This window comes from Microtus pennsylvanicus, chromosome 12 (assembly GCF_037038515.1).
Source record: "Microtus pennsylvanicus isolate mMicPen1 chromosome 12, mMicPen1.hap1, whole genome shotgun sequence".
Lineage (NCBI taxonomy): Eukaryota > Metazoa > Chordata > Mammalia > Rodentia > Cricetidae > Microtus > Microtus pennsylvanicus.
Window position 1 is genome coordinate 76,565,744 of NC_134590.1, and position 72,089 is coordinate 76,637,832.

General features: G+C 42.1%; 1 protein-coding gene across 2 annotated transcripts; it reads right to left on the reverse strand.

The window, feature by feature from the left end:
* Positions 1-259: 259 nt before the first annotated feature.
* Plek (pleckstrin) lies at positions 260-46,488 on the reverse strand. Of its 2 annotated transcripts, XM_075944393.1 has the most exons (10): positions 46,236-46,488; positions 30,799-30,954; positions 30,295-30,476; positions 28,074-28,165; positions 24,467-24,651; positions 22,298-22,402; positions 18,594-18,677; positions 11,723-11,792; positions 10,199-10,331; positions 260-660 (listed from the first exon to the last, which is right to left on the reverse strand). In XM_075944393.1, the coding sequence occupies exons 1-10, from the start codon at positions 46,275-46,277 to the stop codon at positions 657-659; spliced, it is 1,053 nt and encodes a 350-aa protein (XP_075800508.1). In that variant the 5' UTR covers positions 46,278-46,488; the 3' UTR covers positions 260-656. The 2 variants fall into 2 exon arrangements, with proteins under 2 accessions (XP_075800508.1, XP_075800509.1); XM_075944394.1 differs by lacking the exon at positions 260-660 and having other exon boundaries at positions 10,195-10,331; positions 46,236-46,423.
* Positions 46,489-72,089: the final 25,601 nt, after the last annotated feature.

Here is a 72,089-nt window from a genome sequence, read left to right on the forward strand (position 1 = left end):
GGACGATGCCCTTTTTATTCTTTCTAAGGCAACTCTTGTTAGATTTTAATCGGAGTCTCCTCACCCAGTCTCTACTTCCTTGCACTTTTTGTCTGTTTTAGTCATGACCTTTCCCTTTCTCAATAAGCTTCTTTCATGCCTTTTCCTACCTCGGAATCACCTCCTCCAAGAGTCCAGCTGACATTCTTGCCAATCTAGAGACATGATATTGGGCAGAAGGGAGGAAGAGCACAGGCAGGCTGAGACTTTACATGGAATGTTGTGATAGTTATTTTATTCAGGGGGCAGTGATAAGAAAACTGAAAGGGGAACTCAGCTTGAATAATGATGAAAAGCTCAGGATGGAAGAGCTAGCTCTCCCCAACCTTGAGAATTTTTGGAAAATCTGTGATATCTCCAGACTTCTCATGGAGTGTTGTATGGGCACAATATCATTTTATTTGAGTGCTGGGGGGAAGAACAGCTCTACAAGGCTGGCTACGGAGAATATTAAATAAACGGGAGATTAAAATTATACACTCAGGAAGCACGAGAGGAGAGTGAAGGCAAAACACAGTGCCAACTGAGAATTCGGAATCCGGCGTTGAATTCCATCTCCGTCGTCCCGGTTGCAGGATCTTGGCCAGTCAGATTCACCTTGATGATCCATGGTGTCCTCATCTGCCCAACCATAATAAAAAGGGTTAGTGTGAGTATGAAATAAAACAATACTTAAAACAACATATCTGATATAGTTCTTGGTCCAGGCTACATAGCCTGTAAATAGTCATCAAAAAATCTCAGGAAAACATAACGTTCTTCAAGTGATAATAATTGTGGGTGTTTTCTCCAAGAAGACTTGCCAGCAATTCTATGCCCATACAAACTATACCATCTTTACCCTTGCAAACAACCATCCAACTCACAAATGTTTTTTCTTTTTTTTCTTTTTTTTTTCTTTTTCTTTTTCTTTTTCTTTTTTTTTTTTTTTAGTTTTTTGAGTCAGCTTTTCTCTGTAGCTTTGGAATCTGTCCTGGAACTCACTCTGTAGACCAGGCTGGCCTCAAATTTACAGAGATCCACCTGCTTCTACCTCCCAAGTGCTGGGATTAAAAGCGTGCACCACCACTGCCTAGCTAACAAATAGTTCTCAAGAAGGCAGGCAGATTGGAAGCCGAGCATTGTGGCTCAGGCCTTTAATCAGAGCACTTGGGAGGCAGAGGCAGGCAGATCTCTGTGAGAGTGAGGCCAGCCTGGTCTACAGAGCGAGTTCCAGGTCAGGCTCCAAAGCTACACAGAGAAACCCTGTCTCGAAAAATAACAAATAATAATAATAAAAGAAGAAAAGAAGGTAGCCTGGGTCCCTCTCCATTCTCTCACATATAAATACAACATTGTTATATTTCAAGTGCCACCTACAGATAAACTTTGAAAAGGGGCATATTTGACCCTACACGTACCTGCCACCTGACACATTGATGCTGAGCACTTAGGATCATCCTGTTCACTACTCACTTATATCTACGCCTGTGTCACGACCAGACTGCGGAGGACCTCAAAGTTGTTTAGCTTCTATTCAAGTGCAGTTGGAGGAAACTTGTTGCATTTACAGCCTTGACTTTGGGGCTTCTATTCACAACTTTGTAATAGCAACCACAATAACATTGGTGCCATAAGCACGCATAACAAAGAGACACATAACAACAGGAAGCACGACACAAGCAAAACGTATGAGACCCCCGTAGACTTTTAGATTTCACCCCAGAACCCATATCTAAGCACCTACATCTTATTCCCCTTTGCTAAGATCTGTTTCCATTCTCCAGATAGCAATTCAGGGAAAGGGATGTCTCTTGCTGCCTTTGAGCTTGGCATAGCCATGCAGCCAATCAACAAAGACTCAGTTCTCCCTAGAAGAGACATCTTTCATTTGGTCCCTACCATTTATTTAAGTCTATTTAAATGAATCAAAGCATGTCATATGTAAGCAAACAACCCCTCAATCCTATACGCTACTGCTCTATATAGAAATATGATGAGAAGCTGATGAACACTCAAGAAACAACAGTGACTTAGACCAGACAAGGTCTGTAAGAGTCCATTTAGACTATATGTTGGCGGCAGTCTTACTAGGATGCACTAAGCAATCCACACGTCTCCATCTTCCTTCCTCAGCAAATGGTTCCACTTTTCATCCAATAATTAAGATAACATGCAAGAATCACCCTCCCTTTGTCTTTCTTCTCACTCATGCCTCCCACATGACTCACTGTGTCCTGTTAATGAGGCCGCCACCAGTATGTATTCCAAATGGAACCCCTTCTTACAATTGTAGGATTACCTTGTGTGGCCTAAGTCACAGTTGTTCCTTGAATGAATTATTCATCCGTTTCTCATCATATTTCTAGCTTCACCTTTTGCCCTCTGCAGTCTATTCTCCCTGCAGTGGCCAAAGAGACTTTGAAAGGTCAGCCAGATAAGGGAACAAGGCACACTGCCAACCGTCTAGGTCAGTCACCAAGACAAGAAGCAAATGAACCAACTGGGCCCCGAGTCTTCTGCTTGTACACTGCCTCGTGTGTAACCCACAAATAAAACAGGCAAAAAACAAGAAATTTCCCTTGTGTGTTAATACACTGACAATAAAAGAAAGATCCGCAGTGGCATGCCACTTAGTCATGTCATAGCATGCCAGGATGTGCCATGACATAACGTGTCATTTCTGACACTCAAGTGGACCCTTAACAGGATGGCAAGATGGGATTCTCTTTCTGATAATGCTGACTAAGTTATTGGTTGGACTTGAAGATGCAGAATCTAGAAGAGGAAAAATAGGGTTCAATGAGATGTCAAAGAGTAAGATCATGAGTTTATATCTGTTCCCTTACTTCTTACAGAGTGAATGAAGTCAGCATAGTTAGGGTGCCAGTGAGGTAACCATGACTGCAGACTACTTCATCATAAAACACAGAGCTTGTTTCCTGCTCACTATGTCTCCAGTGTGGGTTGATGGCACACCATAAACCATGATTTTCTTATCCCCGCTTTAGGAAATTCCCAGACTAACAGTACAAGGACTATGAGAAGCAGCACTAATTTGTGTACTGTTCTTAATCCTCAGCCCGTGGCCACAATGCAAAGTAGATGTCTTTATCTCACTGTTACAGGTTCATATGCAGGGCTGGGGGAGGCTTGGCCTGTTTGATGGCTCTCATAACTCTCTGCTATGGTGAAAATAGAAAAATTCAGAATCACTTTAAAAGCTTCTGCTTCCCAGTTGATGTGTGGTTAGAAGTGTGTCGCCCCGAGAACTGTGTTCACCCACACCTAATCGAAAGCAGAGGGGGATTCCTGAGTCCTTGGGCTCACTATCCCACCCACTTCACTGACTTCTTTCTGGTCTTCCCGGAGCTTGGTCAGCTTCATGAGTCTGCACACATCTGGCTATCTATTTCCTGAGATGCCACTCAGAGGGAGCTTCTCCAGTTAAAAGAAACTGAGCCAAAGCTAACTGACCAGAATTGTCGAATAAGAAAACTCTTCTCTGCATTCTAATATCAAAGTAAAGAAGCAGTTCACAGCAAGGCATGGAAACATGAGGAGTTTTGGGTACGGGTTGTCTTAAAAAGCATTTTTTTTGGTGGTGCTAAGGATCGAGCCCAGGGTCTTATACTTAACACACAAGTGCTTTATCACCAACTCATACACATGGGCCCAGAAATCCACTTCCTTCCACGTTCACCTGTGTCCTTTCTATAATAAGACAAAGTTCTTAGTTGGTAAAGACAGCCTCAAATGTCCTCACATGGCACTTAAGCAGTCAGGAGCCTAGGCTGACACCTTTTGGAAGGCTGTTAGGTCAAATGCAATGGGGGGGGGGGGCATCTGATGAATATTCAAAAGGCAAGAACTCTCAGCCTGAACATCACACTTCCAAACATCCTGGTTTGTGCACATCTAACCCTCAGATCTTTGCTACCTCACCAAAGGTGAGCAAGGGTTCTTTATATCCTGCTGGCTTCCCCCAAGCCACTCTCTCAAGAATGCCAAGTGTGATATGGGAGAGTTGGCAAGGAGATTCAGGGGCGACTACTCACACTGAACCCAAATACAAAGTCTCCTGACACACGGCAGATGGCACTTACAATGCACACCTTAGCAAGGGCCGACATTCCTGTGTCCCTGCAACACTAACGGCCATCTAGACACAGGTATTCATTCCTCTCAAACATGTGCTCCTTCCTCTGTGCTTCCTTCTGCCCACTCCTTTCTGTCCTCTTCCTCGTGCCCAAATACCCGCTGACCTCTCTTCTATCAGTACAGATAGTGTGCACTTTCTAGAATTTCATTGCGGTTATACAACATATACCTTTCTTCAACAAGCCTACTTGTTTTGTCGTTTACCCTTGCTATGCATACCAAGAGTTCACTTCTTTTTTATTGCTGTGTAGTGTCTTACTGTATGGATCTATACACTGTGCTTTTCTATTAACTTTTATTTTTGGATATCTGAGGCATTTTTTTGTTTTGACAACTACAAATGATGAACACTCATAAAAGTTTTGGTTGGACGTAAGCTTTTATTTCTCTTGGATGTAGATCAAGGAGTGGAGAAGCTGGTGTATGTTTAATGGCTTAAGTCCCCCTCAAGCTGTTCTTCACAGCGACTGTATTATTGTACTTTCCTTGCGCTATGTAAAGGTTCTGGTTTTCCATATACTTGTCAAAACTCAGCCCGCTACTCTGTGTTAGTAAATGCAAGCCACCAAGTCTCTAGTCCTGTCTTACTGTGACCTCAGTTACCGTTTTCCCAATGGCTAATGATACCAGGCATTTTTTTCATGTATTTATTTTCCAGTCACAGAGCTTTAGGCAAGTTCCCCCATCTTTATGTTATTTTTTCTTATTATGGATAAAACTCGGATTTTATTCATGTAGAGTTTTTTCCCTATATATGTGTGAACACTTTGAAGTTTAAAACATTTTTAAGTACACACATGAGTACACAATGTACGTGTGTATAAATACATCCTAATTTGTCCACAAAAAAAAAGAATGTTTTGCAAGAACATGTCAGAGAGTAGACTCTCCAGAAAGCTCAAATCCAGAGCCCATGCTGCGGAACCTCTTCTTTAGCTATATCTGACCATAGAGGTTTCCCTTTAGGCAACGGAAGCCCAGAACCCAGAGTCAGGGCTGGCTATGTGCTAACAGGAAATGCTGCTGTAACTGATAAGACAGGAGCCATGGCACAGCTGATAGGGTTCCTGTGGAAACACAGGGGAGGTACCCGAAGCTGGCAAGAGCCAAGTATATCCACTACAGGACAGGGAGCTTAAGTACATGGCTTGAGAAGTCAGACAAGCTGGGCTTTGAATCGCCTCTGACTAAAGGCCCGGGGATCTTGAACAAGCTTTGTACAGAAATGGTCAACGAAAGAATTCTAGGCAACTCTGACTTAGATCCTAAAAGCTGAAAACCATTGCCCGCTACCTTAGACTGCCATGGAAGTCTTCTATGGAAGAAGGGTGAAAGGAAGGGTTTGTAATGTGTCCACACAGGCCGGCTTGTTTACACATGCTGCTTCATTTGGTCCTAATAGCAACACCAATTCATTTTAGCAACCAAAAGCCTGCCACAATTTGAATTGGACGGTCCCCAAAGGCCCATGTGGCTAAGTCTTGGGTTCCCGTGTTAGGAGGCAGGAGACTCTGTAAGAGCTCTAATAGGTCTTCCCGTCCCTGGAAACTTGCTCTTGGAGAGGAATCCTCCTCTGCTTTTCTCTTTGGTTCCCGGTGGCACCCACAACCAGAACCTGCTCCCCATTAGTGTGAGATAGTCACCAAGAGCCCCAAACTGGACGCCAGCCAGCTGTGGGTGAAAACTGTGAGCGGAAAGAAACCTTTCTGTCTCTAAGTTGATTTATCTGAGGCATTTGCTACAGTGTCGAAAGGCTGACTAGCACAGAAGCTGATTCGGAGAGGCTGTTACTTCAGTAAGTCACCGGCTTGCTTCCCAGCCCTGACGCCAGGTGCCTGGCCCACAGACTAAGCCTCACCATAAACATCCCTGTGTGCTTCCCCTCAGGGCGGCTCCTCCCACCTGCTCTGTCGTCGTCGTCGTCATCGTGCCCCCCCCCCCCCCACCCGTGACTTCTAATTTTTGTTTCCCTTGGCTGAAACTGAGCCAAACACAGTGAGGGTGTAATTTCATACGGCTTATTTTTAAGCAACTTTTAACCATTTTGAACTTCCTCCTTACTTTCTTTTTCCACTGCCCTTTCCTCTGCTTCTCCTAACACATCCGGCCTGGTTTTTTAAACCTTGTGTTTAGGGAACACAAAATAAGATCTGAAACTTTTCCATTTTCTTTTGTTGCCCGAAAGGTCAGGGACAGACACATTTGGGCAGAGGCAGCGCCAGCCCAAAACCTCTGTTTAGCATTCTTTAGTGTCTCCTGACAGGTGCTGACCAACTGTTGATGTCTTCATTTAAGTAGGTTCCTCATTCTGTTTTGAAAGTCATTTGTTATGGTGCAGTTTCAGCCACTGTGTGTGTGTGTGTGTGTGTGTGTGTGTGTGTGTGTGTAACTAAACATTGATCCTTGAATCAGAACTGTGTTCTATACTGTCAGATTTAAACATTTTGACTTCCAAAGCATGTTTTAGTTTTTTAGTTGATGTTTTATTTGCCTTACTCCCTGTCAGTCATGTGACATGTCCCATCTTTCATTATCATATGACATGTCCCGTCTTTCATTATCTTTTCCTCCTTTTCTTCTCTTTCCTTCTTTCGGCGATTTTTGGACATGGTCTCACCATGTTGCCTAGACTAACCCTAAACTCCCAATCCTCCTGCCGAGACCTCACAAGCTCTGGGTCTACACATATATGCCACCATACCTGGCTAATGTATTATTTCTTAATACCTCTATGGTTGGTAATCAAACAACTTCTTGTCCTCCCAGTTTAAGTTAGAAAACTGAGTGAAAAACTGGTCAGTCTCTCTTGCCAGCATCCATTGTCCTACAAGAAGAATCATCTGCTCCCACACCCTCTACACGCATCAGGCGAGGGCAGTGGCCCTGATGACAGAGTTCAAATCGTGCCTGTCATCTTATTGTTGTATCCAACAGGGTCTGAGCTTTATTTGCAAGGCAAAAGTTGTTCAAATATGAATATCACATTTACCTATTACCTGATTAACTGTCTCGTCAAGAGACAACTTCTCCTCAAGAAAAGGCAATTGCTTACATTAGGAAGCCTTTACTGTGCAACTGAAGTCCAAGGAAAACAGTCGCTTGGTGACAGTAGAGTTGGACTTGCAGCGTGCTTAGCAGCCCTAAGGAAGAAGACCTTTGTGTGAGCCCAGTGGGTCCTTCATTTGTCTGCAGATTCTAGATGGTGTGTGTTAAAACAAGACGTGCATTCTGCCTTAAACTTCATCAGTGTGGCTATGCTTTCATTATACCCTACAGTAAACTGACTTTTTAAAAAGATGTATTTATTTTTGCTTTCTATGTATGAGAGCTTGCCTATATGCATGTATATATTCCGCATGTCTGCAGTTCCTTTGGAGACCAGAAAAAAGGTGCTGGATTCCCTGGAACTGTAATTACAGACAGTTGGGAGCCAGTGTGTGGGCCTGGGAACTGAACCCCAGTCCTTTGCTGGAATAGCAACTGCTCTTAACTGCTGAGCCATGTCTCCAGTTCCTGACTTCTGTCTTGTTTTAAATGACAAGTGTATGCAAATGATTTGAGAAATAAAATAAACCACTACTCAGAAGATGAAAGTGAATTGCAGAAAGGGGGTGAAGTTGAAGATAGGCAATCACCCCCAAAGACACTGAGCTAAATCATATATTTTAATATTTCAAATAAGTCAATATTTCAGAACAGAAGGCTGACTCTATATTGACAGTTATTTGAAGATGAGCTCTAAATAAACTGTTGTGTGTATTTTACAAAGATAATGTGCTGAGGAGTCAAAAAAAAAAGGATAGTGCTTTGCCCCTTGGCCATTGGTAAAATAATCTAAGACTAGGCAGAGCCGCATGTCCAGTGCAGAGGAACTGACAGCATGCAGGGAATAGGGAGAACCACATGACCGGTGCAGGGGAGTTGACAGCATGCAGGGAATAGGGAGAACCGCATGACCAGTGCAGGGGAACTGACAGCATGTAGGGAATAGGGAGAACCGCATGACCGGTGCAGGGGAGTTGACAGCATGCAGGGAATAGGCAGAGCCGCATGTCCAGTGCAGCGGAATTGACAGCATGCGGAAAGGAATTATAGGATCAGCAAGGATGTTTTCTCCTTTCTGCATGGAGCCCACAGAACTAAACCTAGAATTAGAAAAATATTCCAGGACTGGCAAGATGGTTCAGTGTTGGAGAACACTGGCTCTTCTTCCAGAGGACCTCGGATTAATTCCCGGCACCCACATGGGGGCTCAGTCAGCCACAATTCCAGCACAAGGGGATCTACGGTGCTCTTCTGGCCTCAGCAGAAGCCAGGCTTGGCACATGGTACACATACATACATATAGGCAAAATACCCATGCACATTAATAGTGATGATGATAATATAATAATTTTAAAAGAAAAATACACCTTTGCATGGATACTTTGTTTTATACTTTGCAGCAGGAATGATAAATAGTGATTAGTCAGAATGAAAAATTACAAACAAGTTTCCGTTTTAACAGGGCCAGGAAGCTCTCAGAGCCCAAACGGAAGCTGCACTTAATACTACAGAACTACGTAGTATTGAGCCTAAGGAGATTTGAAGGAGTTCCGTGGCTTTGACAGCCTCCACCACAAACTGCAATAGATTCCGGGCCTTCGGTGCTGACATTGTGTGGGTCTAAAATCTATTCAGTCCCACCCACTCTGCAGATGGGAGAGACACACTAGCCAGACAGCTGCCCAGGCCTCCCACACATTCAAGGATCCTGCATGAACCACTGTTCTGTAAACCTCAAGAGAAACTCCATGGCTTAGGGGTCGCCTTCTACTTCTAAGTTGATGTGGGATTCCCTTCTGTATGCTATGAATATGTTTTATTACCACTGGTTAATAAAAAAGCTATTTCAACCAATGGCTTAGCAGAGCAAAGCCAGGCAGGAATATATATATATATATATTGACATATATATATATATATATATATATATATATATATATATATATGGAGAGAGAGAGAGAGAGAGAGAGAGAGAGAGAGAGAGAGAGAGAGTAGGCAGAGTCAAAGAGACGCCATGTAGCCACCTAGGCGGGAACCTTACAACAAAACCTTATGGCAAAACATAAAATAATGGAAATAGGTTAATTTAAGATATAAAAACTAGCTAGCAATACAATAAGTGATTGGCCAAGCAGTGTTGTAATTAATATAGTTTCTGTGTGATTATTCAGGTCTGGGCAGCCCGGAAACAAACAAGTGGTCTCCACCTACACTAAGTGATGCATAACACTCTAGAAAAGAACACGGGGAGACTTTCAAACCTTGACCTAGGCAGTTGCAGCACCTGGAAGACCCTCAGCTGCCCCCGGCATCCTTGGGGTCATTTCTCAGACAGCCACTGAAGACAGAAAGCTGCTCTTTGTGGCGTGTCTGGGTGAGCAGACAAGAGAGCAAACTTGCTCCCTCATTACGTCACGTAATCTCAGTCGAGAGCAACAGCTAAATGACCAGGGAACAAAGGCTCATTCTTAGTGTTCTCAGTATACCTTGGCAACAGTGTCAAAGACAGGTGACATCTAAGACCTGGCATGAGAGAGCTAAGAGCCACAACTTAGTCCTGAAAAAACAGCAACAGGACAAGTGGAGACAGTCTCACTTCCATGGGTATTATAACCATACTGTATTATGTATTTGTTTGCTATTTGGCTTTTTTTTTCCAACTATAAAGCACCTCAGAGATGACCTAATCCATACCTTCGTTTTCCACAAGAGGCCCCAAGGCCTGAAAAGCCTGTATAGTCTACTCACACAACTCATTATATGCCTTGTGGGACAGGCAGGGGCAGAGAGACTGGAGTGAGTGGAGTGCCGCAGGTGACATCAGGTGGCACGGCTAGCAACACTCAGACAAACACTTCCCACTGCCAGCTACTTCTGGATGAATTGTCACAGACATGGACAGGTCATGGGCTGGGCTTATATTCACACGTGGGCTTCCCTCAGGAGGGGACGAGTACTTGAACACTGGCCTTACTTCCCAGTCCGTGAGACCGCCTGGATAGCCTTGATCCACTCAGTACGCTCCTTGGGAGTGGCCGCCTGCAAGTAATAATGAATTTCATCCGCTGTGATGATCTCAAAAAGGTTCTCGTCGTCACTCTTCTTGCCTGGGGGGAAAGAAAGTAAAATAACATGTGGGTGCCAGAAACTCAGCAGTCCACCAGTCCACCACCTTCCCAGAGTTGTGGAATGTCTGGTTCTCCATGTCCTAAGGAAAATCTGCATTCGTATTCACTGCCCAAGAATACATTTGGTATTTGTAAAGATAGCCGTGTAGTATGAGCATTAAGAAACACGTGCAATACTCAAGGAGAAACATTTTCTTTCATATGTGTAAGTAAGCTAAATGTCTTGCCTTTGCACACCAAAAGCAGCTATTGAGTAACTTCTACTGGTGTTGAAGGAGGGCCTTTGTTTGGCTCCAAGCCAAGAGCCAATCTCAATATACACTATATTAAAGTGCACATGTATTTATATCTACAACCACACACATATCATGAACCGAAGCCATATCAAACATTAGTCTTGTAGATATAAGCTAAACTAAGAGATAAGTCTGAGCTCTTAATGAAAGAAGAAAAGGCAAATAAACCCAAAATGTCAAGATGAAACCAGAGTGATTACGTGGTTTGCTCCCTTTCAAATGGCATGTCTTCTCTGATTCAAGATAAACTATCAAGAGATGAGTATCAAGACAAACAAGCCCACATCAAACAAATTATTGTAGAGTAATGCCTGTTGAAATCTGGTAATTGTCACATGCTTTTCTTTATAATTTTGGGTTCGAAAATATGATTTTTATAACAATACAGAAAAAAATAGTCTGACAAGTGACAGGAAAAAAAAAGAAAGAAAACAGGGCTTGGGTTGTGAAAACCACCTCTCCAGTGACCCCATCCATCCTCAGTACCTGACAAGGCAGTGACAGCCAAGCGGTGAATACATGAGTCAATCCTAGGCATGTGAGTGCAAGGGAACAGAAGTCATCTGGTGCAGCCCCTTATTTTCAGAGCAGGGACGAGATGCGGTGGGCGGCATGCTCACAAGGGGCTGTGTAGTAGACTGAGTTGCACAGACCCAGCCAACTGTACTGGGGTAGTTTTCCCTCTAAGCGCTTTGCCTCACGTTATAGGTACTCCGTTTACTCTGTTTGTTGCAGAACACTTCCTTAGCTGGACAAGTGCATGGTCTCCTTTAAGGAAACCTGCAGCATCAGGAGTTGTCGCCAAGCTCTTCATAGAAGCCAGATTGGAAGTGATGAATTTTTCTAGCATTAGCATTAGTAGTGACACACTCAAGGCATCCATAAAGCCATCCCATTGCCCAAGTTCTAAAAGGCAGGCCAGCTCTTCGGGAAAAAAGACGCCACTTACTCCCTCCAAAGTTCTCAGACAGTAAATTGATGTGGGTTTGTGTCTCATGATGGACTGATTAGCTCAATACACACAGGGGGAGAGTACAGTAGACACATTTCCCTCCCACAGAAATGCCTTCTTACCATCGGGATTGCTCTCCACTGACGTCACCACACAGCCCCTCAAGTGGATCGCTCCCAGGGGATCTTCACCCTGGAAGAGAGGGGGCTGCTGAGTCTCCAATGTACACAGTGTGGACCTGCCTCGCCCTGTTGTTGCAGACGGCACACAGGCTTAGCCAGGCACATGTCAGCTGAGAGCACATGTGCTTTCCAAAATGTCTACCCCCCCACAAGCCGCATGAGAAGATGCAAGCCAGTCTAGAGCTGAGATCTGGAGGAAAGAAGTGGAGAGTTAGAGATGCTCAGGTCGCTACATCCCACTGAAGAACTGCCTGTTCTCGCCCTTGGCATAGCATATCAGTGCTCATAGGAATTAGTCACGGGACACCATGTGTGTGCAGCGCAAAGCCTCAATCCCAACAGTTGACACGAGCTTCTTTTTTCTTTCGAGTCAGATCTTTTTGTTGAGGAAAAAGCCTCTTGGTTAGTCAACAGCCAGAATTGCTGGACCTAGAAGGACTGTCCAGGTGTCCTGGAAGACGAATTATCTATTCGTGCATGTTAAAGCATGTGTATGGTCTTGGACAAAATGAGTTGCTGCAATAATATCAAACTGGAGACTACCTTGGGGAATAGGGTGGACTAAAAGCTGCTTTCTGGCAACCTAGTAAAGGTGAAAATTGGAATAAGAAGAAATGGACATTACTCTGACAGCAAAGGAGAGGCGGAGATTTGAAAATTCACAATGGTAGTGACAGAGCAGGTAAAAGGTGCAGAGAAAATACAGGAGACACAAGTAAATGACGTGAACACCAAGCTTCACTAGGGGGCTAGAGAGGATGGCTCGGTAGCTAAGAGGGCTTCCTGTGCTTGTATGAGGACCAAATTTGATTTCAGCACTAATGTAACACCTGGATATGTCCCTCCACATCCCTATAACCCAAACCTGTGGAGACAGGAGGATTGCTAGGGTCTATTAGCTTCCAGCCTAAGAGAATATGACAACAAACTAAACTCTAGTTTCAGAGAGAGAATTTACCTCAAAGAAATAAAGGAAAGAGTGATAGAGGAGCATCTGACATTGGCACTCTGGTCTCCACACACGTTTACGGTCACACACCTGTACACAATCATGTTTATAGAGCACACACACACACACACACACACACACACACCACATGGAGAAGTCTTGTCCAAAAGCACTTTGTTTCCTCCAGTGTAAGCAGTAATGCCCTCAACAGGCTGCTCAGTAAGAACATCCTCTGACAGAACCAGCACATAAGCCAAGAAAGGCACAGATCATAGCACAAAAACACAAAACCAAAGCAGTAGGACTCCTCAAAAAGACTATCAGCACCCCTCACGGACTGAATTCCGAGATGCTGAAGTAGGTAAAGGTTGGATGAAGGCTTACTAGTCAAATGATTAGTGACCTCAGATGGCTCACAAACAAGCAGATGAATCTGATCTAAGACCTGTGGAGGAATATCAGCAAGGCAGAGGAAACAGAAAAACGGAAAAGCGGCAATGTAGATCGAAAAGTGACAAGGAAGAAAATTCAACAAGACAGGATGTTGAGAAACAGCAACCAAAAACAGAGTCAACTAAAGAAAAAAATAGAGCACAAAGTACCACCAATGGATTTGACCAAGCAAAATAAAAATATCAAAAATGGAGGAGATTGGGGACTGTGACATCCAACATCAATTAGTATAAACAAACAAATGAACACACAAACAGAACACAGTGCCCAAGAACTCCAGGATACAATCTTAAGACCGAACCTAAGAATCCACGGCATAGAGAGAGGTGTGATGGAAACTGAAGGTAGGTAATCTATTTGACGAAATCATAGCAGAAAGTAGTGCAAACCTAGAGAAAGGAAATAGCATACAAAAACAATGGGCATTAATGATTGAAAATTGACATACCCAGAGAAGAACCTTCCCACAACTTATTATAGTCATGATAGTGATAAAGCAGAGACAAGAAACAGTATGAAAAGCTGGAAAGGAGGTGCAAGTATATCTGCAGTGGGATGTGGAATCTCGTGGGAATGCTGGGAAGCAATGCAACTGGGTCAGATAGTAGTTCTCCTTTGAATTATTTGAGAAAACTCCATGCCGGTTTCCATGATGGCTGGACTAGTTTGTACTCTCATCATCCTTGAGTTTTAAAAGTTTCTCTTTCCTCAATAGCCACTCGGAGTGGAGTGAGGTGATGTCTCAAAGTAGCTTTATGATGACAAGGGATGTTGGACACTTTGTAAAAATAGTTATTGGCCATTTGTAATTATTCTTTTGAAAACCATCTGTCCATTTCTTTAACATGTTTGTTGATTGGCAGGGTTTTTTCCATGTTTAATTTTTTTCAGCTCTTCAGAAATTCTGGCTATTATCCCCATCTGAAGTATAGCTAGTAAACACTTTCGTCCATTCTGCTGGCCTTCTGTTCGCTTTGCTTATAAAGTTGCTTTTGCTGTGTAGAGTTTTTTATTTTAATTTAGTCCCATCTGTTGATTCTTGGATCTAGTCCCTGTGCAGCAGGAGATCTGCTCAGAAGTCATGCCTAAACCTGTGTCTTGATGTACATCCCTTCTGTTTTCCGTGGTTGGCCTCAGCGTCTCAGGTTTTAAATACAGTTAATTTTCTCACGCAGGGCGAAAGATGCTCGAATTCCATTCAGCACATCAATAGGCGGTTTTGTCGGCACCATTTGTTGAATAAGCTGTCTTTTTCTTTCTACTACGTGTTTCTTGTTCCTTTGTCAAAATTCAGGTGGCTGAAGCTTTGTTGGCTTATTTCTGAGTCCTCTCTTCCATTCCATTGGTCTAACTGTCCGTTTTTACTGTTTTTATGCCAGGCTATCCGGCTATCTTTCTCATTACAGCCATGTTGTATAATTTAAGATGGAGTGTAGTGATACCTCCAGGCATGTTCTTTCTCCCTAGGACTACTTTGGCTATGTGTGGTCTTTTGTGATGTCATATGAACTCTTGACTGACTTTTGCTAGTTCTATGAAGAATGGCACCAGTGTTTTGATGGGAGCTTCATGGAGTCCGCAGTATACTTTTGATAGTATAGCCATTTTCATACATTATTCTCACCAATATACCTGTGGGAGGCTATAAATAAGGATAAAACCTAAAAATTTAGAAAATGATTTGCGAGAGGTTAAAATAGGTAATGAGGATGGGGGATTTCAAAAGACTCTTGAAACATGAAAGAAGAAATGGGAGGAAGCTTACAATGGGGATCAGAGGTATGGGGTAAACGGTTGAGGGGTAAGAAGGATCTGCTAAAACACACTTTGATTCAATATTTGTTTGAAAATATTACAATGATATCTAATACCTTGTAATTTGAAAAGGTTTAAGAATAAAGCAACCTCTCTTAAGGCAGGCACATAGAATAACATCAGCTCTCTATCACTATTCTTAGAGCTGTGGAACGATGTTTCCAAGGCTGAAATGTGCTAACTGCAAACGTGGATTGCTATATACAGCATTGCTATCCTTTAAATCTAATGGAAAATTAGGACATTTAAGAAAATCATAAGCCAGTTCATGGTGCTCAAGCCAGCACTGAAAAAGGATTCTTTTTATCATATTATATTTATTCTATATGTGTATGTGCATGTGTGTGTGTACATGTGTTCATCTGTGTACTATGGTGCATGCGTGTAAGGTCAAGGAAGCACTTGCAAGAGTCAGTTCTGTCCCAGGGACTAAACTCAGGCTCAGTGGCAAGTGGCTTTACTCACTGAACCATCCCAACCCTAGAAAAGTTTCTTAAAGGAATAGTATAAACCAAAGAGAAAGAAAGACATTCTCACTTGAGGGCACAGGACAGAATAAACTCCAAGTGATGAAAAAGAAAGAAAATCCAGACAGGATCCGTCACGTCCAGCGCAGTCCACCAGGAAGGCCCTGATATGAGTATGGGTGAAAAAAAAATGGCAAATACTTGTGCAACCAATAAGAATGGCCAGAAAAGCTGCAGGAATGAGTGAACATCTCTCAAGGATGAATTTAATGGTAAATGGCTTCAACTGCCTTTAGAGGCAGATCGGCTGGCTCTATTAGCAAACAAGAGTCACCTCTCTATCGTCTCTAAGAAATGCACATCACTAGCAAAGTCAACAATGGACTCAAACTCAAAGGATTAACTCAACTAGTAAGGTTAAGGGCAGCCCTGAGTAACCTGCTGTAGTTAATATGGAATCTGACAAAGAATTCGAACCATTTTCGTTAGAAGAAATAGCATATCAATAAAGAGAAAATTCATCAAGAACAGTAATAATTATAAATATCTGTTTCAAATAACAGGGCTCCCAATTTTGCAAAGCAGATATTAATGGTTAAACAATAACAGGCTAACCACGGTGAGTGACTTCAGTGCTCCTCCCTCCTCTGTAGAGATGCCATATAAACTAAAAACCAATGAAAGAAACCCAGACTTAACTTAGCTCAAATGGTCTTAGCAATATATGCAGAGCGTTCCATCCACAGAAGGTACATCTTCTCACAGCCTATCAAGCGCTTTTCAATATGTCTGTCTGTGAACCTGAATAGACTTTACAAGGCGGGCTGCCTCATTAAACCTCCCATTTATGCCAGTCTGTTCCCAATTGCCCTTTAAAGGCTTGTTAGCCCCAAGGACAGAATACTGGGTGGAAAATTTGAACAAACCCTCACACAGATTTGTGTTTCCCAGGATTTTTCAAAGCACAAATTAGAGCTCTGTGGCTTTCCCTACAATGGCCAAAAATAGAGAAAAGAAATGGATGTCGTTGGGGCCCACTGGAAAATTAGCATTTATAAGTTGAGGAAAGCCTCTCTGTGGTGTAAGAGGACATTCTGTAATTAGTTTTCCAGCACCTTCGGAGGCATTCATGTGAAGCCCAGCACCAGTGCCGCTGTCCCCGCTGTCATCTTCTCCTTTGATATTGCAGCCTGGAATCTAGAATTCCTGCTTGCGACCTGGAGCCATAGAAACACGGCGCTTGTGATATCCAAACTTTGAGCGGAATGTCCATCCTCTGCAGGTTAGACCAGACAGCCAGTACAGTGAGGACTTTTTCCAGTCCTTGCCTTTGGTGCTAGGGAGATGGCTCGACCCTGTCTTGATCGAAAGCTTTCTGCGGTCCTCCGGGGTGCTTGGTGCTGGAAATCTGTGTGCCATCCTCCTCCTGTTCAATCAATACTTCCTCTTTTCTGTGTATCCAGTCTTACCAGGTAGCAGGAGTAGCGAGAGACCAAACACACCAGAAGGTAAAGGTCACAATAAATCTCTTCACAAAATTAGGGGGGAAACCCTAAAATTCACATGGAAATACAAAAAGACCAAAACTCCTAAACATTAGAGACAGAAACAACAATGGTGGAGGTCTCAAATTCTCTGGTTGCACTACAGTCACAATAACCAAGGTGGGATTAACTCAAATAAGGGCTACACAGGCCCTGGGGGTAAAACAGAGAACCAAGAAATGCACCTCAAAAATGTAGCCAAGGGATCTGAAACAAAAGTGTCAAAAATACACATTAGAAAAATGATGGCATCTTCAACTAACAGTGTTGGGGAAGCTAGATATTCATAAGAGAACTGAAACTAAATACACAGCTCTCAATCTACAGAAAGTCAGCTCCGAGTGGACACAAGATCGCAGTGCAAATCCTGAAAAAACACAGGTAAACTGTTTCAAGATGTCGCTGAGGAATACGATTCCTGAAAAGGATTCCAACAGCACAGAGAAAACCAAGCACTGGCAGATGGGCTGCAGCAGATTGGAAGCCTGCCTTCCCCACCCCGGAGGAGCAAAATCGACAGAGTGAAGTCCGTCTGCAGAGCGGAAGAAACTGCACCAGCTCCACACCAAAGATGATATTAATATCTGTAATAGGTGAGAAACTCCTACATAAAATACCAAAGAAAACAAACAACCAAGTTAAAAACTGGGCTAGTGAAATGAGTTGACAGTTCCCAAGAGAAGAAATGCAAGCAGCCAAAAAGTATTTGGAAAAGTGTTCAGTGTCCTTGGCCATCATTAAATGCAAATCGAAGTCATGTTGAGATTCTGTTTCACCCCAGTCAGAATGGCTGTCATTTAAAAAATAGTAAAGGCTTTCAAAGATATGGAGAAAAATGAACACTTCCACACTGTTAGTGGGAATGTAAAGCTTGGTAGCCACTACTTAAATCAATGTGGAGTGGTCTCAAAAGAGTAAAAGTAGGAAACAGTATAATTCCACCTAGAACTTGGATTACATGGCTAGGTAGTTAAAATGTGTTACATATACAGATATAAACAAAACAAAATATTGATATGTATTAGGAAAATGGACGGAACTATGGACCATTTTGTTAAAGCAAGACTAGCCAGACTCAGGAAGATAAACAGCCCTCATGGTCTCTCCTATGAAGAAATTAGAAAGCAGAATATGGACCACAAAGGAGGAGGAAGAGGTACAAAAGGAAGGAGGAAAAGGAGTATGTGGCATGAAAGATGAAGTGCTATTCGAGGGAAGGAAGGATCAAATAGGCTCGGAGAAGACAGGAGAAGAAAGGGCAATGGGGGTAGAGGATTGGCAGCCAAGAGACGGCAGATACAGGCGTGAAAATCTCACAAGGAAACCCATTATTAGAATGCCAAGAGAAGCTAACGTGGTGATATATATCTCAAATGGGACAAAAGTTAAATTGAGTTAACCAAATGCACTGATATTTTCTTCCACTGCTGAGTCTTGGCTGGTCTGAGGGGCATGAGGACTCAGGCACTGGCATGGGAGGTGGTAGAACAAAGTGACAGAGAGGAGGAAGCAAAGCAGAGGGGCGTGGCCCCAGCTCACACACAGCTTCTTTGTGAATGGACTTAGCAACCAGGGAACCTCACCCCAGCAGGGTCGTAGTAATGCAGGTAGGCCGGGTCTTCTCTCAGGATGAACTTTCTCACTTTCCAGTTTTTCCTCCTGTGCCCCTGTATCAAGGAACCGAGAAAGGAAGGGGGAGTTGCTAGCATCCCTCTGTACACACAGCACCCCAGGTAAGAAGTCTGCTGATGTCCTGGCCCATGTCTTTCTCTGCGAGATCGAGCCAAGGCCAATTAATGAGACAGATGTTATTGAATCACCTGGGTAAGTTAAATTATTTCTGTACTGTATTCTGACTTTAGAATTATGTGAAATGGTACTACACATGTGACAGGTTAGGCAGCGCTGGGCACATGACTGGCTCAAGACTTGGTCCTTTTATTTGAGGAATTGGTGATCCATATGGAAATAGACTATGACAAAATCCAAGTAAAATGCTAGATATAAATAATGGATTTCAAAAGAATTAAATGAGAGATATGTGATTGTAGACATGAATTATCAAACAAAGCACAATACAGATGTCTGCTTTGGGTTCTGGTGATGGAACACGGTTCTCATTCCTACATATATGCATATGCTCCATGTGTGTTCTTCGTGTCATAAGGCACTGAGTATCCTGGAATTAGGGATATCTGTTAGCCTCCATATGAGTGCTAGGAGCTGAACCCCAGTTCCCTACAAGAGCAGAGCGTATTCGTAAGCAGTAAGTCATCTCTCCACTTCAGAAGGACTTCGGAGATCCATCCACATCTACAAACATAGGTATTTTCTTTGCCTTAATAACATTGCCCATGAGATATGAGTACTTAGGTTGCCTCACACAATTTCTTTTTTGTTGGAAGATATGAAAGCCATGCTGTCTTGTGTGACTATTAAGTTGCTACCTCGTTATTCTGAGCTGATGGATCAGTCAACCTTAGCCAGCGGTCATATTCTCTGAAAGCTTTCTCCAACATCACAAAGGGGTTTATTGAAAAGTCTACTATGAGTGTCGGATCATCCTTCTTTAGCAATTATTTACTGAAGGATTTCAAGAGCATATACATGCCTGGGTTTTCTAACAACTATTCATTGAATTATCAGTCATCTATTGTATTTGATTTTGTTGATTGACAAGTGCTTATTATTTATAACAGAACATAAAAGAGTGTTGAATTCTATGGCACAAACAAGAAATGCATACGTGGTACATGGTTTTTTCCCTCACAAACTCTTTATATGACCAAAGATTAAACAGAAAGGTATTTAGCTCATTGTTATAATAGAAAACTTATACAGATGGGATTAGACAGAATATAACCCATCCAATCATCCTTGTACTTGTTCCATTTGCCAACTATAGTATTTCTTCTGAGACAGAAGTGGGAAAGAGGCAGGAGAACACAGTCCTCCACGTAGACACAGCTACTCCACCTGTGGAGTGTGCAACACAGGTATCCTTTCTCATGTTACACTTTCTCTATAGGTTAAACCTAGTAAACTCCTTGCAGTAATAGAAAGAGAGTTGATATTTTCAAGACCATAAAGTTGTTTTTAGTTTGCCATCAAGTGATTCTTGGTATGAACAGAGTCCCTCTGGAGGATTGGGGAAGGCATAAGAAAAACTCAGCAACCTATGACTCTTCTTGGCTTGGGCTACACACACACACACACACACACACACACACACACACACACACCTCTTTCCTTACAATGCACTTGGCATCCTGGAATTCTGTCCTACCAGGAGCTACACAAACACCAAACCCATCCATTCAAACATGTCCTGAAATGCACGTGGGAACTAGATGCAGGGGACAAAAGCAACTTGAACAAATTTGGGGTTCATGTGCAATAAAGTGAACATTTAGGGAAAATCCTCTGTCTTCTTATGTCTATAATTTTGAATTAATTTGATTAAGTTTAGATGTATCATGGAAAAAAAGCCACATGCAATGAAGAAAAACTTACATAACCCAAGACCCAAGACTATTAATCAAAAGAGAACCACCCAAATTACATGCCCTGGGAATTAACACACCCTCATTCCGGACTCCATGAAAAGGAACTGTGAACAGTAACCAGCGACCCTGGTCTCTAGTCTGCCTAGCTTGCTGCTTCCTGGTAGCATCCCCTGTGCTGTTTCCAGCACTATCTGTTGAAATAAAGCTGCCGCCTTTCCACCTGTGTGCACTTTGTAAATAAGACGCAAGGAACTTGAAAACGCCCAGTGCAGATGCACAGACACACACCAGCACCAAACTTGGTGACCCAGCAGGGAAGTAAGATTAACCTCTTAAAAATGTTGAGCTTGTAGGTGTACTAAATGTTTGCAAGCTCCTTCTTTTTATGAAGATCACCATTTCCCAGCTTTTTGTTTTATTCTGATGTGACCCCATGACTGCGGTGGCTGGCTGCACTAACCAGTTCAATCAGATCACCCCCAATGCCTAGCCCATGACAAAATGGGGTGAACGATGATGAATGAACTCTGCTGGCTGCTTCTACTAAGATAGAGACCACTAGGAAGTGGGAAAAGACTTCACAGCCAGTGCCCCCCTGAGTGGAGTTCAGAACAAACACAGCCAGTTAAATTGCATCGGTGGCCAAAGTGGCTATGACATTGTGGACTTTCTCACCCTTTCCAATGTCATCTCTTCTCGCTGGAGTAGAGTCAGACTCGGTGCTGCTTGAATCCACCCTCCTTCCCCCTTCATCTCTCCCTCCCTTCCTTCCTTCTTCTCCCACTCTCCCCTCTTTTTCTTTGTTCTGTATAAGAGTCTGCATTACAGAATGTCACATTCTTAAAAGAAATAACCAATGTAGCAAGTGGTCTTAGACAATGAGTTTTCTAGATGAAAGAGAAGTCGGAAGTCTTTGTGGGCACAGATTAAACGAAACAGTCACAAGATACTATGGTATATACCTAAAGTTATCCCATATTCGGAGTTGAGGGTGGTAAGGAAGCTTCTTTTGCCCCATGTTTGGGGTGGGGGAACAAAGCCACCCCTCCAGTATGACTTCTTGCTAAGAGATCCTGTGCTTTCTTAACTCTTACCATCACAGCCCTGGGCACCTAGAACTGTGGAGAGCTTCAGTTTACTACAGCCCTAGCCTCAAAGAATGATCATGAATATCTGAAATTGCACATAATCACACACACACACACACACACACACACACCTGCACTGTGCCCGTGCCGTCCAACAGGACCTGACCTTAGCCCACTATGCCTACAGAGCTGGCCTCGTGCCATAGTTCTCCGTCTCACCAGGCTTCACCACAGTCTGGAACGGTACTTCCTTGTTCTTAAAGATTACCATATAGTGTGGCCCGTTCTGATTTTCTGATCACTCTGAAGTTCTACATCATGAAATGTCTTTATCTTTTGGATGGCATCTCTTAGCCAACTTATGCCTTGCTATTAAAGAAAGAGCAATATTTTCATAAAATACTTGTCATCACCAGAAATACTTTTCTGGTTGGTTATTAGTCAAGTAAACTAACTTCTATTTAATAATGCCAACTTTTTTTCTTTTTTATTTGTTTCTTTTGTCTTTTTGAGATTATGTGTCACTATTTAGTCTAGCTAGGCCTTGAGCTCACTGCAATCTTTATGGTTAATTAAGCTTTATGAGTGCCGGGATTATAGATATACACCACCATCCTCAGTTCACATTGGCAATTTAGGGAAAAAAATTTAGAAGGCTTGAAGCAGAGGGAGAAAATAGTGATAGTCACTCACCTGCTTCAGTAAACATCCCTGCTTGATGATAACACCTCTGAATTCTTCTCTCAGAATCACATCCTCATCACTGGAATTCTCTTCACAGAAGAAGCCACTGTCCGGCTGTTGGGAAATCACACAGCAGGTTCTTACGGGTCTCAAGAATAATGCCATGTCTGCACCCCTCGTGCCAGACACTTTTCCTCCATGCTGCTGCGTGTGCCATGACACGAAGGTTACTTCAAGGTTACTCTGGGTTTGCTATCTAAGCATCGCCCATTTTCTTGCCCCTGGATCCTGGTCCCTTTGTGTCTCTATCCCAGGATGATCTGGTCAATAGCCTTTGATTTTCTATGATTCTCCAGGCTATGTCCTCAGTCTGTCTAAGTCTTCTTCTGCCACACATAGTTCACTTATGGGACGTCAAGGGCATGTTTGAAATCACACTGACAACACCTGCTGTAACGCTCTCCACTGTGACTTGTCACCCAGCTCCATCTCTACCCCCGAGAGAACCAAGGGTGTGTGCGTCACCTCGGCCCCTGCAGTCAGGATAGTTGGAGATTTTCTGAACTAAAAGAGAGTATCAAGCCACACAGAGGAGTAGCAGCTTCAGGGAGCTAATTTAGTATCCTTAATCTTTGTAGCCTTAATAAATGGCAATAAAAAGATAGACCAAGGCTCTGAAGTGTGAAAAGTACTGATCGTGGACCTCCCGAGGGATGCACCCACCCACTGAGACAGTGGAGCTAATCTATTGGGAGCTCACCAAGGCCAGCTGGACTGTGACTGAAAAAGTATGGGTTAAAACTGGACTCTCTGAACATGGCGAACAATGAGGGCTGATGAGACGCCAAGGACAATGGCAAGGGGTTTTGATCCTACGTAATGTGCTGGCTTTGTGGGAGCCTAGCCAGTCTGGATGTTCACCTTCCTAGATATGGACGGAGTGGGGAGGACCTAGGACTTACCACAGGGCAGGGAACCCTGACTGCTCTTTGGACTGGAGAGGGAGGGGGAAAGGAGTGGGGGGAGGGGGAGAAGGGTGGGAGGAGGGGGAGAAGGGTGGGAGGAGGGGGAGGGAAATGGGAGGCTGGGAGGAGGTGGAAACTTGTTTTTTTTTTTCTCTCATTTTCTCAATAAAAAAAAAGATTTAAAAATAAAAAAAAAAGTGAAATGAAACACTCTCTGGGATGTTCACCTCGCTTGTGTAAGGAGGGCGGCTCTTCACGTAGCCACTTCTACATTCTGATCCAAAATAGAAACAAAACTGTCAAAAATCCCCCTAGAAATCCACAGTTGCTGACATGGCCATGTGATGGCAAGTTAGGCTCTTGTTACATAAGATGAGGTTTCGCAATCTCGGTAAGCATGACATAGGAGGCATGCAAGGCCATGGGGGAAGTGCATGCAGAAGCACGGTGCCTATTTGATTGCATACACAGACAGACAGCTCATCACATCTGTGATTTCATGGGCAGCCCTGTGAGAAGGACATCGTACCAGGACTGGCACTGTTACCTTGCCACTGCCGTGCTCCCTTTGTCAGGGACAACACATGCCACGTAGCTGCACACACACCTTCCTAAAGGAATGATTGCTTAAATCAGAACAAAGGGCGCAAGACTTCAAAAGTGCCTTCAGAGACAACTACTCAAGTAAACAATCGCTTCCTTTCTGCAGGTCACTTGGAGAAAGCAGCATTGAGGGAGCAGCTGCTAGGTCTAGAAAGTGCCGGTGTAATAGAAGCTTTACAGACCTGTGCTTCCGTAGCTTGTAGTATTTGTCTTTAAAATATTTGTGTGTGTGTGTGTGTGTGTGTGTGTGTGTGTGTGTGTGTGTGTGTGTGTGTGTATTAATGTGAGTTTGACTATGTGTGAGCATGTGCCTGCTTTCAAGTGGGTATGGAGGTCAAAGGACAATTTCCAAGAGTTAGAGTTGGTTCTCCCTGCTACCATGTAAGTTCTGGGGATTGAACTCAGGACAAGCACCTGCATCCAGTGAGCATCCCAGCAGCTTGTTATCAACTTTTTGACTCTGGGTTGGCTTCTTCTGTAACCTTCTCACCCATCAGTTCTGCTTAGGACCAAACATTCCGCTTGCATAGGTGGCGCTAAGCTGATATTCATAGAAAATCTACCCTGATCCTATGTCAGGAAAACCAAGCAGGCAGTTTTTCATGCTTACAAAGTAGTAGAAAGCATCCGGGTTGTCCAGGAAGGGGTTCTCAGCTATTCCGTCCGCTGCATCCTTAGACAAATCCCCAGCAGGCTGCAGGTACCCTTCACTGAGCAGTGATGCGGAAATCATGAGGCCTTCCTGGCGATTCCTGACCAGCTTGTTGGAAACTAGCCAGTCAATGACCTCGCTACCTGGATGAGGACATCAGAGGGGAAGTTAACTCTTTCCCAAGCCACCAGCCACTGACTGCCAAGCACACACTGGCTCCGGTGCTCACAGGTGTCCCTCTTGTCTCAACTTCCCTGCTACTCCAAGAAGGAAAAAAAATTAATGAGGCAGATACTGGGAAACAAAAGGAATCGTGTAAAAGTTAAAGTACACACACAAATGTGCACACACATACACACATGTACACACAAACACACACGTCCTACTTTTAAAAGAAACACATTTTAAAAAAGCATTTTTACTAAGTTACACATTTATTGAGCTTGTACAAAACAGCACATGGGCAGTGGGCAGGCTCCCTAGTGAAAACACAAGCATTAAAGTTAGAGAATTCCGCTGTAAGTCAGTACTGTGGTACACTGAATGACTGGACCATTTTCAGAGGCAGGAAAATTTTCAAAACCATCTTACCCTGCAATGGTAAGATTTGACAGTCCAATGGGGTTGAAGACTAGATAGTTGTAGTTACTGTCCTCTCATGACTTGGCCAAGTTATTTATTATACTAGTTAGAATAGGATAATTATTGATTATATTTGTTCTTATTGTATATAATTTCGAATTAGGCTTAGAACTCTCTTATTTAAAGAAAAGGGGAGGTGCTGTAGGAAGTCTTACAGCCAGTGGTTATGCGCCCATTGGGACATGGCCTCTTATACTATATAATCTGATGGAGAACATACATCTGCTCTCTTTCCAGTTGTTGGATTCAGTTTCTGTTGTCCATTAAAGCAGAGGATTCTGATTTGTGAGTTTACCCCTAAATAAATAACATCTATTTCTCAAAAAAAAATGAATGACTGGATCCAAACAGAAAAGAATCTATAGAGAAAGTAACTGGGCCAAGAACTAAAATATGAGGTTTGAAAGCATAGGAGATAGGATCTGAGGGTCCGGCATAGGCAAGGATGCAGCAATGTGGACAAACGCGAGCACACTGCAGCCCCTGAGAGCAGAGATGGAGCTGGTGAGAAGAGGTCAAGAGGAAGCAGGAGTAGAAGGAAGATGTGGGGCAAGGAAAGACTGGTGACACTTTAAGAAATCCATCAAACCCCAGCGTGGTGGTGCAAGCTTTTAATCCTAGCACTCGGGAGGCGGAGATACACAGAACTCTGTGAGTTTGAGGCCAGCCTGGTCTACAAAGTGAGTTCTAGGATAGCCAGGGCTGCTACACAGAGAAACCAGGGAGAGAGAGAGAGAGAGAGAGAGAGAGAGAGAGAGAGAGAGAGAGAGAGAGAGGAAGAAGGAGGAGGAGGAAGAGGAAGCGAGGGAGGGAGGGAGGGAGGGAGGGAGGGAGGGAGGGAGGGAGGGAGGGAGGGATCTGCCAACAAAGGGACATTTCAAATTTTTAATTATCAAATAACATAATAAAATATGTGTCCTAAATTAAAATTTGATTACACTACTTGTGTTTGTTGCCATACATTTTAAAGAATCTAGCATAGACCTCGAGCAGTCATTTTATTTAACTTTTACCTCAAGAGAAAATTACAGGGAATGGAATGAAGAGAACCTATCATTTGGGTTACTAGCAAGCTACAAGTGAAACTTTGTATTTATAAAGGGCGTTCTTTTCAAGTTCAGCTGTGACAACCAACTTAGTAGCCCTCTAGTCCTGGGACACTGGCGCATTGGGTACGGGACTCCTGAAGGAGCCATGTGTCCCTTTCAGAGACCGAGCCCTCCTGAGTTTCACACCTGAAGTTTTTCCTCCACCTTTCCCGCTCTGTGAAGACAAGCATTTCCGCCTTCAGCCATCACAGCTCTACAGGAGACAGCAGGAACGAACCCCACTGGGGTTTCAGTAACCTGCGGCTTCAGTTGCCTGTCCAGTTGCTGGACCTTCATTTTGTATGTTCTCACACTTGAGTCTGAGCTGAAATCTGAAAGACCTCCGGCGGGTGATAGCCGTGTGATAGTCAAGGTACACCATTGCATGTGGTCATTGACCGCTTCCTAGTTTCTGCCTCTCAGCTGACACCACCTGACTCTCATGAAGACTGCACTCGTGAAGGGTTCTAGCATCCATATGATGGTGCACAGGAAGGACTTGAGTGTTAGTGAATGCTTTGGGACTCGGGGATGCATTCAAGAGAAGATGAGTCAGGGCTTGATCTGGTGGCTGAGGTGCCCTAGGAACCCTTTTTTATTCCTTTGGCCTGAGGCTGTCTCAAAGGAACCACAGCCCCATATCCTTAGGGTCCTGCTTTGCGTTTATGGTTTCCCTTGTATCTTGATGAAGAAGCTTGGTCCTGACTTGATGCTAAAGGCTACTGCCCGCATTCTCGGAAGCACGCTCCTGTGAAATACTACCCCCTCGGTGAGAATCACTTCCTTTCCTCCTCCCCTTCCTAACTCTGACCTAAGCCATTTTGATGGATCGTCTGATGACCCAACACCTTCTCAGATGCTTGCACTGCTATAATCCCTCCGAGTTGTATCCCTATGGCATCTCTTGCAAACATGTTGGATGTCTGGCACACTTACTCACAAACCAACATCACATTTTGCTGCCTATCATGAGCCATCCGCTCTTCCAGGTTCTCGCCTCAATTTCCCAGATGCATATTCTGCACATTCCCACCCCTAACTCATCATCAGAAGCCATCCCCACAAAACCCCTCTACTCTGAGGTCGAACCAAGGCACCTCCTCCTAACCACCTCAGCAGCTCTCTCGGTTCTTTCTCTTTTCCCCAAACTTATGGTGCTGTTGCACAGATATGTCCTCTTTCATCATGCTAACTATTTGAAAGCTCACCGCTCAGGGCGCCTGGTGTGTGTCAGGGACTATCCCACTATACAACAGAAGCCTGGGAGAGAGGTGCACTGAGATTTCCCACCGGGTAGACAGTAAAGCGCAGGGGCAGTTATTGGCTTTGTGCCTCGTAAACTGCTGATCGAGAGCTGGATCCCAGCCAGGGTGTTTCTTGCGAGTTATCTTTCCCCACTATAGCACACTGCCTAACCTGGTGACACCTACGACCTTGCTGTGCACCGTGTTTGACACCCCAACAGTATTATTTCAGTTTTATACTACATATTTTAATTCTCACTTAATACTTAATTGTAATGTGGATTGCAACTTATTAAGCTGTTCCTAGCCCTTATACTTTTGCAACATAATGCCAAATATTAAAGAAAAGAGATGCTTAATTGATAAAGCTGTGGCTTCTGACGTCATATCCTGAACAAAAACAAAGGCTTCTTCTACCCTGGTTTCTGTCTCCACACTGGCAGAATTCGGATCTCTTGTTCATCAGCTGGCTTGCATCCTGCCATCCTGAGCATCTACTGTGCACCACACCCCAGCGCACACAGATAGCTACAGGAGAACACTCCACTCCTTCCTTGGTTGCCCACTTTGGGAGCGCGCGCGTCATTTTACCTGTGAAGCAGTGATTAAAAACCTTCTTGTCCTTCTCCAGATTCTGTTCCTTTATTCCTTTGTCTGTGTCTTTCATAGACAGATACAAAGCCCTGCGCAGAGACAAAAGCAGAGGTGAGCAAGGAGCATTTGGACGGGTGAAACGTCTCAGGGAGACCTCCAGCATCAAGCAGTTCATAGATGCACTTAATATCTCTTCAGTTCAATACTCTCTTTCTTGATTTAATCCTGCTCTTAAGATGGAGAGTTACCTTGCTATGTGCGAAAGGGTAACAGTTCCCAGGGTCAATTTTGCAGGAACAAAGATCTTTAAAGCCCCTGCAATAGTTTGAATCTGGCATGTCCTACAGATACCACTGTTTTAAAGTCTTATGACCCAGCTTGGTGCTGTTCAGAGGCGGTTGAAGCTTCAAGAAATGTGGCCAGGGAGTGTGTGGCACTTTTAGTTATGCACTTGCCAAAGAAACCTGAAGATCTGAGTTCAGATCCCCAGCACCAAGAGGAAAAGTAGGACACGGTAGCTTCCAATCCCAGCACTGTTGGGGTGGAGACAGGAGGATCTTTACAGCAGGCTGGTCAGCTCATCTAACCAGGTCAGTGAGCTCCAAGTTCAGTGAGGGACCTTTTCTCAGAGAGTAAGGTGGAGAGCAATTGAAAAAGATATCCGAAATCAGCCTCCAGCACCTGCACACATATGCACATGGATTCACATACAGGTGCGCACAAATGCACACACACACACACACACACACACACACACTTGTCAGTGAGTGGTAGAGTTTTTCAAGTCATTGTAGATGTGCCCTTGAAGTAGTTTTGGGAATATGAATTCCTTCTTTCATATCGTAATCGCATAGTAACAGACACGCTATGTTATACATATATATGCCTTGACGGCTTGCCACCAACCACCAGTGTGGGACTAAAAGAAATCAGTCAAACCAAGCACTTTGAGCCACAATGAATCCCCCTTTTCTAAATCAATTCTTCTAGATATTTGTTAAAGCAGTGCAAAGATTACACAGTCTCCCAATTTTTACAAGGTTTTCAGGAGGCCATTTGTTATACAGCACGGCCTTCAAGAAAGAGATTTGTTTTCTAAGCTTCCCTTTTGGTCTGAAATTGTAAGGTAAAATAGTGAGCTCTTACTTTTTGTCCCTGGAATAATAAACTAAAAATAGCCTCATCAGAATAGTTCTAAGTCTCTGTGTGTCTTTGTAGTTTGATCATCATTCCCACTCAGTTCTGACCATGCTGTTCAGGAATGTGGTCACATGATGTCTGAAGCTAGCAGCTACGACTAGACCGGATGTCTCCTCTTGGGGTCTGGTCTAGTGAGAGACTTTCTAGTTCTCATGAAGCTTAACATGATTCTATTCTTGTGGCATGCCAACTCTTACGTTAGTTGTACAGAAAGCATGTTTCTCATCCCGTCCCAGAGACTGCTTTCAACCTCACTCTTTGTGAACTGACATATTAAGCAGCCAGCATGGTATTCCTTCTAACGAATCTCTTGCTTAAAACAGAAAGCAAATCTACCAAGAATGACAGCCAGAGAAAGAAACACTTATGATTAGAACAGATGTGAAGAACTCTAGAAAGAATCCCATTACCAGCCCCTATCAATGCCTGGGGCAACCTGCTGTTCCCTGGTCACCTTTCTACTGCAAATGACACCTGCACTTCCCAGTAATCAGTAGCCACCTCAGAGGCCACTCATCAAGTCTGCAGACCAATGGCTTCCATCCAGGAGGAGTGTTCACCCTGGCTAACCCCTTCCTGACTGGGAGGGAAAACATGAGTCTAAACTTGAAAGTCTGTCTGCTTGGACACATGGCCCCTGTTCTTCCCTTTCTACCTACACATCCTGAAATGTTCTCTCCATACTAACCTCAGAAGGCAACTTCATAGATAAAACAACCGCTCTGTTGTCCTCTCTCTCTTCTCTTCATCCTCTCTCTCCTCTCCCTCTTATTCCTTCTCTCCCCTCTTTCTTTTCTCTCTCTATCCCTCCGTTCTTTCTCTCGCATTTTTGTCCTCTCTCTTTCTCACCTCTATCTCTCTTCTCCCCTCCGCATACACCACACACCTTTCTCCTCAGCTCCTAGGCGTTAGAGGGGCTGTCATCAAAGATGGCCAAAGGAAGCTTTGAAACAGGACTTCTCAGATCAAAGAGGAAAGGAAACTCAAAGGGTGGCGAATGGCAAACTCGGAAAATTACCCCAAGTCAATGGTTTCTGGCAGACGAATGGACCTCCTTGTGGATTTTCTCGCGAACTTCTGGCCCCCTTCAATGCATTTGATGGCTTTCTTTATATCCCGAATCCAAGCATCTCTCTCCTCCAGGTAGGCTGCCTGGAAGAAGTGGTCCTGCTGCTTGGTTGTTGTGATCTTAAACACAAACTGAAAATCAAAATAGATCCCATTAGAAACAACCCCTTCCAAGGCCCCTTAAGACACATAGCAGTTGATACAAACAACGTGTCTGTCAAAGAGAGAGTCCAGCACTGTGCTAAGATATGGATGTCGACAAGAGGAGACGGTTTTTCAGAAGGCACTGCTAAAATGCACGTAGGCTTCAAAGTCAGCATGTGACACAGGGAGGCCCATAAGCTGAGCCTCAAGGATGGAACAGGGAGGAGAAAGCCAGGAGGCAGAATCTGGAAAGGCCATTCAAGGTCAGCAGGTGACACAAGTGTCATCGTGGCTAGGGATTTGCACTCACCATCCTTTTGCCGAAGTCCTGACAGGGGCTAGTGAGAGTGCTTCCTTTCAGAGGGATCATTCCCTTGGGGCTGTTATCGCTTTTCTTCTTATAAAACTCAATTCCATCTTCTAAGAGCACAACCCACATGGGCTTCCAGGAGCTAAAGACACTTCCCTGTAATGACGAGAAAGAGCTGAGAAGCTGGGTAGACACGATGATTTGTACCTGTATTTTCCACTTAACAGAACAGATCCCTACCTTCTTGGAGTTCACTTTAAACATGTTTTGTGATGATCTCTGTTGACTCAACATAAATCTTCTCAAAGTGATGACTTCTTGGGACACCATGCTGCTTACTTGAGCTGGTCCTATTCTCTACATGCCCTTTTCAAGTTCGGCCTCTCTTTGACCTTCCTTCCCTTCTCCATCCTCAAGGTCTCATGGGAAAGACTTTCCAAACCACACTTTGTGGCCTTGATTTGAAGGTCACCTCCCACTTTTCTCACTGACTGTCCTCTGCATCCTAAAACTTTGTTGTATGCTTCCTTTCAGAGCCAGTCTGAGTTATCTTTCTGCTACTGTGAAAAAAATTAAAAATAAATAATAAAAAAAACACTGCCCAGAGCAACCTGCTCGTGAAAGGGTTTCTTTCCACTCACGATTTACAATCCATCATGGAGAAAAGTCAAGACAGGGGCTCAAGGCAGAAGCCTAGAGACAGGAATTGAATCAGAGACCACGGAGGAATGCCGCCTGTTGACTGGCTGTCCCGGGCATGTTCTGCGACCTTTCCTATGTTCTCCCGTTCTAGACTGAGTTCTTCTGTATGAATGACCCAGAGGCCAGTCTGGTGTAGGCAGCTGCTCAGCTGAGAGCAACTCTCCTCAGATATGTCTAGGTTTGTGTCAAGTTAAAATCTAACCAGCGCCTTTATTAAAGTTAAAATGCCACAGTGTGGTTATCTTTCCGTGACAGAAATCGGCATTAGTGGGTTCTTTCTTTCGTTCATGTTACTGAGCACATAGCTCACATTCATTAAAATAATGACAAGGAAGACTGTTTTCTAAGTTACCAAATGCTGGCATCTAATACTCTTTACTGAGAAACATGGTTGGTCCTTCTCATGATCTGCCTTGTCACCTAGAGCCTTTACCTTCCTCTGTTCTTTACCAAAAAAACCACACTCTTATGCTACAGCTATTTGTAGGAACTGTTAGCAAGTTTTTCTGTTTTATTTTTAAATTCGTGTGTGTGTGCGCATGTGCGTGTGTGTGCATATGAAGTGTCATAGCATATGTGTGGTGGTCAGAGGACAACTTGTGGGGAGTAGTTAGCTCAAAAACAAAAATAAAAACCTTTTTAACAAAAATATTTATGACTGCTTTTCTTCCCCTCTCCACAAGACAGGCAGATAAATTCTTAACAGTAAGGTTTGTGAGGTGGTTCAGCCGATGAAGGCTCTTGCTACCAGCCTGAGGACCACAATTCAAGCATGTGGTAGAAGGAAGAAACTAGCCAATACTGCCTGGTTGGGCTTAAGGCACACTCTGTAGGAGTGAAGGGGTGGCTGGTACTGGAAATCTGATCAAGAACCGACCGTTGGGAAATCATAGGCTCCACGACTGAGCCTACTAATGTTGTTCTGCCAAATATCAAACTGCCTCTGGGTGTGTATCCCTTCCTGTAGATCAGTGAGTCTCTCAGACCTGAGCAGAGGACTTTTTATGTGCAGTGGACAGTAGTTAATAAGGAAGACAGAGCAGAGAACACATGTCAGTGGGTGTTCAGCCACAAATGGAACATCTGTATCACACCCTCCCCCCAAGGCTCGGGGACCACAATAGAAAATAAGGTAGAAAGATGACAAGAACCTGAGGTCAGAGAGGACCAGAGGCAAACACTGTCCTCTGAAAGTTACAGGGACCCTAAATTCAGGAACTCAACAGTGGTGGTTGCAGGCAGAAGGACTTCAAGCAATCAATCCAGCTGCCATTCTAACCTACAGAGGGAAGAGTTCACAAGCCTCCGCCTCTGACTGGGGAGCTAGAGACACTCTGTGACTTCTCTGCAAGGGACAGTCAGCTTTCATTAAAGGTGTGGGCCCTGGTGAGTGAGCCACACTCTGGTGGATGGCTCCACACCTGGGAAGAAATGGGTAGCACAAATTAGAGTTAATGGGTAACAGAAAAGAAAGAAAGAAAGAAAGAAAGAAAGAAAGAAAGAAAGAAAGAAAGAAAGAAAGAAAGAAAGAAAGAAAGAAAGAAAGAAAAGGAGGGAGGGAGGGAGGGAGGAAGGAAGAAAGGAAGGAAGGAAGGAAGGAAGGAAGGAAGAAAGAAAGAAAGAAAGAAAAGAACAGAAATCTCTAAAGAACAGGCAAGGATGTAGATGTAGATCTGGTAGGCGTTAAGGGGAGGAGTAGGGAGGAATATAATGAATACATACTGTATGAAATGGCCAAAGGGTTAGTAAAATTATGTTTTCAAATTCACCATTGTGCTAGATCAAGGAAGCCCTTTCTGGCCTCTGTGCTCAGACAGTTTAGAAAAAAAGGGGTAACTTCTCGGTCTCTCCCCTTTGACTCACAGTAGCACGCTGTTGTAACTACCACAAATAGAATTATCAACCGTTTCCCAGTAGATCCTGCTGTGCATCTTGAAACACAACGGCCCCCATAAAAGGGTCCAGTTGTCAACAGGGAAACTACTTATGCAAAGAAGATAAATGTGGATAGGACTGTCATTTCGCTTGTTTGGACGTTTCCTTTATTCTAGTCCTAAAATAAATTTTTTTCTGCTGAAACACACAATCATTTTCCGCCCCAGAAGTAAGACAGGCCAGGCTAACGATGATTAGCCTTTTCCAAAAATAAAAACTATTTGGCAATACATGAAATAATTTTAATTAAATTCTTTCCTGGTTTACAACTTCAATTATTTTAATTTACAATCCATATACCTTTAAAACTACTAAGTAAAAGAAGTCCAATGTTTTAAAAGGATAACAGCATTAAATGGCTCTATCATTCAAGAAGACATCCAAAATCCTACAGAAAAAAATGATCAGCATCATTCTTCATCAGGGGAACAGAGATTCAGACCACAGTGAGATGGTGGTGTGTGTTCAGTAGAAAACCCACCATTATAAAGGGTGAAGAGAGCCTCACTGGGCATGGAGGTGGAAAAGCTGGAATTTACACATGGTGCCCATAGACAAATATCTGGCAGTTTGTGAGAAAGCCAATGCGGGGCCATTAGGACACAGAGGAGGCAGATCCTTTGTACGAAAGAGCTTATTGCTACTCCAAGCCATACTGCTACTCCGAGTGGAATGGTGATTTACGGTGAGACTTAGGGTCACTTCTCTGTCCCTTATGCAACTGCTGCAAGCCACCAGTTTGTCACTCAGACAGCTTAATAGAGCACCTACGATTGTTGATGCCTATATATTTCCCTTTCTGTCTTTAATCTTCTGTTTGCCCAAAGAATGAACCTGAGGTAGAAGTACTTGTATTTGCCCAGTTAACAGAAATGAATACTAGAACCCTGGTCTCTTAACTCCTTGTTAATGCTCTTTCTCTTCCCTTCAGATGCGATCTTCATTTGGGTTCTTGAGAGACTTTAAGTAATTCCAGAATCTGGATCAATTTCTCACCTTAATGACAAATAGATAGGTAGGAAAGTAGGCATATGGATGGATGGATAATAGATAGATAGATAGATAGATAGATAGATAGATAGATAGATAGATAGATAGATAGATAGATAGATAGAAGAGACAGACAGAGAGACAGACAGACAAACTGACAGGATGCTTCCAAATTGATGTCTGGGACACCATTGCACCAGACTTTTTTTATTTTTTCAGGTTTTGGAAAACATATATTTTGAGAATAGAACCCAAATCTAATATGGAATTCAGTTGTGTTCCATATACAACTTATATACACAGCTAAGCAGTAATTTTATATAATATTTTAGTCACTTTGTACATAAGACAAAGTCCTTCACAATAGGTAGGTTTTAGGTTATGAGTTATATTTGGAGTTCCCAGTGAGCAATCGGTCATCCTCACAGCACCTGATATAATGTATCTTAGTGCATACATAACACAAAAAGTTATAAAGGATGAGATGTGATTATATTTAAAATAATTTTTTGTTTATTTTTTAAACACTTATATAAACTGGAAATGAATTGAAAGTGCATGATATTGATAATACACCCTCATTGAGTTCAAGGTTAATGTCCTTAGTATGTACTGTTAAAACTCACTAGAGTTAGTAAAAAAAACATATGCACACACTCAAGTTTTTTAAATAGAGTCTAATAGGAGCAATTGATTTTCAAAAACAATTACCTAGAGCCCAATAAACAGCTTATACTTTAACAGCAACCCAAGGAAAAAGACTGAAATTAGGTAAGATAATCTATTCTAGTAAGACTTTTTTTTTAGGTTTTGTAAAATATATTGAAGAATTGGGTTATGAAGCCAGAAGAGTTTTGAGTCACCACCCTTGCCGTAGGCTGTAGAGATAACACAGGCCCTAAGGTAAAGAGGGGTATCTTCTTCTTAAATGTGCAGAGAGTATTTCTAAACCATATCTTGCTAAACAAACTAAAGATATAAATATAACATCTCTAAGACAGTATGTCTGTAGGTGACTGAAGGCCCTGAGTTTGTCTAGCTCACACCCAACACTTGCTAAAAATACCACTTGAGCACATTTATTTTTAAGCTTCTGGAAAATGGAGAAAATAATTTCTACTACAGCTTAGTGATTGCTTGGAGACTTAATAAAGCTATCTGGCATCTAGAAACCACTGCTTAAATTCTGCCAAGTCTGCCGCACAATTTACAAAAGCCAGGTCAAAGAACCAGCCTAGATGCCCATCATCAGCTGAATGAATACACACACATACACAGTTTTACAAAGGTGCAACCAAAAGTGAAATTGTGACATCTGCAAGAAAGTGGATATAGCAGGAAAGTATTGTGTCAAGTGAAGTAGGCTAGACACGAAAAGTATCATGTGGTGCCTAGATTTCAAGTTATATATGTGTGTGTATGTACATATGTGTCTATCTATATGTGTGTGTATTTCTCTGTCTCTGTAAATGTAGTGTGTTTCTATGTGTCTGTGTATGTCTATCTGTCTGTTTGTGCTTGTGGGTCTGTGTATGTGTGTGTGTGTGTATGTCTATATGTGTGTGAATTTCTCTCTGTGTCTCTGTGTAGATGTATGTGTGTATGTGTGTATGTACGTATCAGTGTATGTCTATCTGTCTGTGTGTGCCTGTGTGTCTGTATGTGTGTTTTGTGTATGTGTGTATATTTCTCTCTGTGTGTTTGTGCCCATGTGTGTATACGTCTATATGTGTATTGTCTGTGTGTGCATGTGTGTGTGTGATGAAATTAGAGAGCAGACCGTGAGAGGGAGGAAGAGATTGCATGAGAGTTGGGAAATAAAGAGAGTATAAGGTAAGCAGAAGAGTGAGCAGCTGGCAAGGAAGGGAACCAGCAGGAGGGTGTGAGAGGGCATGGGGGAGGTGATGGTGGAGGAAATGAGTAAGGGCAAAGTGGAGTGACTCATGTGTAGGGATGCCACTCATATGCCATTATTCTGCTAGACTTCAAAAAAATCTATTTAGCCAGGAAGCGGTGGCTCATGCCTTTATTCCCAACACTCGGGAGACAGATGCAGGCAGATTTCTGTGAGTCCGAGACCAGCCTGGTCTATAAGAGCTAGTTCCAGGACAGGCTCCAAAGCTACAGAGAAACCCTGTCTCAAAAAACCAAAAGTTAAAATAAAAAATCTATTTGAAAATACCTGAGCATCAAGTGTTCATTAGTGTTGGGGTATGGAATACTAGGTGAATAAGCTTAAATCACCAAAATAATGCAAACAGAAAGAAAAAAAAGGTTTCGGGGCTAGAGAGATGGAGCAGTGGTTAAGAGCACTTGTCACTCCTCCAGCGTCTTTTGTTGTTGTTGTTGTTGATGTTGTTCATTTTACATACCAACCACAGTGTCCCCTTCCTCCCCTCCTCTTGATTCCCCCACCCCCATCGCCATCCACTCCTCAGAGAGGGTAAGGCCTCCCATGGGGAGTCAACTAAGCCTGGCATATCAAGAGGCAGGACCAAGTTCCTCCCCACTGCATCAAGGCAGACCAAGGTATCCCACCAATGGGCTCCAAAAAGCCAGTTCATGTACCAGGGATAGGTCCTGGTCCTACTGCCAGGGGTCCCACAAACACATCAAGCCACACAACTGTCACCCTATGCAGAAGGCCTAGTTCAGTCCCATGTACGTTCCTCAGCTGTCAGTCTGGTGTCCCTGAGCTCTTACAAGCTCAGGTCAGTTGACTCTGTGGGTTTCGCCGTCATGATCTTGTCCCCCTCCTCCCTCTTTTTGATTGGCCTCCAGGAGCTCAGCCTAGAGCTTGACTGTGGATCTCTGCATCTGCTTACATCAGTTACCGGATGACAGTTCTATGATCACAATTCGGGTAGTCAGCAATCTGATTACAGACAGCTGTTTCAGGTCCCCTCTCCGCTATTGCTGAGGGTCTTAGCTGAGGTCCTCCTTGTGACCCTAGCACCAGACATCTCCCTAACCCCATAATGGCTCCCTCTGTCAAGATGTCTCTTTCATTGCTTTCCCTCTCCATCCCTCCCACAACTCGATCATCCTGTTCCCTGATGTTCTTACCCCATCCCCTCCCCTCTTCTTCTGACATGTCACCAGTCTAACCCAGATCTTTTCTAGCTCCCTTTCCTAGGGTGATTCATGCATGTCCCTCTTAGGGTCCCTCTCATTACCTAGCTTCTCTGGAACTGTGGACTGTAGTCTGGTTATTCTTTGATTATTTTATTAGATGTTGAAAAAGCCTTCAACAAAATCCAATAACCCATCATGATAAAGGTCTTGGAGAGAGCAAGGATATAAGGAACATACCTAAACATATGTCGGCAATATACAGCAAGCCAACAACCAACATCAAACTGAATGGAGAGAAACTCAAACCGATTCCACTAAAATTAAAAACAAGACAAGGCTATCCATTCTCTACATATCTATTAAATATAGTACTTGAGGGTCTAGCTAGAATCATAAGACAACAAAAAGAGAGCAAGGGGATACAAATTGGAAAGACATCAAACTTTCACTATTTGTAGATGATATGATAATATACACAAGTGACCCCAAAAATTCTACCAGGGGACTCCTAAAGTTGATAAACACCTCTTCAGTAATGTGGCAGGATACAAGATTAACTCAAAAAAATAATTATCAGTACTCCTCCTATATACAAATGATAAAAGGGCCAAGAAAAAAAAATCAGAGAAACAGTACCCTTTACAATAGCCACAAAAATATAAAATATCTTGGTTTAACTCTAGCCAAACAAGTGAAAGACCTGTATGACAAGAATTTTAAGTCTTTGAAGAAAGAAATGGAAGACAATATCAGAAAATGGAAAAATCTTCCATGCTCTTGGATAGGTAGGATTAAGGTAATAAAAATGGAAGTTCTACCAAAAGCAATCTACAGATTCAATGCAATGCCATCAAAATCCCAACACAATTCACAGACCTCAAAAGAACAATACTCAACTTAGTAGGGAAAACAGAAGTCTTTCTGAACATCACTGAGTGAATATGTTGTTGCTTCGAAAACACATAAAATGATGGACCATCACAAAATTTGTCTCAAATCCTGGGAACATAATTTTAAATTTCATGTCCAATTTGCAGCGATTAACCATAGAAAGAACTTGATTTGAAAACTACTTTAAAACAGATTGCATTAAGTATTTTAGGAAATATAATTAAGTAGAAAAAAAAATAGGACAAAATATTTTTTTAAAAAAAACACTTTTAAAAAAGAAAACGAGCTCTGTCATTAAGTCCTAGGTCCTGTCATACCTTTGAAAGATGTTTAAGTTCTTAAAATATCCTTTTCTAAATGTGCAGAGAATAATTCTAACTCATATTCTGCTAGGCAAACTTAACATGAAAATTTAAAGGGCCAATTTTAGGCTTGGTCAGGAATTAGTTCCTACAGTTACATTCATCAGCCAGTCCAGAAATGTCTCTCGGGGGCGGGGAGGGGGGACAGAGTGTTCAGAACGAAAATAAAGTCATGTTGGACATGGTGGAACCCGATGGTCATCCCATCTGAAGCAGGAAGCTGGTAATTCTGAGAGCAGACTAAACTTACTAGTGACGTCCTGTCACTAAAATTGTGCTATTTCTTTAAGAGTAAGTAAACTGAGAGGTCCAAGAAGTGATGATTACGTGTGGTCACCTGGAACTATCTTTTCTGACTTTGGTCCTACTTATGTTCCATGTATCATATTTGTTTCTGCTCCAGGCATGTTTCAGGAACCTTCACACCAACTCAAGCATACCGTCCCCTACATCAGTCAAAACTGAGATCTAAAAACAGAGAGGAATTGTAGCTAATGGGGCAGGAAAGAATACAGAACACTTTGTACACAGATTCCCCCTCCCTAGGGCTATCAGACAGTGGACATCCAGCTATTAGGATTTCCTCAAACATCAGATACTGGGGGCAGAGGGAAGGCTGGTGCCCGTGTGCTAGCTCAAAGACAAACTTGCCACCCTAGAAGAGATTTCGCAACAGTTCTGACAACTTACCAGCTCATCTTCCAGGACTCCTAGAGCCCAGACAATGATGGTCAGTGACGGCCAGGGTCAGCAATGATGCTTTATTGTGTATACTTTCCTATTTCTACTGAAACCTCATGTCAATGCGTAAAAACACACTGGCCTGTTTCTCTTCCCAGTGTGCCACATTGAATGCATCACTTGGCTCTGCTTTTCCTAATTATAGACTAATTGTGTAGATTCTATGCCTCTTGGGTGTCTTGGGGACCAATGTCTCATTCAGAGATCAGGACAGCTACAAATCAACTGGAATTGGTTCACAAGAGGATTCCCTGGTGGCACTATCTCTGTAGGAGAGTTGGTGGACAAATTGAATAGTTTTAGACCAAGGCAAAACAGAAAAGTATTTTGCTCAAATGTATTTAGTTTAATTTGGGGATTATTTATTGTTGTTGGTGGTAGTGGTTGCTTTGGGTTTTAGTTTTAGTTTTGTTCCTTGAGATAGCTCAGGCTAGCCTCAAACTCACTGTGTAGCTGAGGGTGACCTTGAACCTATCATTGTCCTTTCTCCATCCCCACCTACATTGCTCAGGCTAACCTGGAACCTGTGCCAATACTCCTGCCTCAGCCTCTTGAGTACTAAGATGAGATACTACACTCGGCTTCTAGATTACTCGGAAGTTACAATAGGTAGAAGTTTCAGAAAACATTTTTATTTGCACCAATCAAAGGAAAGCATTAAATTTGTCAGCTCTCTGACAAGAAAATTATTGAATATTAATTGATATATTGATAAAATATAAGGCACAAATCAGAAACTCAATTACATGTTTCACATACCTTTCTACCCTGATGTCTACACATTTTTTTTTTCCGGTAGCACTGCTAGACTTTAAGACTTCTAATACCAGGTTACCATGACAACCCCAGATCCTCTTCCGTAATGCAAGAATAATAGTAACTGCTACTAACCTGTGTTACGTGATCATATAAGGACCGCCTTAGCTAAGCCTTCTTCCCCTTTTTTGAATACTTTAAATGTTACTGCTGGACTGAACCCAGATTCTCTGGTCTCTTTTAACTCTGTATGTTTAAGTCCAGTTGAAGTCTCTTGTAAATCTACTTTGATTGCATTTCTTCCATGAGGAAAGTTCAGTCCAGGAATGATGAGACATCTCGTATGTTTTAGACATGACCTGCATACCGAGAGTATAGAATTGAACACGATGAATTCTCCATTCTCAGACACTTCAGAATGTAACAGAAGGGAGTGTGACCTCATGTTCAGTATGTCCAGCTGCACTGACAGAAGCCAGGACTGGACGCTCGGTGCTGAGGGATGCAGACTGTTGTGTTTAGAGCCCTCCCAGATACTTCCTGAAATGAAGACCTCTTCTAACTTCCCCTTTCCTTCAAACTTCTCGATTTACATGTCCATGCAGAGCTCAAATTCAAAGAATTCTGTGATGGTCAAAACTACATAAGAACTGTGCATCATTCAAAACTACACAAGAAGTGTGCGTCATTATACTACTCCCCCATACCTGTGGGGCATTTTGTTTTACGTGAGGTTATATTAAACCAGCCTCTCATTTCTCTTGCATTACAAATCATATCATCCACATTGCAACTTGTACAACTTCTAGGAGTCTTGTTTTACGTGTATAAGAACTTTTTGGAAGCAAGGGGACAAGCCTATCCAGTGGTATATTCTTCTATGAATAAATTCTATCAGACTGTACTTTCCCTGTACTGTAATTTAAACAAGCTGGACAGAAAGGCAGTGATCTTAATACCCTGATTTCCTGAGTTTTAGATTTGTGCTCGTATTTCACCTTTGTCCTCTCCAGGTTCTGAGACCTTCAGCAAACTGTTCATTTTTTCTGAGTATCAGTGCCTAGTTCTCCTCACAAACATTAGAGGATATAATTCACTCAAATGAGGTTAGCACACTGTTAGCTTGTGGTCGGACCTCAGACATGGCCACAAGATATACAGACAGGTCAGAGACCAATTTTGTAAGCAATACAATATGAATAATTCTGGCCCGGGTTCCATCTATTTTTCAAAGAAAGAGATTCTTTCTTTGAAAAATAAGGTCACTGAAGTTTGAACCCATGAGGATTCAACCGGTTTCAGTGGTTACACACAGCACTGGGCAATGCTGGTGCTGTATTGCGTGGTTCCTTATCAGCTGTGCCAAGTTTTATCTTGAGGACCCTAGGCAAGACCTTCTGCCTCTCTGTCCTCAGCATCCTCATCTGCGAGAATGGATAACTATATCCATTCCCTAGGGTTATCCTCGGAATAGTCTGTAAATGAATGCACAAAATGTTTAGAGCTACCCCTAAGGTGGTGAGACATGTTAACTACCGCCAGAAGGGAAGGCAAACTTTTAGGGTCCTTTCATGCTGTTCAGAAGACAGCGTGGCTGCAGGAACAAATTCTGGGATGAAATTCCAGTCTGTTCTGTGCTCTCATTAGCCCAGACTTGCCCACTTGTGGCTCAAGTGCTTAGCTACTTATTCTTTAACAATGTCAAACATATAATATACTTTGATCAACACCCCTTCCACCATCAGCATCTCTTATCTCCCTGTCATTCCCACCAAACTCCTTCTTCCCAACACTAGCTCAACACTGGTCTCAACAATATCAACCTTGCCCTGAGCTCAACAATATATACCTTACAAGAGGCTCAACAATATACACCTTCTACCATAAGTCTCTGGAAGCCCACCCCCAGCACCCTGTCCTGATTTCTTGGCTGTCTATCAACCTCTCAAGACATTCAAATCTTAAGCCACTGCTTGAGTCTGTTCTTCAGTACCTAGAGAGTGCTGGGTTGTTCTCATGGAAACTAGCTTTTAGCCATGAGAGACATAGCATAAAGGAATTTTCTCTTGTTTTAAAGCTATGGTCACAAGATTCATAGGTAATCAAGAATAATCAAACTATTTATTTCTCAAAAAATGAATCCCCTAATCAGAAAGAAAGAGAGCTGAATTGCTAAACCCAGTGTTATTTGCAATACACCTGTGCCTTTCAAAGCGCTCTGGGGTCATGAGATGGGGGCTTTGCTGTTAGGTGAGCCTGGGTTCGAACCCCACGTTATCCTCTTCCAGCTGTTTGACCATGAGCAAGTCACCTGCTTTCTGTGGGCTTTTAGGACTGAAGAAAGATCAGCTTGGTCTAACTGTATCTACAGGGCCACAGATGCTCCTTAAAATAACCACAAGTGACAAACTCAGAGGCAAGGAGAGCAATTTAGAATGGAAGGGTTGAAAAATGACAGTCGCATTCTCTTCTCCCCTTCTTAACCATACTCTCTATTTAAGGATCTCGGCCAGGAAGCAAAAGAGGAAACACGCATTGTGAAATGTGGCCAGTTATCTCTAACAGAGCAAAAACATGCACTCATGAGATGGCTCAGGAGGAAATGAGCTTGATGCCAAGCCTGGTGACTCGGGTCTAATCTCAGGAACCACATGGTGGAGGAGAAAACCCACCCGGGCAAGCTGTCCACCGAGCTCAATACACACACCGTGGCACATGCTGCACACAAACAAAGAGAGAGAGAGAGAGAGAGAGAGAGAGAGAGAGAGAGAGAGAGAGAGAATGAGAATGAGGGGGAAGAAAAGAAAGAAAGAGGGGGAGCAAAGAAGGGGTACATTACAGTTTATACCATTGACCGTCGACTTTAAGACTTGACAAAATTCCTACATGGGAATTTTCCGATGCTGTATTTTTTCAAATCAAACTATTCTAACTTGAAAATAGTTGTTTCATAAGGCATAGGAGAAAGTCATGTTTAATTCCTACCCTGGAATCTTTAACTGAATAGAAGAGAGAAGCAGAGAGGAGGAAATCACTTCCATTATTATTATTTGGCAAGCTTTCATCTGAGCAGCCATACCCATGACTCCTAAAGTCCTCACAGAAGGAGGTTCCCATGGTTCTTTCCTCAGGATTGTTTTGGAGCCATCACACATCTCACAAGTTGTAGAGAATTGAACTTGCTGGTGTCCATCTTCAATTATGGGGTGGGCCCCTCGATATGTAGGTAGATGATATAGATAGATAGATAGATAGATAGATAGATAGATAGATAGATAGATAGATAGATAGATGGATGGATGGATGGATGGATGGATGGATGGATGGATGGATGGATGGATGGATGGATAGATAGATAGATAGATAGATAGATAGATAGATAGATAGATAGATAGATAGATAGATAGAAGATGGTACAGTACATAGGTCAATACATACATACATATACATATATAGATGATCAATAGATTTTAACCCACATATTCTATAACTGAAAGAAACATAAAATATAAAGAAGTTAGAAATTTTGATGCCTAATTAGGAAATCTAGTTTTAGATTGACATCTACAACTGACAGACTATTTCTGAAACAAATAGTTCTATAAGATGCCAAATTAGAGGGCCAGGGGTATAGCTCAGTGGTAAAGGACTTTTGTCTAACCAGACGTGAGGCCCTGGGTTTGAAGTTCAACACTGAAAGAAATTTCAAACAAAAGTAAAGTGCCAACTTTTTAGAAAAATCTTTGTATATTATGTATCCCTGAGGCAATGCAAAACAGCATGGAAAGATGCACATTAGACTGAATATAATGCAAGCTTAAGTGTAATATTTGTGTCTATTTCCACAAGAATTATGGGAGACATACTTGTGGAAATATCAGGGTGAGGTTTCACTATACTCTTTTCTAGTCTTTCCTAGAGTCACACTTAGCAGTAAAAATCTGGAAGAATTACTGTGACTGATTCGAAACTATTGAATCCAGGTGTGTCACAGTCCTAAACCTACCACCCCCACTTTCTAGGGAAATGGCCTCACGTATTGCAGACTGAATCATCGATATTTTTGTGGTATAGTGACTATAAAGTCTAAGCACCCACACTTTATAACATCAGTTTTGTCATTTCATATTAAAACAAGGCCTGGCCAGCGAAGTGACTCAGCGGGTAAAGGTGCCTACCAGCAAGTAGAACGGCCTGAGTCAGACTCCCAGAACCCACACAGGGCGGGGAGGGGAAGAACTGACTCCTGCAAGTCGTCCTCTGACCTTTGTACACACACCACGGAAGATGTGAACCCGCGCAGACACACAGACACCGAGAAACACACACACAAAGTGAGATGCTACTCAGTGTAATCAGGGAAGAGGTCAGTCAACCACAGTTCCTTTCGGTTCTCAGACAGGGACGGCATGGATGCCAGTTACCAATAACCTACACCCGGTTTCATTTACATATCTTTTTTAGAAAGGGTGTTTCAAAATTCAGCTAGCCTAAGAGAAGACACTGAAGGCCCATGTATTCTCCAGCCCCAACTCTAGCCATCGTAACAGATACACTGTGAACACTAATGGGGATTACCTTCGCTTCAGGAAAACCCTAGGGTGCTAAATAGAGAACTTACTGCCCAAAGTAAGAGAGGGGATTTCTCCTGGCTCTGTCACACCCACATGCCTGGGCATCTTAGTCTCTTCACTGTTCCTTTCTAACCCAAAGTAAAAGTGCAACCAGATCACAATGTGTACCCTTCAGTGCCCTTAGACGAAAGAGAAATAAATGCAACTCTAAGGTAAAGTTACATTTATTTAATATAATTAAATAAATTTAATTAATCAATAATTAAATTTAATTAGTGAATAACTGCAGCTGGATGCAGTTGTGGGTGCGGTTGTCCATTCCTGGAATCTCAACATCTGGAAGGCCAAGTCAGGATTCTTGCCCCAGTCCAAAGCCAGCCTTACAAACACATTAAGAGTGTAGAGTAAGACCCAATCTCAAAAACTGATTAACCAGCCAATTAATAAATTTAATTGACTTTAAAGGAAAATAAGAGTCACAGTGCCTGATTATTTGGTGAGAAAATTACTCATGAATTTAGTCAGAAGTCAACATTTCTGAGCGGCTGAACCCACTTGGCGTCATGTGAGTTGTCTATATGCTCAGCGTACTTCCCACAGGATGCCTGCAGCCCCTACGTGTGAACGTGCCGTGCAAGAAACTTTCACAACTCAAAGCACACACAGCAGCAGAAGAAAGACAAGGAGCATTAACAAGATTCAATTTCCCACCACACGAAACAATCTTCAGTATTCACACACCTCCATTTGTGTTCTTTAAGGCAATATACGTCTATCACGTTGGCGATCTATTCCACAAATTCACGCAGGTTGTAAGAAATTGCAGCCCACACCCACCATCACCACATCCAACCACACTCACACCCTTGAAACGGAAACACAAGGTCTTTCGTGCAGTAAGTCCGAGAAGGCCCAGGAACTTAGCTATGTTCTTCAGTCAGTTTATCGCACCTACCCCCACCCAACCCACCCCTAACCCTTCCACCACCCTGCAGTGTAAATAAGAACTAAGCAGTCGGGCCTCTGGCTAACTTCTCTTACAGAAGAATTTGAGGCTTTTTTTTTTTTTTTTAAACCAAAAGGCAAAGTGTTTCAAATCATGAAAAAGTTTGCCCTCTGGATTTTTACATTCCACACCTGCCGTCTGGAATTCTCAGGCTTGGAGGGGCAAATGTTCTGAAGTCTGAGCTAAGTTAATTTACTTTTAAGACATATATATATATATCGTGGGACATATGGAGACTGCCCCACTCCAACACACCGGCTGTGTGATACATTACTCTCTCATTCCAGCTCAATCAATCCAACATGGAACGTCCCCACAAGGGACCGGCACAGTACGAAGCCAGTGCCAATCCTAGGCAAGCCCCTCTCTAGGTCCATCCACCCCTGTAAGTACTTCGCTACTTACCTTCTTCACCAGGTAGCCCTCCCTGATCCGCTTGGGTTCCATGACTGACAGACAGACGCGCCGGACCCACAGCTGCGTTCACCGAGGAGCTCCGTCTCCTCTGAGAGCCGAAGTGCTTGTGGGCTGTCCTTTTTCAGGGAGGTCTCTTTCGAAATTTCTCTGCTGCTGATGACTACGTGATGACATCCTTTTCCCCTCAGTGGGGCGACAAGTCAGAAAAAGGAACTCGACCGCTGAACAGCCCATGCTTTCCTAATGCTGGAAATTAAGTAGTACAACTGATTCAAATATTTACCAGATGTAAATTTGTATTATCATATGTAAAATTCTTCTCCTAAAAATAAAAAAATAAATGCTAAGAGATGAACAAGAAAACTTTAATGGTTGACACTGCCCTGCTTAGGAATGAATGATTCTTGAGGTTTTAGAAGCCCTTAATAAAAATCCCAGGGAGCTGTCTCCATCCCCACATTTCCATGTGCACCAGCCCAACCAGGTGAGTGCTCAACCGCCTACCCTGGCCCCACACTCTTAAGAGGCCCAGGTGTAAAGAAAAATGAAAGCATGAAGCTTGCAGGTAAATGGATGGAAATGAAAAATGTTATACTAAAGTAGCCCAGTCCCAGAAAGACAGGTGCCACATGGCCTCTCTTGGTTTTGAATCCTAGCTCCAGATCTTTAGATGTGAAAATGTGACCTAAAGTAACTATAGAAACCAGGAAAGCAGAATGGGATCATGGGAGGAAGGGGGAGGACACACTCTAGAGATGGGCTTAATAGGATACAGGTGTTGTGTGCAGGAAAAGGGGGTGGGGGAGGGGCTTTAACTGAGGAGAGAAGAGGAAGGGTAATACAGAGGGAGAGGGAGGAAGGAAGGACAAATAACACACTGAGGATCTTTGGAAAGTCTTATGGAAAGCATTGTTTCATATGTTTATTTAAAAGTAGATATGTGGAGTGTGTGTGTGTGTGTGTGTGTGTGTATTTGAAATGGAGTTGTGCCACAAGAGTCACAGACTATCCAACAGAAACCCCAGTGTCTACTAGGCATGGGAAACTTCCCTTCAAATTGCTGGTCAGAGTGGTCAAAGAAACTCTCAAAACAATAGATAGAAGCATGGTGGCCCACACCTTTAATGCCAGCATCCGGGAGGCAGAGGCAGATGATCTCTGTGAGTCTGAGGCCAGTTTGGTCCACGTAATGAGTTCCAGGACAGCCAGAGCTACATAGAGAGACCACTGTCTCAAGTGGGGAAAAAAAATATAAAGACTAATTGCCATTGCCCTAGGTTGGCTCCAAGATCTTGAAGGTAGAATCCTATTGATGAAGACAACACACACTTCAGACACATGACATGGAAGACTTGAGATGGAACTGACCTGGGAGGCTCCACCGTGAGGACTAGTTCTCATAGCATCAGAAGCTGAGATGCGAGCTGCCCGGGAGAAAAGCTAATCAATAATCCCATCCAGTTATAAAGTCTATGAACCACAGCAATGAGCTGCCCAGCAAGATATTCCCCAAGGTACAGCAGTGGCACTTAGATTTTGGGGATAACCAACAACTGTCTAGTTGGATTTAAGGTTCACTTTAAGAGGAGGAACTCAGGCTTGGTACTGTAAACTTAGCCAACTACCCCTGGCTGGAGAGATCTTAGATTCAGAAGAACCTACTGTTGCCTTTTTTCTAAGTCAAGATAGTATAGTTTCTAAAGGTACACTTGATATTTACACCTACAGGTAAGTGTAGCTCTTGACCCTCATCAAATATGCTTCTCTTTTGCAGCAGAGTGAGATCATTCCAGAAATTCACAACTGGTCAAATGCAGAGAATGACCAACTATGGGGTTCCTGGCCCCAGCTGATACATCTACAACTCAACCCCTACACTGAAAGCTCGGGGGACATTGTGGAAAAGGATTAGAAAAATTATAACAACCAAAAGACTAGGATGCCTACTGCTAGATAGTATCTTCTAGACAGGACAGGGAAGCTGCAACCATAAAATCTCAACCGTATGGTTGATTAAATATGACCTGTATAATGAATGACACCACTTGATAGACCACCATGGAGGGGAAACCTCACGAGATCGCACCCCTAGATGAAGAGCTACAATCAGTGGTTGCTGGGAGATGGGGAGTCAGTTTTCTCCAGGGATAAACCCTCAGAGGATATCCAATCCCAAGTGTTCAGACCTAAATAGTTATATACAAAAGCAACACCAAACATACTAAAGCAACCCCATAAGATTTTATGGGGTTTTTTTTGTATTGGGGTGTTTTCTGAAGAGTAACAATAATAATATAGAGGAAGGCATTGTTAAGTGGAGAGGGTTGAAAAATATGAGAGAAATTGGAAGGGGAGGAAAAGGAGTAGAAATTATATAAATAGTATTCATATAGAAAATATTCTAAAAATAAAAATTTAAATAAAAAAAACTGCCAGGAAGTTCAGAAGCATCTGGCTAGCGTAACAAAAATACCTCCTCTTAAGTGTTTACCTGTTTCTACGCCAGACACTGTAGCGGATGTTGTTCAGTGGGACCCATTTAATTTACTCCCTTGAGAAATCCATGGGGAAAGCATAGTGTTTTCCCTTAGAAATAAGGAAATTCAGACTCAAGAAGAGGAGTGGTTGTCTCAAGTGACACAGCAGATAAAAGCAAAACCAGAGGGGAGGGCACCTACCTCAGGGTTCTCCCAGTGGACTGAGAGCAGGCTGGCATTACTCCACCCCAGCTTTTACTGGAGAAGCGCCTTTCACAGTGTGTCTCAAACTTATTTGACTGAAGAACTGTTTTTGAGCAAGCCTTAATAACACTTTGCTCTCTCTCCTTCTGCTCCTGATTTGGACCTCGAGATTTCTGTCCGGTGCTCCAATGTGGGTCTCTGTCTCTGTCTCTTTTCATCGCCTGATAAAGGTTAATATTCAGGAGGATGCCTATATGTTTGTCTTTGGATTCACCTTCTTATTTAGCTTCTCTAGGATTGTGAATTTGGACTTCCCACGGTCAGGGAACCCTGATTGCTCTTCGAGCTGATGAGGGAGGGGGACTTGATCGGGGGACTGGGAGGGAAATGGGAGGCGGTGGCGGGGAGGAGGCAGAAATCTTTAATAAATAAATAAATAATAAAAAACAAAAAAATGCACTATAGATTAAGACAAAATTAGAATTCATTTTGTTAAAAATGCTAATCAACTAAACTACATGAAATTCACTGTCTCTTATATTGTTGATCCATAAAAAGCACTCATCCCAAGGCAAAAAAAAATAACACTTTGCTGTAGAACAAATTAAAGAAAGAATTCTAACAACCTAGTACCCCAGGATACAATGTATTTGGAAACAGGGTCACCATAGATACAAAATGGTTAGGGAATATGATGCCCTCCTTGTAAAGAGGGGCACCAAATGCAATATAACTGTTCCTTTAAGGAAAAGAGACACACAGAAAGGAAACTCCATTGTGATTGCAGAGGCAGAACTTGAGTAATGAGTTTAGAATCCAAGGGATGCCAAGGAAGCAGCTAGAAGACATAAGCAAGGCTGTCTTTCAGAAAACATGGCATTACGGGCGTGTAGAAGTATGGGATAAAATATCTCCGTGTTTTAAGCTACCCACTTGGAGACACTCGATTATAGCTGCTCCAAAAAATATAATGTAGTTTTAAAAAACTAATATTTTACAGAATAAATTTTCATATGACAATGGGACAGTTATTTAGTCACTCACCCTCAGATTTAACATCTATTCTACAGGGATCATAATACCTGTCCGATGAGGCCATTCTGAATATTAAATAAGATAATAGATGTTAGTGATTAGGACATTGTGTGGAGTACAGTGGAGGTCGGTTAATGATAGTTATTCATTACCTTCAGACAAGTTACCATCGTCCTGAGACCAGTCCTTCTCTATAGTAAATTTAACAGAGATTTTGTATAATCCTCTGGGGTGGTTTCTACGGGATTAAAATCTTTATTTCACTAGATTAGTCCTGATCTCTCAGCTACAATCAACAGGCACCAACCTTGACTATTCTAGGTGTGAAGAAGTTGTGTCTTCAAAGACAGATGAACTGGTCCGAGCTGTAGTGGTGGGTGTGTATGAGTTGGGACATTACAAGTACAGAGGACCTAAGGACACCTCATCTTGGGCTGGCTTTCACTCCCTATATAACGATACCTCATCTTGGGCTGGCTTTCACTCCTAATATAGTGACACTTTGTCTCGAGCTAGCTTTCACTCGACACCTCAGCTTGGGCTAGCTTTTACTTCCTGTACAGCCATGCCGCTGCCCACCTCTGTGTGGGTGCTAATATCCTGTGACTCATAGACACAAACCTTCTGGAACTTACTATTTCCAACCAACCCCAAGGTTAAAAATGTCATCAGGGAGCATCTGAGACCCATAAGAAAGATTCCCCATCTTGCTCTGCCCTGCCTCTCTGATGTCTCCACAAATGTATTTTTGTGGGATTTTTTAATTTTTTTTATTGATTTTATTGAGCTATACATTTTTCTCTGCTCCCCTTCTAGCATCCCACAAAGTCGCCATGCTCCCAATTTACTCAGGAGATCTTTTGTTTTTCTACTTCTTATGTAGATTAGATCCATTTATGTCTCTCTTAGGGTCCTCATTGTTGTCTAGGAACTGTGAATTGTAGACTGGTTTTCTTCGCTTTATGTCTAAAAGCCTCTTATGAATGAGTACATGTGATATTTGTCTTTCTGGGTCTGCGTTACCTCACTCATTATGATGTTTTCCATTTGCCTGCAAACTTCAAGATGTCATTTTTTTCTGCTGTGTAGTACTCCATTGTGTAAATATACCACATTTTCCTTATCCATTCTTCAGTTGAGGGGCATTTGGTTTGTTTCCAGGTTCTGACTATGACAAACAATGCTGCTATGAACATAGTTGAGCACATGTCCTTATGGTGTAATTGAGCATCCTTTGGGTATATACCCAAGGGTGTTATTGCTGGGTCTTGAGGAAGGTTATTCCTAATTTTCAGAGAAATCGCCATACTGATATCCAAAGGGGCTGGACCACTTTGCACTACCATCAGCAATGCAGGAGTGTTGCCTTTATCCCACATCCTTTTCAACATAAGTTGTCGTGAGTGCTTTTGATCTTGGCCATTCTTACAGGTGTAAGATGGAATCTCAAAGTTGTTTTGATTTGAATTTCTCTGATGGCTAAGGATGTTGAACATTTCCTTAAGTGCCTTTCATCCATTTTGGATTCCTCTGTTGAGAGTTCTCTGTTTAGGTCTGTATTCCATTTTTTATTGGATTATTTGTTCTTTTGATGAATTTCTTGAGTTCTTTGTATATTCTGGAGGTCAGACCTCTGCCCAATGTGGGGTTAGTGAAGATCTTTTCCCATTCTGTAGCCTGTCGTTTTGTCTTGTTGACCGTGTCCTTTGCTTTACAGAAGCTTTTCAGTTTCAGGAGGTCCCATTTATCAATTGTTTTTCTCAGTGTCTGTGCTGCTGGGGTTATATTTAGGAAGTGGTTCCCTGTGCCAATGAGTTCAAGTGTACTTCTCACTTTCTCTTCTATAAGATTAAATGTGGCTGGCTTTCTGTTGAGGTTTTTTTTAATCCATTTGGACTTAGTTTTGTGCATGGTAATAGATATGCGTCTATTTTCATTCTTCTACTTGTGGATATCCAGTTATGGCAGCACCATTTGTTGGATATGCTTTTTTTCCAGTTTATATTTTTTGCTTCTTTGTCAAAAATTAGGTGACCATAGGTGTGTGGATTAATATCTGGGTCTTCAACTCAGTTCCATTAGTCTATTTTTATGCCAGTACCAGGCTTGATTTGTAACACTCTTTGTGCTATTACTGTGAAACTCCACAGAACTGCTTTTCCGCTGGAAAATTACACGTAGGGAGGTTTACATTTATGTGCCTGAGTCATGGTCACTCATATTTGCTCCAGAATAGACTATGTCTTTAATCTTCTGTGTTTGGGGCTGTTTCTTTGGAAGACAGACGTAAGTGGATATTTGCTGAAGAAAACAGGAAGACTTACAAACTTGAAGGAACAATGAAGACTGACTGGCCTCGGAGGAAAGAAGGAAACATGGTAGCTGTAGGGTCCTAGCAAGCACTACCAGAGTGTCGTTTTAAAATATCAAGAAGACAATATACCCACGATTACCAAACTCCACACAGTCTCCAAGCACCGAGATTCTGATGAGCCTTACTTGACCTCAGATTCCCTTCTCTGATCACAGAAGGGGCAGCATGTGGACTGACCACACTTGATAGATCCTGAACAGTGTAGAGAATGAACTCTTTCCCAAAAGTGAGCCCCGGGTGCTACTAAGCATGGGAGAAAAATGAAAGGAATCTGGGAGCCTGAAGAGCTGAGAGGAAGCCAGCTCATAAGCTGGGAGCCTTCCAGGATATTCCCTGCCCTTCCCAGCACTGCTTTCCACAAACAGTTGATACATCTTTATTTTCAATGTTTTATACAAGTATTCATCGCATAAAGTCATAAAGGGCTTGCTAACAGTTCCCCATTACACTAACTTTAATTAGAAATTCTTAGAAAATGAATGTGGATGAAAGAATCAGCATTTGACGGCACCTGCACAAGTCAGAAACAGATGAAGACAATGATTTGTTGAGTCCATATTCAGACAGACATTTTGCTCTAGAGAGAGACAATGGAAGGGACTATTCACAAGTTCACCCCTTTACCCATCTCAGTTCAGGGTGGATTAGATGTCACCCCGCCCACCCTCCTCACGACTTCTTAGCAACACCTGCTGGTCAGTAAAGGAAATTCTCTGTCACCATTCAAGATTTCCCTTTCTCAAGGGAGTCTGAGTTTGAGCAAATGTTTCGTAGTAGACCTCACCCCTAGACAAGGTCACTAGAGGCCTCTTGAGGCATCTGTCACGTAGGTGTCCAGGCTTTTCTTCAGATCCCTTCCTGCAGACTCTCCCGCCCTCCCACACTTTACCAATAGCCTTGGGAGTGTGTAGGACTTATTACTGGTGTAAGGAAGACTTAAGGCTTTGGGGGGGCAGGGGGGGAGATTACTATGGGTGTACAGTATAACACTACCAATTACAGTAAATCTTCTGGGTTATGTGTTTCTATAACTGATGGAAACACAAATCCTAACATGAACAGACCGCATTTCAAAGCCTGCTTTCTTCCTGCACTTTCCATGGTAAAGCCAGGTTTTTGTCCATTTATGAATGGATTTCAACACTCCCCTACCCTGTATGTTTTTAATCTTTGACCTCTTCTTTAAACAAGTTGTGATATTGAATCACTATTTTTTTATTTACTCTACATGAGAACTGAAATCGTCTTCCTCTTTGAATTTTCCATTAGCACTAGTTACTCAAAAGGACTTTAAATTTACCTGAGAAATATCACAAAATTGCTAGTATTGATCTGAAACTGAGAGACAAGTTTCCTAACCCTGACGAGTCTGGGATTTTACCCTGCTGCAAGTCTCATGATCGACAGACATGACTTCTGGACCTTTTGATGAGACACAGAACTTTGTTATGCATGTCCTAGTAAATCAGAGTAAGACAAATGTTTGTATGGGTGCTATCTGTCCCCACATGCTGTAAAGATCAGAGAGACCACTTCCAATGGATTCTCTGCATTGCATCTAAGAAACTTGAGCTCAGAAGCCTAAATCTTTAATAAGAAGTCACAAGTAAACATGCCCAAATTTCACCTCAGAGAGGGATAATCTTTATTGTTCTGAATTGTAAACAAACCAGCCACCTTCTCTGAAAGGAGTCTCTCTCTTTCTCTATGTCTCTGTCTTTCTCAGTCTCTCTCTCCTTTCTCTAATAGATTGTCATTGTCATTATGCAAATACCATAAAAAGAGAGTGCCTCTGTTTGCAAAGATCTTTACCTAAGATACTCATGGGAATAATCACCTAGCAAAAAAAAAAAAAGTCCATTTCCTAACTCATTCAAACACACTAACGGGTAGCAAATTAGTACCAAGGAAATAGGCTCCCAGTTCAACAGACAGAACATTCACATGGAATTATTTAATACATATATAATGTGTATGTAGAGGCATGTGATATATATGTCCATTTTTCTCAAGAGAAGTTTACACATAGAAAGTTTCCCTTGCTTTATCATCTGTGGGAAACTGTTGCTAATACTCTGGTGGTAGTAACAAGCACCTTTGGCTCCCAGATCTTGATGTCTAATATAATCTCCAGTATAAAGAGCTAGAGCTCCTTTCAGGGAAGTGGATGCCTTTAGGATTCTAGTATGAAATACACAAGGTGAGCCAGTGTCATCTTGTAATATCAAAAATAAAGTGCTTTTAAGAAGTATTTAATTTGGGGCCGGAGAGATGGCTAAGTGACTAAGAACACTGGATATTCTTCCAGAAGACCTTGGTTCAATTCCCAGAACTAATATGATGTCTTACAACTGTCTTTAACTCCAGGTCCAAGGGATACAGGTAGCATTATGGTGTGCATACATGCTTGTAGGTAAAACATTGATATACGCAAAGTAAAATTAAATTTAAAGTATTTTAAAGAAGTATTTAATTTAAAAAATTAATATATGAATCCACAATTATGTGTCATGTCAAAGACAAAAAATCTGAAAGAGCACCCAGTGGCCAAAGCTAAAACCATTTGAGGAACAAAATATTAACTCTCCATCTGCAGGTGCAAACAAGCATTGAAGGAAAATATTCAAAAATCATATCTATATGAAGTATGACAGAAGGTTTGACATTTGTATAAGTACTATAGCATTACAACTATTTGTACAGCATTTATTATTTTATGGTCTTTTGGCTAAGATCAAATGTAGCACCCAATATTCCTAATGCATTAAGTTTTATAAGCAATCTAGAGATAATTTTCAATATATAAGAATATACATATAGGTCATATGCAAATACTATGAAACTTTGCATAAGGAACTTGAACAACCTGAAGCCAATCCCCTGTGGGTGCCCAAAAGTGACTATATTACATTATAGATCAAAATATGAAGTTAAAAAATAATATGGAGAACATAAAGAAAAGATACAACCATTCCAGGAATTTCAAATAATTTATGCAGCTAGACTACCCAAGGAAATTCCCCATTTCTTTATCTTAGCACTGTACCTACTGACTTCCTTTTGCCAAATAGAGAGGAGGAAGAAAAAAAACAAATTTATTAGGGAGGAACCTGATAAACACTAGCTCAGCCAGAGCCTAGCGGAGAAGGTTTTAATAGTGGTGATTTGAGTTGGTGATGGTAAATATTTTGATAACTAATCATCAATCGGCAATTAAATAAATCCCCAATTGAGTTACATTCTACAAAACATCTGTCTAAATTCTTCAAAAGTGTCAACGTCATAAAAAAGAAGAAGGCACTTCTGAAAAGCCACCAGAGCAAGAGGAGCTGAAAAAAGACGTGATAACTAAATGTAGTGTAAGAGAGAAAGGACGTGTGTACCTGGTAATGAAAACCTATCATTAGCGTCTGTCTGGTAATGATGAATGCGGCATATTAATGTAAACACTAACAGTGGGGAAACTGGTTATCAGGTATATGAGAACTCTGTACCGCCTAATTGCCTATGAATGTAAACTACTCTATAATTAAAGGTTCGTTTCCATAAAAAGAAGGCACTTATGATCCATATTCAACTCTATTTGATCATGTGTAACAGGAGGTTTTGATACAAGCATTTGTATGTCACTCTTCTCATAACTTGTAATTAAGCGAACCTGATTTTTGCAATAGGAACTATGGACATACTTCTTCAACACATAAGAGGTGCTGAGGCATGGATGAGCCTTTAATAACTGAGCCTTTGCCAAGTTCAAATTTTTAAATCAGAAAAAAGAATTGAAACTGGGGGTCTAACCCTCTGACTGTCATAGAAAAGAGCATCCAGCTTCTACACTAGATGCTGAATGGCTCTTTTGCTCTTGTCTGATAGTTCTGTGGGTTATAATGACAGAGAACAAGGCATCCCACAGGGAATGGATAACAATGGCATCCTGGAGAAGAATAATTAGAATGAGATTACTGATAACATCAACAATACGAATTTAAAGGAGTCCATATCTGAGACAGAGTTTTATGTAAATGCCAAGGATTAACTCTAGCAGATTTTCCCAAACAATAAATATGAATATTTAAATTTTGTTGCTTCCTTCCACAACACCCAACTACCATTTTAGAAGTAACAAGGACAAAAGCAGACATTCAGTTTGAACTCTGATGAAAAAAGAAGTAACCCTTGAATTCTCAATTCAAAGCACAAAATAGACGGGCTTACTTACCTATGATTTTTTATACATCCCAGACTCACTTTCCCAGAGATGGCACCACCCACAATTGGTTAATACATTAATACAGCAATTAGCAGCCAAGAAAACGCCCTGCAGACGTGTTCAAAAGCCAGTCTGATGGTGTCTGTACTGGCTGCTTTTGTTTGTCAACTTGACACAAGTTAGAGTCATCTGAGAGGAAGAAAACTCCTACCGGCGTAGTAGGGTATTGCTGTGACAAACCTGACCAGGTTTTTGGAAGGAATGTGGAAAGACTTTGGAACTTTGGACGAGAAAAGCCATTGAGTGTAGCTCTCTGGGATGTTCTGTCAGAACAGATAAGACTGTTGAGAGCAATGCAGAGGCTGGAGGTTTGGCTTGCGAGGTTTCAGAGGGAAATTTAAAGACTCTATCGGGGCTGTTTGTTATTTTGAATTAAGATTCTGTGGTTAGGTGGGGCTGAAGAATCAACCGTGATTAACAAGATACCAGAACTACGAAAGCAAAGTTTTGCTTTGCTGGCATGGTTGATGCTGTTTGGCAGGAGCTAAGAAGTTGGTGATTACAGCTGAGGGCCGGCTCCCACCTTCTGACTGCGTGCAGCTCCTCACCTTCTTCAAAGGCCTCCACTGCTCTCCCCAGGGTGTTCCTCTTCGTTTGGCAATCAGGGCATCTTTAATTATAAATTGGCTTGTTTGAAGCCTGAAATTTGGCATCAGTGGTTTTGGCTGTGAAGACTTTGAACTTTTTTCTGTTTGTTTTACTGACTCATGTTTTGTGAGTGGGGGGAGAAATAAAAAGACAAGCCTGGAGCCGGGCTAGGGTGGTGTATGCCTTTAATCCCAGTACTCAGGAGGCAGAGGCACAAGACCAGACTGATCTATAGGAACTAGTTGCAACACAGGCTCCAAAGTTACAAAGAACCACTGTCTTGAAAAACAAAAACAAACAAACAAACAAAAACAGAAAAGAAAAGGAAAAAAAAGAAAAATACAAGGCTGCTGAATTAGTTTGAATGTGAAGCATCCGGAAATGGGAAAATATCAACTTGCTAGGATTTATTATTCATTTCTAGATAGTAGATTAAAAAGCACGAAGTTGGCTTCCAAGGGCTTCCAAACTCAACAAAAGTCCACCGCTGGGGTTGCTCCTGGATAATTATGTTGGTGCCAGGGCGTGTGGGAGAATGGAAAACAATACCTGCTAGGCTGCTCCTCCACAGTCAGGTTTAGGTAAGAGAAGGATGAGCATCTGAACAAGGGGTGTCGGCTCTACATCCTTCATACCATGCTTTGCACAAAGCCAAGGTTGTAAAAGATGGCTTCTTTTTATTTTATTTATTTATCTGGTTGGTTGGTTGGTTGGTTTTTCGAGACAGGGATTTTCTGTAGCTTTAGAGCCTGACCCGAAACTTGCTCTGTTGACCAGGCTGGCCTCAAACTCACAGAGATCTGCCTTCCATCTTGAACTAAGCAAGTATTTTACTGGAGCCCAGCTGAGAGACTTTGAATTTTAAAAGACTTTGAATTTCAAAACAGATTGGCCAACTATTTTAAAGGGACTGAAATGTTATTGGTTGAATTTGTAAAGATTGTGGGACTTTTAAAGTTACTTATGTTTTCAATGTGAGGAAAATTGGGGATAAATAAGAAAGGGGGGGATTGTGGCTTAATAGTGATGTGCTTGTATGTCAAGGTGAGAAGAGGTCAGTTATACTGGCTTGTTTTGTGTGACAATTTGTCACAAGCTAGAGTCACCAGAGAAGGAGACTCAGTTGAGGAAAAGCCTCCATGAGATCCGATTATAAGGTATTTACTCAAATAGTGATCAATGGTGAAGTTCCCAGCCCTTGGTGGGTGATGCCATCCCTGGGCTGATATCCAGAGTTCTATAAGAAGGTGGGTTGAGGCCTGGAGAGATGGCTCAGAGGTTAAGAGCACTGCCTGCTCTGCCAAAGGTCCTGAGTTTAATTCCCAGCAACCACATGGTGGCTCACAACCATCTGTAATGGGGTCTGATGCCCTCTTCTGGCCTGCAGGCATACACACAGAAGGAATATTGTATATATAATAAATAAATATTTTTTTTAAAAAAAGAAGGTGGGTTGAGTAAGCCATGTGTAGCAAGCCAGTAAGCAGATCCATGGCCTCTGCATCAGCTCCTGCCTCCAGGACCCTGTCCTGTTTGAGTTCTTGCCCTGACTTCCTTTTGTGATGAACAGCAATGTGGAAGTGTAAACTGTATAAACCCTTTCTTGCCTAACTTGATTGAAAATTTGTTGCAGCAATAGAAATCCTAAGACAGGATTAATTTCCCCATAGAAAGGTTTCCTCTTCCCAAATGACACAAGTTAGTGATAAATTGATCAGATTTAACCAGCACAACCAATTTAGTTAGTGATAAGTTGATCAGATCTAACCAGCACAACCAATTGTCAACTCCAAACACAAACATATCACTATTATACTATATCACATCCTTTCTTGTTTATCCCCAAGATCTCATGTTAATATTACAGTATGAATTGTAGTACAACCTTAATAGTTTCACCATCTTTAAATGATGAAAGGAGACAGAGACCCACATTGGAGCACCGGACAGAAATCTCAAAGTCCAAATCAGGAACAGAAGGAGAGGGAGCACGAGCAAGGAACTCAGGACCACGAGGGGTGCACCCACACACTGAGACAATGGGGATGTTCTTTCGGGAACTCACCAAGGCCAGCTGGCCTGGGTCTAAAAAAGCCTGGGATAAAACCGGACTCGCTGAACATAGAGGACAATGAGGACTACTGAGAACTCAAGAACAATGGTAATGGGTTTTTGATCCTACTGCAAGTACTGGCTTTGTGGGAGCCTAGACAGTTTGGATGCTCACCTTACTAGACCTGGATGGAGGTGGGTGGTCCTTGGACTTCCCACAGGGCAGGGAACCCTGATTGCTCTTTGGGCTGACGAGGGAGGGGGATTTGATTGGGGGAGGGTAGGGAAATGGGAGGCGGTGGCGGGGAAGAGACAGAAATCTTTAATAAATAAATTAAACAAAAAGAAATCCAAGTTCTCATTAAAAATCCAAAGTCTTTTAACTGCAGGCTTTTATAAAATAAAAACCAAGTTATATACATTCTGATTCTAATAGAAAACCAGAGCATAGCTACGGTAATATCCAAACAAACCAAGTATCCAACAGTATAAAAAGCTCAATGCCCAGCATCTGGGACTCACTCATGATCACTCGGGCTTCAAAGTGCTTGAGTAGACCCACCTCTCCAGGTCCACCACCCACAGAATCCCACAGCTTGTCAAGGAAGCTTGGGCAGGTTCCACCCCACCCCACCACTGTCCTTGGCAGTCATGGCATCTTTAGTATGCTACAGTATCCACTACAACTGAGGCTATACCTTCAACAATGGCCTCGTTTGGCTTCTTCAGTACCAAGGCTCAACTTCTCTCTAAGACACCTTCTATCCAGCGGTTTTCATGTAACTGAAGAAAATGAACTTGTGAAATTTTCAGGATAATGAATGGGACTAGGAAAACATATACTGAGTGAGATAACCCAGACCCCAAAGAAGAATGTCTTGTATGTTACCTCATATGTGCAAACTTACTTAGGAGTTTTAGATTTTTTGTTTTTGTTTTTGTTTTGTTTTGTTTTGTTTGGATTTTTGAGACAGGGTTTCTCCGTAGCTTTTTGGTCCCTGTCCTGGAACTAGCTCTTCTAGACCAGGCTGGCCTCGAACTCACAGAGATCCACCTGCCTCTGCCTCCCGAGTGCTGGGATTAAAGGCGTGCGCCACCACCGCCCGGCCCAAGTTTTAGATATTTTTTTAACTGGCACAGAGAAGTCATAAAACTAGAAAGGGGTACTGACTTGGGGAAAAGATGTTTTAAGGGAGGGGAAATAGTACAGTATATGGGATATGACAGCAAATACTAGGTGTCAAATATTGAAGTAAGAATGTAGGTGGGAGACAGGAAGAGAGTAAGTGGTAAGCAGGAGGATTAATGGAAACTAAAGATTATGAAAACTATCTTATAAGGTAATTTTAAAACACAATTTTAAAAAACACGAACTTCTTTAGAAGAAACCCCGTGAAAATAGATAAATGCAGATCCCAGAAGCCATAGGCTATTAAATGAAATGTCCCAATGCCAGGGATATCTCCCTAGGTTGTTCACTCTATGTCAGGGAGACCCAGAAAACAACACAGACTGTTGTAACTATTGTCACTGCTTTCGTTCCATATAAGAGCTATATGACAAGACCCCATTGCTGAAGATACTGGACACTTTACAAATTGTATGAAATTAAGTTGAAACTGAAAGGCAGGTTTCCTCCTTGCTGGCTAGCTTTCATAGGACAGGAAGATGCTATTTAGCCTGATGGAAGCGACAAGTCATCAATGGTTGTAAATAGCTTGGAACCCTGGGAGCTATACCAGTCTTCCAAGCAAGAGGTGCCCTCTGGTGCAATAGGGACATCAATGTTATGAGCTGACTAATTGCTTTCTTCTTAGTTTGGATGTCTGCTTCTCAAAATGGAACGTATGACTTTTTCTGTAAGCCTAGTCAAAAGTCCATATGCAAGGATGTCCTACACCCTTAAAGGCAAATTTCTGTTGTTTTGCTAAATGGAAATGGTCTTGAACTGCTTTCTAAACATTTATGTTTCTAACCATGATGTAGCTCATCTCTCTTATTCATAGAATCTGCTCTGCAGTGGGCGACAGTTAGCACAGAGAATCGTAACTGAAAGTCCCAAGAATAAGTGAGTGTTGAGTTCTCAGCCCTAAATAAGACATGTATACAACCTTCTCCAAAGCTTAAAGAACACTGTGTAAAGGGGCAGAAAATGAAGAGGAGCGCTGTCAAATGCTGTCTTCTGAACATGAAGTGGCCATTGCACTCCTGAATTCACAGCACTTGTTACCTGCACAAGACATGCACAAGACGAGGCCCATCAACATTCTACCAAAGATGAATGACACACTCATGAGGCCCCACCCCTCCCTGAGGAGCTAAAGGCAATAAATCATGCTTTTTTCATGCCATAGCCACTAGTAACTTGTCTCTGTGCCAGTTCATTAATGAAGCAGTCATTAAAAGCCCCTCCCTCAACAAAAAGAAAGAAAAGACCCAGAGACAGAGAGTTTCAGCAGAGAGTACTACCAGACTTTCAGAGAGCTAATACCAATACACCCCAAATTATTTCACAAAGTAGAAAAAGAAGGAACCTTGCCAATTTCATTTTATGATTACACAGTAACCATAACACCCAAACTACACAAATATTAGACAAATAAAGAATGCAGACCAATTTCCTTTATGGACATAGATGCAAAAATACTCAATAAAAAACTTACAACTCAAATGCCAGAACACATCAAAACCATGACCAATTTGGCTTCATACCAGTGATGCAGATATAATCCTTCACCCGTGCTCACGCAAGCAATCCTAATCAAACTCAAAGGGTCCCAAAAAAGTAAGAAAGGGACTTGTGAAAAGAAGGGGTTCTACGGGAGTAGGAAGCATAAGAGAGATGATGGTACGACGAAAATGAGAAAATGCCTTACCTGCACTTACAAAATTTCAAAGATTTAAAATGTTAAGTGAATATTAAGAAGAAAGGAAACAGTCACTGTGTAACAGCACTGTCTCTGATGCTACAGCATCATCTGCAGAATATCCCAAACACCCAGCAGACAATAAAGGGGGCCAGAGCCACCACCAGCAAAAGAACATGAGAAACACCATGTGCACGGGCTGTGGTAACAAGATGGTCTCCAGACTCACACAGCCAAGGACACATTGGTCCAGATCTGCATTGCAGTCACTAGATTTCTTCTGCGTTTTCAGATAAATTATTTTGTGAAATGGACTACTGAAGACCCACCCACTTGGAGATCCGGGTGTCACTCACCCCTTCTTACATTTTCTGCTCACATCCACATGACCTAGTAGGATTAAGTTTAGCTGAGGTCAAAAGATCTTAAAGTAAACTATTTTAAAAGCCACTACTGACACCATCAGTTTGGAACTGGTAGTCCTGGATCAGCGCCTCCTCCTCCTTACAGCAACAGTCACAGTCCTGGTTTATTGTTGCCTGGCTGCAATGGGCCATGGAGAGCTGGGCATGGTCACCAAGCCCTGGAGAGCCTCCTAACATTTAGCAGTGGTGCTCTCACAGAAACTGATAGAAGTTTCTTCCTAAATGAGTCCCAACAAAGTGAAACACCAGAATACAATTTGATTATGAAAATATTACGAGAATAAAATGTAAATCCTGTGTACATAATTTATTCTGAATCAAGTTACTTCCTGTTTCTTTCTCTTTTGCGGGGGAGGGGTAATTGATTTTTCATGATAGAGTTTCCCTGTGAAACAATCCTGGCTGTCCTGGAACTCACTCTGTAGACCAAGCTGGTCTCAAACTCACAGAGATCTACCTGCCTCTGCCTCCAGAGTGCTGGCATTAAAGCATACTCCAACACTGCCCAGCCACTTCCTGCTTCTTTAAAGGATACTTTTATCGATCTCCTGAGTAAACTGGGCATACGGGGACCTTGGGAGAGGGTTGAAGGGGAGGGGAGAGGCATGGAGGGGAGCAAAGAAAAATGTAGAGCTCAATAAAAATCAATAAAATTAAAAACAAAAAAGGATACTTTTATCATTCATAGGAGGGATTATAAATCCAAGTTAATGCTTGGATTTATTTAAATGGTTATCAAATAAGTTTGCAAAGACTCTACAGAATGATCTGTAAGTTTTTTCCAATACTTAAGGTTCTGTAAGCCCAGTGAAATGGTGCTCCCTTATTTTAAACTCATCTGGTTCGCTCAATTTAATGAGGTAACTATTATCATTATTATTCCCCCTGTCTTACAGTTGAGACAGCAAGTTCAGAGACATTAAATGATGTGTTAAAAGCAACACAATTTATAAGGATAAAAGCTGGGAACCACTTCAGCATTGCAAACTCTCCACAATACCTGGCATAATGTCACCTCTAGGCTACCTGCATTGAAACCCAAGAGATATCATTTATGAAATTTATATTGACTCTCCCCAAACCACCTTTCTATGGAGTAAATAAAGCTCTCTTGGACTTTAACTGTTGTAAGGAATTGACTAGTATGCATTTTTATATGGAAGGAACTTAACAAAATATTTCTATGATGCAGTCTTAGATTTTATAGCACAGTTTTCAATCTCTTAACAAACCTGGGGAAAGGAACTAAGCCTTTACCACAACATGAAAAAGACCCTCATCCCAGTGACTATCAAGACAATAGGAGACATATATAGTACTCTAACCATCTGTCTTCATAAAACTAAGAAATCTGAGAACACATACACCACACACAATCTCAGGAAATAATCATTTAAACAATCCTCCATGTACATGCATATTCATCCCAGAGACTGAGACAAAACTGGAGCAAAAACTTTAAGGTTAGAGTCTTGGCAAAGACTTGGAGTGCATGTGTTCTGGAACATGAATTAAGAGTGTATATATGTCAGCAAATGGTGGCATTTCAGTGGTTAATCTTCAAAACATTTTCTTGTACAAATGTCAAATATCATATAGGAGTTAACTGTCTTTTTTGCTAGAAGTTGCAATTGGCACTCAGTATTGGGCTGATATTAATTCTGTCTCTCATTAGAAAACAAGTAAGCCTTTGGGGGTGTATTAGTCAGGGTTCTCTAGAGTAACTGAATTTGTGGTATGAATATGTATATATGTATGTATGTATGATTTATTACAATGATTTACAATCTAATGCCAGTGGAGAAATGAACTTGATGAGACAGCAAGGGTAAGCAAACAGAGAGCAAAAGCTTCCTTCTTCCATATCCTTATACAGACTTCCAGCAGAAGGTGTGTCCCAAATTAAAGGTGTGTCTTCCTGCCCCAAATTCCAGATTAAAGGCCTGTTTTTTTCCCAGATTGAGAGATCTGGATTAAAGGCATGTATATCTTCCTCATTCAAAGATCCGTATTAGAAGTAGATCTTTCTACTTCAAATTAAGCAAAAGAAAAAAAAAATCCTCACGGGTGTGCACTCCATTTTGATGTTTTACTTCCAGATGTAATTAAGTTGACACCCAAGAACAGCCATTACAAATGGATAATAATAAAATATAAAATAAGCCAAGCAGTGGTTATGCGTGCCTTAAACCCAGCATTCGGGAGGTAGAAGCAGGTAAATCCCTGTGAGTTCAAGGCCAGCCTGGCCTACAGAGTGAGTTCCTGGACATCTAGGGTTACACTCAGAAACCCTGCCTCAAAAATGTGTGTGTGTGTGTGTGTGTGTGTGTGTGTGTGTGTGTGTGTAAACTAAAACAAAAACTGTCACATTAGAGTTGAACAAGACAAACAAAAAGAAGAAAATGAGCCCAAGAGAAGGCACAAGATTCAGAGATCCACTCATTTGCACACTCAGGAATCCCACAAAAACACTAAACTAGAAGTCACAATGTCTACACAAAGGACCTAATTTAGACCCCTGCAGGTCCTGTGTGTGCTGCCTCAATCTCTGTGAGCTCATATGAGCTTTAATCATGTTGATTTCGAAGACCTCGTTTTCTTGGTGTCCTCCATTCCCCCTGACTCTTACATTCTTTCCTCCACCTCCTCTGTGGCTTTTCCTGTGCCCTGGGGGGAGGGAACTGAGAAAGACATCCTGTTTAGGGTTGTGGCTCCAAAGTCTCTCATTCTCTGCATGATGTCTGACTGTGAGTCTCTGTTTGTTCCCATCTGCTACTGGAGAAAGTTTATCAGGTGATGGATCTGTGAATATAGCAGAATGTCACCAGGAATCATTTTACTGCATGTCTGCTTTCATTTGAAATAGTATTATTCGGTTTTACCCTAGGTTCTTGGGCTGTCCAGTGCCTGGTTCTTTGTCACCCAAATACTATTGAGTATAGGTTCCATATCATGGAGTGGGCCTTAAGTCAAATCAGATATTGGTTGGTTATTCTCACAAGCTTTGTGCCCAAGAATATCATGCAGGTAGGACACTATTGTAGGGGGTTTGTGGGTGGTTTCGGTGTTTACATTTCTCTTTTGGTAGCATGCAGACTGCTGTCCTTTACCAAAGGTCCTAAAATTTGGTGGTGGAGCCTTGCTCCATGCAGGAACCAGCTCAACTTCTTTGTGTTCAACAAGTTGTATAGGTGTTTTCTTCAGCCACCAACAGTCTCTGCAACAGGCTGGGTTGCTTGAGGATTCCATGGGACGCCAATGGCCAACAACTCAATTATATGCAACACAATCCCAGTACTAGAAGCTTCATTTGGTGACTAGAGATGGCCAGATGGGACTCTGTCTCCACCATTATTCAGAGATTTCATTTATATTGGCACTACATATGTATATATTCCAGGAAACCTCCGCTGCATTAGGCTTCTGCACTTCCATACCCTTCAAATGGCCCCCAACCTTAGCTCTCTCTCCTCATATTTGGTCCCTCACTCCCACTCCCCTTCCCACTTAATCCCCAATATTTGAGAAAAATAACATCATGAAACTTACAGGTAAATAAATGGATAGAAAAGAAAGTCATCCTGTGTGACATAGGCCATATTCATAAAGACAAGTATTGTATGTGTTTGCTTGTATGTGAATATTAGCTATTAAGTCAATGATAACCAAGCTACAATTCATAGAATCACAGAAGGTAAATATATACTGACGGACTAGTCAGGAGAACTGGATATTGTTAGGGAGGGAAATGGACCAGAGTCTTGTGGATGTGTGTGGAGGTTGATTGACAGTTTAACTGGATCTGGAAGTAATTAAGAGACAAGCCTCTGGGAACACCTGTGAGGGATTTCTGGATCAGATTAACTACAACGGGAAGACCCTAAAGACTCCAGCAGAAAACTTCTAGAGGTAACAAACACTTCCAACATCGCAACAGGATACAAAGTAATATAATAATCAGGAATCACCATCTACACCAGTAACAACGCACATACTGAGAAGAAAATTGGGGAAACAATCCCTCTTACAACCACTTCCAAAAGAAAAATGAATAAAATTCCTGAAACAAACTTAATCAAGGAAGTAAAAGACCTCCACCAAGAAACTTTTTAAAATATATAAAGAAGAACTAGAAGACAATGGGAGTTTGAAACACCTTCAGTGCCAGTGGGTACAAAGAGATAAAGTTGTGGATGATGTTGGCCATGCTGCCAATACCCAACTGCAGACCTAATGCATTCCCAGTCAAAATCCCACTGTCATTCTGATGGAGGAAGGTCATTGGTTAAATAAAAAGAAACTGTTTGGCCCTCATTGGTTAGAAGATAGGTGGGAGGAGTAAACAGAACAGAACGCTGGGAGAAAGAGGAAGTGAGCTCAGACTCCACAGCTCTCCTCTCGGGAGCAGACACCTCAGAGAGACACCATACTCCCCCCTCCTGGGAAGATGCATGCGATGAAGCAAGCCGCAGGTCAGACATGCTGAATCTTTCCCGGTAAGACCGGTGCTCACAGTTTATTAGAGATGGGTTGATCGGGATATCAGAATTAGCCAGTAAGTGCTAGAGCTAATGGGCCAAGCAGTGTTCAAATGAATACAGTTTGTGTGTTGTTATTTCGGGCATAAGCTAGCCAAGCAGGCGGCTGAGGTGCTGGGAACGCAGCCTCGCCGCTCTTATTACTACATCATTCCTTACAAAAATAGAAAAAGCAATCTCCAGTTTCATGCACAGTGCAAAATACTATGAGTAGCCAAAGCAGTCCTGAGTTTAAAGAGGAAAAGGAGAAAAGAAATAGCACTAGACCTCATCAGAGACACTACAGAACCTTAATAAAATGTTCAGCATGTAGATACTGGCAAAAAAAACAGATAAACTGAATACAACAGAAGCTCCAGATGTAAGTACACCTACCTGATTTTGGGCAAATACATCAAAAATGTACCCAAGAGAAAAAGTGTGTCTTCAACAAGTGGTTCTGGGGAAACTGGGCATCTATATGTAGAAGAATGAAAGTAGATCCTTCTCTCTCACACTGCACAGAACTCAACTCCAAATGAGTCAGACTCCTCAACATGAGGCCACAGTTTCTAAAACCAATAAGGAACAAGTAGCAAGTACACTTAAAGATATAGGCATAGATAAGGGCAGTCTAAACAAGACTACATCACTCAGTAAGGCCAACAGTTGAAAATGAGACCTCCTGACATTATACAGCTTCAGTTAGTTACTCAAGTGAAGAGCAGTCTACATAATAAGAGAAAATATTTTTTCGCTATCCAGAGGTTTGATATCTAAAAAAAATACAAACAGTTCATAAAATTAAACACTAAGAAAGCAAAGAACCCAATCAAAAAGTCACCTATAGAACTGAACAGAGTCTTCAAAAGAAGAAATGGGAATAATTAATAAATGTTTTTAAAGTGTTCTTTAAAAGCATCTTTAGTCATCAGAGAATACAAATTAAAAGTACATTGAGCTTCAGACTCACCCCAGAATGGCTGTCAACAAGAAGAAATGACAGCAAATGCTGGCAGAAGGGTGGGAAAGGGAATCCTTACTTAGTATTGGTGGAAAACGTAAGCCAGTTTAGTTGCCATGGAGCTCTGTGTAAAGGTTTCTCAAAAAACAAAAATGAAAATACAATATGACCTAGATATTCCACTCCCAGTTATACACCCAGTGGATTCTACATCCCAATGCAGAGGTCCTTACAAACCCATGTTCACTGATGCCCCCTTCACAATCTCTAGAAAACTGAGTCTGTTGAGATGTCACCAGCTGAAGGACAGATGATGAAAATGTGCCACAAACATTTACACATTTACTCGAATCAGCTGTAAAAAAATATAAAATCACAAATCTTACAATAAAAATGAGAAAACCTGGCCTCAACAGTACAAATGCTGTATGTGCTTTCATATGAGGATCCCAGCTTCAAAGTTTTGAATGTATAAGTTTAACTTGAAGTGTCTGTAGAGGCCAAGAAGCTAGCAAGAGGTCATGAAGGAGCGAGAAGAATCCATTAAAGTGGGCAATCACAGAACACAGGTGATGAAAGGGATCAGAGACAAGTCAGTTAGAAAGAGTTCATCAGAGATCAGGACAGGAGAAGAGGGATGGTGGGAGGGTTAACACTTAGGAAATATAAGAAAGCCTTTTTATAAGCTGATTAGAAATATAGCCTTTAAAGGATATAAGTGAGGCATCCTGCATGGATAGATAATGTGGTTCCCAGAAGCCATTAGTTTGCACATGGAAACTGCAGTATCAGGTGCAGGGCACTTCGCTGTGCATTGTTGGCCAGGGAAATCCCAGAAGCATCCCAAAAGACCGATGCTGAACTGAACGCTAAGATCCCATTGCTGAAGACACCACGTATTTGTTTGCAGGGCATAGAAAAATCTAGCTGAAATTGAACTTGAAGCTTCCTCTTTGAGGTGAACTTTCATATTATGTGGCGCTGAACAGGCTGCTGGCAGAGCAAAGTCGTCAAAGGTCTCTTGCCAAGCAGGGAAACCCTGTGCATGAGAATACTGACCGGTCATGCACATGGGCCCACTGGTACAATACTGACAAGACCTTTATTGGATTAACTGACTGCTTTCTGGTCAGAATTTAGGGTCATATCTAAGAGGGAATTCATGCCTGAAACCGTAACGCTCCCGTGCCTGGTTGGGAAGGTCATAATTCCTGAGGTGTGAGGAGATAGACTCCTGTTGTTTGTCATCTGAATACCTATGCCTATACCTACAAATTGTGCCGTTCTCTCCCTTGCTGTGAGGAGCAGCTATTTGCATTGGCAACAGTTGATGCAGACCCACAATGATCGAAGTGTCAAGAATGAGTGCCCAGCCCTATATAACACAACTCAGAGAGCTCAGAGAGCATCACAGAAGAATGTAAGAGGGAAGACAAGGGGGAGTGAAATGTTATCTCCTGAACACGATGTGGCTGCCGTATCATGAAGTCACAGTAGCTATAGTTACCCACACAAAATCTGCACAGGATTGGACCCATCATTGAGAGGATGCTCTTAAGACCCTACCCCTCCCTAAGGAGCCATGGTAAGTTAATTATTGCTGGCAGAGAAGGAATAATGTTTTTCGGTGGCACATTCTCTGGTAACTTGCATATGCTCTGGTAAATAATCCCCAACTTGTAGTCCTGCAGCATCCCTAATTAAACCCAGCAGGTCACAGAAGAAGATACAGAAATAGGAGGGGAACCGGGACAGTGGGAGTAGGAAGTGGAAGGGAAAGCAATGGATATGCGTGATGAAAACGTAGCCTACAAACATATGAAGTTCTCAGAGAACAATTTTAAGAAGAAAGAAATATAAACAAGGTAAAATTGAATGGGAATACATGTTAGCCAGAAATTGAGACCTATTATAGTTGGGTAATGAATACATACATCCTACCTTTTCTTATTTGAAAATTTTCTTAAATCATGCTTTAGAAATCCTCGTGTTTAACACCTGTTAAATTATGGCTGTGTCTATATAGTAAGAATTAATAGCCTAGGCACAGATGTTTGATGGTAGAAAGGAGCAGAACAGGAGAAAAGACACAAAGTGTAAAAAGAATCCAAAGAGAAAGAAATGCCACAGTTGATGGCATGCTTATGACTTATCATTCACACAACTGTTCCCGGATAAACCTGGAGACCCATAAATCTGGCAGCATGCCTGACTAACCATGACTTTTCTGATTCTGTGTGGCTGCGAGATGGCAAAAATTCTACCCATCCTCCCATTGTCAGTACCGCTGTGACTTCCTAGTCCTTATTTTTAGAGTGTGAGATTTCACAATTCTTAAGACCAATCTGTCTTGTCACTCCTAAAATGAACCTGGATCACCATGGTAACAGCAAAGGCAGTCGGTGAGGTGCTCATGTTTTAACACTGCACAAAAAAAAAAAGAAAGAAAGAAAGAAAGAAAGAAAGAAAGAAAGAAAGAAAGAAAGAAAGAAAAAATAGGTAAAAGGCAAAAATAAGAGAAAGTTTCCTCTGTGTCCTTCAGGATCCTGCACAGCCACCCTTCCATAGATGCCGGGGTGCAGATATTGTTTCCCAGTGACCCCTATAGTGTCCATACAGAGAGCTCTGTTTATAGAACTCAGACTGAGCATCCAAGGAAACCACCATCATCTAGATTTTGCAGAAGGGTAAAGTGAGGCATGACATGAAAAGAACCTCTCTAAAGTCTGCCGAAACGGGATTGAAGCTTGGATCCACCTGGTGCCAAGGCCCAAGATCTCTCTGACAGTGCTGCATTAAGGTGCTCATTCAAAAAGTAGACTGTATTGTTTGTGTGTGTGTGACCCTTTATGTCATAAAATGAACATAGCTCACGTTCTAACAAAGACAAATGGTGTGGGAGGTTTTTCTGTCTATGTGTTGCTTTTATTGGTTAATGAATAAAGAAACTGCCTTGGCCTGTCGAGAGGGCAAAACTTAGGTAGGCAGAGAAAACCGGACTGAATGCTGGGAGGAAGAAGGCAGAGTCAGGGATGCCATGGGTCTGCCACCAGAGACAGACGTGCTGAAACTTTGTTGGTAGATCATGACTTTATGGTGATACTATTTCTAGTAATACAGATTACTAGAAATGGGTTAAACTAAGATGTAAAAGTTAGCCAATACGAAATTAGAGCTAATGGGCCAAGCAGTGATTTAATTGATACAGTTTCTGTGTGATTATTTCAGGGCTAAACTAGCCGGGCAGCTGGGGCAAACAAGCAGTCCCTCCCTCCAACAGTTAAAGGTGATCGCAAGTGTGAACTGTAGGCATTTACAGATCCAGAGTGAATTCACACTTAATTCCTTTCCTCTATCAACTTTCTGCCAAAAAGATAATAATATTAGTAAACAATAAAGGGGAAATCTTTTATTTACAGAAACCTATGAAGAGATAAACAAAGAACTTCATGAAAGTATGGGCCATACAATCAATATTCTGGGATAAATAAAAATTATACCACTCAGTTAAGACTTCTTCACATAACTCCTTAAAGAAGCAGACCAATGCCTATAATAAATATATTATTGACAATTGTGGGTGTGGACTGGAGAATAGGATCCAACTCACTTGGATGCTCTTCCAGAGGACCCAAGTGTGCTCCCAGAGCCCAAATTCCGTACTCACAGTGCCTGTAACTCCATCTTCAGGGAGATCTGATACTTTTTACTGGTCTCCACAGGCATTCACACACACAAACACGTACACACATGTGCACACATCATATATTTGTGCAAAGGTATACTCATAAAATAAATTGAAAAAGATGTTGGTGGTACTTTAATAACACAGACCCCTCAGACTAGCATAATTTCTTAAGCACAATGTCTGGAGCATAGTCCTGAGTTTCTAATGCATTTCTCTAAATTCTCTGAAGACAAGAACCATGGTCAGCTATAAATAAAAAATAGCTTGAATCTGTGTCAGAAGAGTCAGATTGGTTGTCCATAAAATAATGGGTAAAACAACCACCTCCCTACAAGGGTTATCACAAATAACCAAAGGCATATCAAAAAGAAAACATCACAT

Coding starts and splice junctions, on each gene's coding strand:
- Plek (XM_075944393.1), bottom strand. CDS start 46,277: ATGGAACCCAAGCGGATCAGGGAGGGCTACCTGGTGAAGAAG. Junction 18,678..22,297: donor AGGGATGTTTACTGAAGCAG/GTGAGTGACTAT, acceptor TCCTTGATACAG/GGGCACAGGAGGAAAAACTG. Junction 11,793..18,593: donor ATTACTACGACCCTGCTGGG/GTGAGGTTCCCT, acceptor CCTCTCTTCCAG/GGTGAAGATCCCCTGGGAGC.